Genomic DNA, 70,918 nt, shown 5'->3' with positions numbered 1-70,918 from the left:
ACAGATGAAATCTGTTACCCGAGGTTCTTGTTGCTTCCCTAGAATTTGCGTTTGCTCAATCTCGAGACAGCATGGTGGAATTTGACAAAGTTCTGGCAATCCGTGATCCTGATTGATCATGGAAGTGCTATCAGTTCTTTGGGTTCTGCCGTAGTCAAAAGAAAGATGAAATTCGCAGATGAAAGGGCATTGCAGATATGATCTGCACGGGGGTCATGCGTATGACGAAGTTTAGTATGGGGCTCGAGATTTAATTATCCCGTGTTTCATACACCCCGAGATGTTAATCTAGCAACCTGAATAATCATACTTGATGATAAAACGTTGGTAGCTGCGGTTTAAGTCAAAACCTTAGAAGCCACGTAAAATAAAATTTTGCATAAACCTATTAGAGGCGTCTAACTTGGTTTTGCAGGATGTGCATGTGATGTGGTATAGCAGTGCTCATACTAATTCGATTATGTATGAGATGACTATATGATGTAATTTGATTAACATGACCTGCGTGTCATGATTCGGCATGATGGCTGGAGCCATATGATTGCATTTTAATGACCTGCGTGTCAACCTTGTTGTAATGCATTATTTTGTTAGCTATAGAGATAGCAATATTATCTGGTGCATCGATAAGGTGGTGGCAATCTTCGTGAAGGTGACCACCGACGCGAATGCCGAAGATGAAGAAATGAAATACTTCTCCGTCAGAAAGGGCTATACCATATCATGCTATTATGAATTGCCTGAGATGTTTATCCCTTATGATGCACCCTTCTTGATTGCGCAGTAGTCGCTTTTATTAGGGTGATCTCTCACTTAAAATATCAAGTAGTTAGTGTTCTCCCAAGTGTAGCACCGTCACGGCACCTATCTTTTCGGGGTGCGCCATGGATGCATGGGTACGAACGATTAGAGAAGTGTGAGGCGGGTGAGGTCAGACCTCGCAGCAAGATCACTTGGTTGTCTTGACGTTCATGGCAGGATCGTCCTGAGCTCGGAACACACGCATCGAAAGATGAGCAAGAGTCACATAGAGATGTGATCGGCAAGTTGGCCTACCGATTAAAATTCCCGTTATGAGATGATGATTCTATGGCGATGAATTGAAGTCTGGATCTTGTATCACTCAAAATTAATTGTGAGAGATATTGATTTGAGTGGGAGCGCACTGTTGAATTAACATGTTTAATTCTCAGTGCAATTAATTATGAACACTGTCTAAGTGTTTCTTGCATAATAGTTGTAGAATAATGGCTCGCATTTCCACCTTCCCTATTAAAATTGAATAGCTGTTAAATATCTGGTTAAAACTTTACGATTGGTAACGTAATATGAGGATTGTCCTCAAAAGTGCCGAGAAGGACTTTGTCCTATCGCATGCTTTCCGTATCCTCCCGCTAAAGCTATGGATCATGTGACTCTCGTACTTCGATCTAAAAGCTATAATTCCGTTTCAGTCAAGTGCAATATGTTTGCTTCCATGAAACCCAAACTTCGAAAGTTGGGATAGTTATATGATATTCATGGAACTGAAAATTATTTTCAGATACAAACAAAGCAATGTTTGTTTGCAAGTATTAGTAAAAGTGTTTACTATGCATTTGACTGTTGGGAAAGGGATCCAGAAGAACGCCTATCATATAATGAAAGGTGAATAAAACAACAACTTAAAGAGAAAGGAAGTGTCCAAAGGGTGTTAGTATGACTTACACGCCTAGGAAGTCCGGGGCTAACGCCACTCTTAAGTTGGGTGCTTCTTTTGCGAGTAGGAGAAATACTAAAAGTTAAACTGTTAGAAGTAAAAAGGCAGAAAGAAAGATGACTGGAATATCCAGCTCATGTATGAATGTCATACAAGTTTTTGTTGTATAGTAGGCTGGTCAAAGATATAGTTCTTGGGAATTATGGTTAAACATGTTAATCCCTAATTCTTGGGTATTGTGAGTTAATCACAAAGATACCCGCTCGATTGCATTCAATTGCGAATCACTGTAAGAGCTATTGTGGCCTAAAAAGACTAGCCAGAAATGAGGTTAAGGTATACACAGGGAACATAGTAAATGTTACTATACCTTCCATCGGTGTATTGCCGTCTGTATTTATTTTCATAATTCATTTAGAGTTTTACAAACTCTAGCCCATTGCATAAGGTATCTTGCAAGAAGGTTGTTCATAAGAGAACCTTTTATGTCCGATGTTATGAATAACAAAAGGGCCATACTTTCATTATGAATGAGATGTATGTTATGAATATTGATAATAATACAATACCTCTGGGTTTACTTTCATAATTCATTTTAGAGTTTCATACACTCTAGCCCATTGCACAATGTTTGTTGCAAAAGAGTTGTTCATAAAAACAACAATTGTTGTTAAGTATTATGAATAACATGAAGGGCCATGCTTCCATCCATGATGGGACGTATGTTATGAATATTGAGGGCAATATGATACATCCATAACACTGACGCTAAATGTCGCAAGACTAAAAGAATACCACACAAGTGTGGCACTACATTTGGTCACATTGGAGAAACCCGCATGGAAAATTCCATTATGATGGATTTTGAAGTCTTTTTGATTTTGAATCATCTGACACTTGCAACTTTCCTCCGAAATGTGAAGTGACTAAAATACCGTTCATAGGCAATAAGGAACGAACAACAAACTTATTAGTGATCATACATTTGATGTGTGTAGTCCGATAAGTGTTGTTAGTGGTGGATTTATTTATCTTCAGAAATGACTCAAGTAGATATATGGATATTTACTTGATGAGACGGAAGTCTGGATCTTTTGAAATCATTTGAAAGGTTTTCAAAAATGAAGTAGAAGTTATTGTAACAAGAAAATTATGTTTCTGCAATTTGATTGCACAAAGGAATATTTGAGTTACATGTTTAGCGAATGTCTGATGAGTTGTGAAAGGGGTTTCATAACTTGCACCTCCTGGAACACCACTGCAAGTGAAAAGTCCGTGGAGATGTAATCTAACCATTTATGACATGGTAAGGTCAAAGATGACATAAATAAATTTGCCATTATCCTTTTTAAAGAGATGCTTTAGAGACTGCGGCTTTTACACTGAAAAGAGCTACATCGGGTCTGTTGAAATGAAGCCATGGTATGGTACGCCCAACCATGTTATATCTTTTCTTAACATTTGGAATATGGGGCTTGTGTAAAAGGTTTCAAACCTATTCCAAATCAGACAAGTGCTACTTTGTAGGTTATACCAAAATGTTGGGTATTCCTCCCTCACTATACCGAGGCAAATAGTTTTGCCGCGAAACGGTGTGCTTTTAAAGAGAATGGTTCTTTCAAAAAGGTGAGTGGGAGAATAGTGCAACTCGACGAGATAAACAGTATCTAAGTCATCAGATCAAAGGAAAGAGACCTTGGAAGTAATTCCAGAGTTTCCTACTGCGACTGATACGGAAGTCTCTACAATAAAATGTATGAACTTTGGTCGAACTTGCAGCTGAACCACGTAGGCAAGGCTCGTGCAAACCTCTCAGGTGCGCAAACGAGATATTGTTGTTAGACAACATTATACCTACGATACACAAGGAAGCGTTGATGGGCCCTGACTCCGGAATTGGCTAAATGCCAATACAACCCAAGTTAGTTTCCATATAAGTGATTCAAGATTAAAACCTTGATACACCTTTCGGAAGACTTAGAGTCTAAAGAATATTTATGGAACTTAAAACTGATATGGATAAAAATGTTTTATCCATAAAGCTCGACTTGTTGAAATAACAAGTTCAAGAGTTGACTACGATGAGGTTGTTTTCATCGTAGCGATGCTTAAAGTCGGTTCGGGTTGAACTAGCAATTAATACATATTTCAATCATGAGATATGAAACATGGATGATAAAAGGATTTCCATCTGATGGAAATGAAAGCTAGGACTTGTATATGATACAGTCCAAAGTAATTTGTCGATCCAGAGGATGCTAGTAGGTATGCAAACTTCAGAGTTCCAGCAATGGACAGAAGAGAGCAAAATGGAGTTGGAATCTTCGTGTTTTGATGAAATGGTCAAAGGGGTTTTGACTTCATCAATGGGTAACGAAGATGCTTGTAATTCAAGAAAGTAAGTGGGAGCGTAATAATATTTCTAAAAACCTTATGTGCTTGGCACATTGGTAATTGGAAATAAATTTCTTGACACGAATTAGGACTTCATTTGAAAATAGTTTTTCGATGAAGTGCTTAGGCTAAATAGCCTCAATATTAGGCATGATGATCTATGGAGATAGATTTACCTAATGGGGCTAAGCAATGAATACATATTTACAAGATGCTAAAACCTTTTAGCATTTAAAACGCCAAGGAGTGATTCTTGCCAAAGTCACATGGAAGGAGTTTTTGCAAGACTCGGTGTCCCAAAACACTGATGAGTAAAATACATGATGCAGATTCCACACACTTTTGTGTTTGGATTAATCATGTATTCCATGGTATGTAAAACAACCAGATATGTCCGATACTCCCAAGGTGTTGCGAGTATGGATACTAAAGTGATCAAAGTACTGATCGTGGGACAACAGTGAAAGATGTCATTAAGTACTAGAGTAAGTACTGATGATATGTTTTCTTGCAAGCGGAGATCATGAAGAGTTCGTTGTAAAATGTTACATCGATAGTCTTCATCTTTTCACCGTGCGATTTTCGATTTAAGTTAAGGGTTTTGTGTAACACACAATGTGGTGGCACAGTTAGTTGGAATTTGTTCAAACTAGTTACTGTGGCGAATTCTATAATAAGGGCTAAGTATGTTGACGCTTTAGAAGCGACAAAGAAGATGTTGAATCATATAGTTCATTCATGAACTTAGTATAGTTCCAAGATGGCTTTTGACAATGGGACACTACTGCAGGTAGTTGCTCCATAACTCAGTCTGAGGAATCCAGGTTCGACCTGTGATTCACATACATACAAAGCCAAGTCCACACAAAATATGAATCTTGTGAAAACGTGAAAACGCGAGGACATGCAAAGATACACACGGAACTGAAGTCGTCAGATCCGTTGGACATCAGGCTATACCACAAGCGAAGCATATTTACACCGGTGTGCCACAGGTGTAAAGTGCATTAGCATTAACTAGATTATTGACTCTAGTGCAAGTGGGAGTCTGTAGGAGATATGCCCTAGAGGCAATAATAAATGATATTATTTATCTCCGAGTTCATAATTATGTTTATGTTCCATGCTATAACTGCTATGGTTCTCGAGTCTGCAATAACCACGAGGCTCGGAGGAAGACTCATATGCACGTGTGGAATAATAAACGGTAAAATGTATTCCTAGTCTGGCCTCTAAGACTAGCTCAAGTGTTGCATGATGGTTATGTTTTCCTGATCATGGGCATGTCTATGTCAGCAACCTTGAGGGCATAATGTTAAGAGAACATTTGTGTTGAATCGACCCGGCATGATGTTATGCTATGAGATTCATTCGTCACAAGTTTATTGGTACATAACAAAGAGATGGTTAATGTTTGCATGATTCCTTAGACCATGAGAGTATCGAGTTTCTTCATGCTTGCTTCATGAACTTTGGGGTTTGTTAAACGTCATCCGTAAATGGGTGGCTATTACGGCGGCTTACGGGTTCATGGAAAAGTGTGTCAAGTAACTTGATAGCTCAAGATTGGGATTTGCTCCTCCGACGATGGAGAGATATCTCTGGGCCCTCTCGGTGTTACGGTATCCATCATCGTCTGGCCAGACACTTTGTGATTTGATCACGGGGATGCCGGAACACGATAACGAGAAAAGAGAACAATACCGGTAACGAGGTAACTAGCATAGTGGACAAGTTGTTGATCCACGGGAATGCCAACATGTCTCACCTCGGGTATTTGTAACATATCGCGAAGCAACAGGAATAGCACACGGCAACTGGAGGTTCACTCGAATATTTATTCGTGTGGGTATAGGGGTCAATATGGGTGTCCACGGCTCCGATGTTGATCATTGATCGGAAGGGGTTCCGGGTCATGTCTATACTTCACCGAACCTATAGGGTCACACGCTTAAGGGTCATCTATCTGCTGAATACTAGACAGGGAGTCTGAGAGAAAATCACCGAAAAAGTTTCGGACACCGAAAGTTTCGGACAGCGGAATCGTACCGCAGAGAGAGGTCATCGGATAAGTTTCGATGATACCGAAAAGTTGTTTCGGGATACACCATTAAGTCAAATTGGTTTCGGCACATGCCTGATAATTCTTGGAGGATGCCAGAATCATTCTGGAAGCTTTTTGGAATTTTCTGAGATAAAAACCGGAAATGTTCCGGAGCTGCCGGAGCCACTTCAGATGCGTTTCGCAGATGAAAATCACTAAAACCGGAATTGTTTCGGAACGCGTTGAAAATCATTTTAGTGGGTACTGGAAATGTTCTTAGCCCACATAAATATTTTCAGTTCGATCAGACGCTGAAAAATGTCGTCGTGAATAGTGAAAATCAGCTTTATGGTTACTTTATGGAAAGCCACCTTTTGGGGCTTTGCTCCAAAAGATCTTGGGGATGACATGGATGGATAGGAGCCATTTTTTGGGCCCCTCATGGGGGTGTGGCCGGCCACATGGGGTATCCCCCCTTGGGGACCCTCTTGTTCCTTGGTTTGACTCCTAGGCCCTTGTGGAAGGACTTCATTCATGTGCATTTTGGGTTTTTTGTGAAACTACCCTACCCCCTTGGGATTTCCTATAAATAGAGGTGGAGGGGCAGCCCTCCACACTCATCCCTTGCTCTCATACACATGCCATGCATTATCTGGCTTCTTCTCTCCCTCCCACGAAAAGAGTTTCGTAGAGCCGTAAGGCTGTCTGGGTTCCGGCAGGAACTAGTTCTGGACGGCGAAGCCCTGCCGGATAGATGACACCGTATGTGTGCAACTCTGTAGAGAGATCGTAGTTTCGGTCTTAGTTCGTGAGTGCCTCCCGAAGGGCTGTCCGTGTGACCGTCCGAGTTTCGAAGGTCCTCCCGAAGGGCTGTCCGAGTGACCGTTCGAGTTTCGAAGGTCCTCCCGAAGGGCTGTCCACGACACCGTCCGGGGGGCTGTTCGACCGCCTCCTGGAGGGCTGTCTAAGGAGCAGATGAGGGTATACATCCTCGCGGTTGGGAGGTTGTAAATCCTAGCTGCGGGGATCTGCACCGCCGATCGTCATCGACTCTACTTCCCGCTGCGCTACGAGTCGGTAACGAAAAAGATCAAACCATGTATGCAGTCTCCATAGTGGTCCTAGGCTGGTGCGTAGGTCGGACATCTTTTGTTTTCTGCTGCGTTCCCCTACAATACATAGTTCTCATCTAACAACATATATATAGCTCTCCAGAGCATCTAATTAATTAAACCATACATTGAAACTATGTAAAACATTTCAATGCGAAAACAAATGCGATCATAATCGCAACCAAGGTAACAATTGATCCAACGGCATAATGATACCAAGCCTCGGTGTGAATGGCATATTTTCTAATATTTCTAATCTTCAAGCGCATTGCATCCATCTTGATCTTGTGATCATCGACGACATCCGCAACATGCAACTCCAATATCATCTTCTCCTCCTCAATTATTTTTATTTTTTCCTTCAAGTAATTGTTTTCTTCTTCAACTAAATTTAACCTCTCGACAATAGGGTCGGTTGGAATTTCCGGTTCAACCACCTCCTAGATAAATAAAATCTATGTCACGTTGGTCGGCATATTTGTCATAAATAATAAATGAACCACATAGTTATAAAAAGATAATATATACCACATCCGAATCATAGACAGGACGAGGGCCGACGGGGGCGGATACCAAAACCATCGCACTATGTAATAAGAAGGAATAATAAAAGTAACAAAATTAGACAAGTATCTATCTAAAGTAAGAATTTTTTTTCTTTCAGAAAGAAGATAAGAACAAGAGGCTCACCATGGTGGTGCTGGCGACGAGATTGGCGCGGGCGATCAACGGCGGTGAAGACGGGGACGGGACGTGACGGACCGCTAAACCTAGACAAATCTCGGGGAAAATGGAGCTCAGAGGTCGAGTTTCGAGAGGAGAAAGATTAACTAGTGTGGCTCAGACATTTCTGTAGGAGATATGCCCTACAGGCAATAATAAATGATATTATTTATCTTCGAGTTCATAATTATGTTTATGTTCCATGCTATAACTGCAATGATTCTCGAGTCTGCAATATCCACGAGGCTCGGAGGAAGACTCAAATGCACGTGTGGAATAATAAACGGTAAGAAGTATTCCTAGTCTGGCCTCTAAGACTAGCTCAAGTGTTGCATGATGATTCTGTTTTCCTGGTCATGGGCATGTCTATGCCAGCAACTTTGAGGGCACAATGTTAAGAGAACATTTGTGTTGAATCGACCCGGATTGATGTTATGCTATGAGATTCATTCGTCACAAGTTTATTGGTACATAACACAAAGATGGTTAACGTTTGCATGATTCCTTAGACCATGAGAGTATCGAGTTTCTTCATGCTTGCTTCATGAACTTTGGGGTTTGTTAAACGTCATCCGTAAATGGGTGGCTATTACGGCGGCTTACGGGTTCATGGAAAAGTGTGTCAAGTAACTTGATAGCTCAAGATTGGGATTTGCTCCTCCGACGATGGAGAGATATCTCTGGGCCCTCTCGGTGTTACGGTATCCATCATCGTCTGGCCAGACACTTTGTGATTTGATCACGGGGATGCCGGAACACGATAACGAGAAAAGAGAACAATACCGGTAACGAGGTAACTAGCATAGTGGACAAGTTGTTGATCCACGGGAATGCCAACATGTCTCACCTCGGGTATTTGTAACATATCGCGAAGCAACAGGAATAGCACACGGCAACTGGAGGTTCACTCGAATATTTATTCATGTGGGTATAGGGGTCAATATGGGTGTCCACGGCTCCGATGTTGATCATTGATCGGAAGGGGTTCCGGGTCATGTCTATACTTCACCGAACCTATAGGGTCACACGCTTAAGGGTCATCTATCTGCTGAATACTAGACAGGGAGTCTGAGAGAAAATCACCGAAAAAGTTTCGGACACCGAAAAGTTTCGGACAGCGGAATCATACCGCAGAGAGAGGTCATCGGATAAGTTTCGATGATACCGAAAAGTTGTTTCGGGATACACCATTAAGTCAAATTGGTTTCGGCACATGCCTGATAATTCTTGGAGGATGCCAGAATCATTCTGGAAGCTTTTTGGAATTTTCTGAGATAAAAACCGGAAATGTTCCGGAGCTGCCGGAGCCACTTCAGATGCGTTTCGCAGATGAAAATCACTAAAACCGGAATTGTTTCGGAACGCGTTGAAAATCATTTTAGTGGGTACTGGAAATGTTCTTAGCCCACATAAATATTTTCAGTTCGATCAGACGCTGAAAAATGTCGTCGTGAATAGTGAAAATCAGCTTTATGGTTACTTTATGGAAAGCCACCTTTTGGGGCTTTGCTCCAAAAGATCTTGGGGATGACATGGATGGATAGGAGCCATTTTTTGGGCCCCTCATGGGGGTGTGGCCGGCCACATGGGGTATCCCCCCTTGGGGACCCTCTTGTTCCTTGGTTTGACTCCTAGGCCCTTGTGGAAGGACTTCATTCATGTGCATTTTGGGTTTTTTGTGAAACTACCCTACCCCCTTGGGATTTCCTATAAATAGAGGTGGAGGGGCAGCCCTCCACACTCATCCCTTGCTCTCATACACATGCCATGCATTATCTGGCTTCTTCTCTCCCTCCCACGAAAAGAGTTTCGTAGAGCCGTAAGGCTGTCTGGGTTCCGGCAGGAACTAGTTCTGGACGGCGAAGCCCTGCCGGATAGATGACACCGTATGTGTGCAACTCTGTAGAGAGATCGTAGTTTCGGTCTTAGTTCGTGAGTGCCTCCCGAAGGGCTGTCCGTGTGACCGTCCGAGTTTCGAAGGTCCTCCCGAAGGGCTGTCCGAGTGACCGTTCGAGTTTCGAAGGTCCTCCCGAAGGGCTGTCCACGACACCGTCCGGGGGGCTGTTCGACCGCCTCCTGGAGGGCTGTCTAAGGAGCAGATGAGGGTATACATCCTCGCGGTTGGGAGGTTGTAAATCCTAGCTGCGGGGATCTGCACCGCCGATCGTCATCGACTCTACTTCCCGCTGCGCTACGAGTCGGTAACGAAAAAGATCAAACCATGTATGCAGTCTCCATAGTGGTCCTAGGCTGGTGCGTAGGTCGGACATCTTTTGTTTTCTGCTGCGTTCCCCTACAATACATAGTTCTCATCTAACAACATATATATAGCTCTCCAGAGCATCTAATTAATTAAACCATACATTGAAACTATGTAAAACATTTCAATGCGAAAACAAATGCGATCATAATCGCAACCAAGGTAACAATTGATCCAACGGCATAATGATACCAAGCCTCGGTGTGAATGGCATATTTTCTAATATTTCTAATCTTCAAGCGCATTGCATCCATCTTGATCTTGTGATCATCGACGACATCCGCAACATGCAACTCCAATATCATCTTCTCCTCCTCAATTATTTTTATTTTTTCCTTCAAGTAATTGTTTTCTTCTTCAACTAAATTTAACCTCTCGACAATAGGGTCGGTTGGAATTTCCGGTTCAACCACCTCCTAGATAAATAAAATCTATGTCACGTTGGTCGGCATATTTGTCATAAATAATAAATGAACCACATAGTTATAAAAAGATAATATATACCACATCCGAATCATAGACAGGACGAGGGCCGACGGGGGCGGATACCAAAACCATCGCACTATGTAATAAGAAGGAATAATAAAAGTAACAAAATTAGACAAGTATCTATCTAAAGTAAGAATTTTTTTTCTTTCAGAAAGAAGATAAGAACAAGAGGCTCACCATGGTGGTGCTGGCGACGAGATTGGCGCGGGCGATCAACGGCGGTGAAGACGGGGACGGGACGTGACGGACCGCTAAACCTAGACAAATCTCGGGGAAAATGGAGCTCAGAGGTCGAGTTTCGAGAGGAGAAAGATTAACTAGTGTGGCTCAGACATTTCTGTAGGAGATATGCCCTACAGGCAATAATAAATGATATTATTTATCTTCGAGTTCATAATTATGTTTATGTTCCATGCTATAACTGCAATGATTCTCGAGTCTGCAATATCCACGAGGCTCGGAGGAAGACTCAAATGCACGTGTGGAATAATAAACGGTAAGAAGTATTCCTAGTCTGGCCTCTAAGACTAGCTCAAGTGTTGCATGATGATTCTGTTTTCCTGGTCATGGGCATGTCTATGCCAGCAACTTTGAGGGCACAATGTTAAGAGAACATTTGTGTTGAATCGACCCGGATTGATGTTATGCTATGAGATTCATTCGTCACAAGTTTATTGGTACATAACACAAAGATGGTTAACGTTTGCATGATTCCTTAGACCATGAGAGTATCGAGTTTCTTCATGCTTGCTTCATGAACTTTGGGGTTTGTTAAACGTCATCCGTAAATGGGTGGCTATTACGGCGGCTTACGGGTTCATGGAAAAGTGTGTCAAGTAACTTGATAGCTCAAGATTGGGATTTGCTCCTCCGACGATGGAGAGATATCTCTGGGCCCTCTCGGTGTTACGGTATCCATCATCGTCTGGCCAGACACTTTGTGATTTGATCACGGGGATGCCGGAACACGATAACGAGAAAAGAGAACAATACCGGTAACGAGGTAACTAGCATAGTGGACAAGTTGTTGATCCACGGGAATGCCAACATGTCTCACCTCGGGTATTTGTAACATATCGCGAAGCAACAGGAATAGCACACGGCAACTGGAGGTTCACTCGAATATTTATTCATGTGGGTATAGGGGTCAATATGGGTGTCCACGGCTCCGATGTTGATCATTGATCGGAAGGGGTTCCGGGTCATGTCTATACTTCACCGAACCTATAGGGTCACACGCTTAAGGGTCATCTATCTGCTGAATACTAGACAGGGAGTCTGAGAGAAAATCACCGAAAAAGTTTCGGACACCGAAAAGTTTCGGACAGCGGAATCATACCGCAGAGAGAGGTCATCGGATATGTTTCGATGATACCGAAAAGTTGTTTCGGGATACACCATTAAGTCAAATTGGTTTCGGCACATGCCTGATAATTCTTGGAGGATGCCAGAATCATTCTGGAAGCTTTTTGGAATTTTCTGAGATAAAAACCGGAAATGTTCCGGAGCTGCCGGAGCCACTTCAGATGCGTTTCGCAGATGAAAATCACTAAAACCGGAATTGTTTCGGAACGCGTTGAAAATCATTTTAGTGGGTACTGGAAATGTTCTTAGCCCACATAAATATTTTCAGTTCGATCAGACGCTGAAAAATGTCGTCGTGAATAGTGAAAATCAGCTTTATGGTTACTTTATGGAAAGCCACCTTTTGGGGCTTTGCTCCAAAAGATCTTGGGGATGACATGGATGGATAGAAGCCATTTTTTGGGCCCCTCATGGGGGTGTGGCCGGCCACATGGGGTATTCCCCCTTGGGGACCCTCTTGTTCCTTGGTTTCACTCCTAGGTCCTTGTGGAAGGACTTCATTCATGTGCATTTTGGGTTTTTTGTGAAACTACCCTACCCCCTTGGGATTTCCTATAAATAGAGGTGGAGGGGCAGCCCTCCACACTCATCCCTTGCTCTCATACACATGCCATGCATTATCTGGCTTCTTCTCTCCCTCCCACGAAAAGAGTTTCGTAGAGCCGTAAGGCTGTCTGGGTTCCGGCAGGAACTAGTTCTGGACGGCGAAGCCCTGCCGGATAGATGACACCGTATGTGTGCAACTCTGTAGAGAGATCGTAGTTTCGGTCTTAGTTCGTGAGTGCCTCCCGAAGGGCTGTCCGTGTGACCGTCCGAGTTTCGAAGGTCCTCCCGAAGGGCTGTCCGAGTGACCGTTCGAGTTTCGAAGGTCCTCCCGAAGGGCTGTCCGCGACACCGTCCGGGGGCTGTTCGACCGCCTCCCGGAGGGCTGTCTGAGGAGCAGATGAGGGTATACATCCTCGCGGTTGGGAGGTTGTAAATCCTAGCTGCGGGGATCTGCACCGCCGATCGTCATCGACTCTACTTCCCGCTGCGCTACGAGTCGGTAACGAAAAAGATCAAACCATGTATGCAGTCTCCATAGTGGTCCTGGGCTGGTGCGTAGGTCGGAAATTTTTTGTTTTCTGTCGCGTTCCCCTTCAATTTCATCGAACACCCCATGTGCATAGGAGGTGAGCTAGAGCACCCAAATGCCCTCCCCTCGCCGGCCAGAAAAAACAGAGCACTGTGGAGTGCTATGCTGTGGCGATGGGGTATATATAGGAAACACATTGGTCCCGGTTCGTGGCACCAACCGGGACTAAAGGGGGGGCATTGGTCCCGGTTGGTGCCACGAACCGGTACGCATGCCCCCCTTTAGTCCCGGTTGGTGGCACCAACCGGGACCAAAGGCCTTGTGCTGCCCCGCGTCAAAATTTTAGTCCCACCTCGCTAGTTGAGAGAGCTCGAGAGTGGTTTATAAGCGCTGCTGCGCCCACCCTCTCGAGCTCCTCTCAACTGCAGGCTTTCGAGCCTAACCGTTCTCTTTGCCTGTGGGGCCTACTGGGCCTTCTGCGTGCCTGAATCCTGGCCCATGGATGGGTTTCAAGTCGTATTCAGGCCGTGGTGGCCCAGTAGGTGGCATAATTTTTTCCCTGTTTTTTGTTTTCTCTTTTGCTTTATTTATTTTGTTTTGTTTCTACTTACAACAAAAAACTTATATATTTTATTCCATTTTGTGTCTAATTACTTATGTATTTTACTTTATTTCTTTTGCTTTATTTATTTTATTAAGGTTTATTTATTTTATTTACTATAGTTTATTTTATTTTATTTTATTAAGGTTTATTTATTTTTATTTAGTTTATTAAGGTTTATTTATTTTATTTACTATAAAAAATGAACATAGATGCGCCTATAGAGAAAATTCAATCTAAATTCATAATAAATTTCTATGAAATTCAAAGAAATTTACTCTGAATTTAGGTCAAATTCCCTATATACATCTATTTTCACTTTGAGAGGAGCTCAACAAGGCAGAGAGGGACGGGCTTATAAACTGGTGTGAGCGCCCTTCGGTTGGCGAGGTGGGACTAAGCTCTGATCGCAACTAGGACCAACCCTTTTAGTCCCGGTTTGTGATATGAACCGGGACTAAAGGGTGAGCCTCTGGTCCCGGTTCAAGCCACCAACCGGGACCAATGGTGGTGGGCCAAGGGCGAGGCCCATTGGTCCCGGTTTGTCCCACCAACCTGGACCAAAGGGGCCGGACGAACCGGGACCAATGCCCCCACGAGGCCCAGCAGGCCCCTGGCCGCACGAACCGGGACCAATGCTCACATTAGTCCCGGTTCGTGACTGAACCGGGACTAATGTGAATATTGCCCTGTGACCAAAGCCCAGTTTTCTACTAGTGGTAGTACCTCGAGACGTTTTCTATACTTATTTACTTAAAATTTCTAACACAGGTAATGAGAGCTCCTTTATGTCAATGCTTTTTGACCTGTGTGAGTGTGTGACCAGTACACTACACACTTCTGTAGATGTCAGTAGAATGTTCTTGTCTGTAACTGCTGACCTTTCTGATGTTTCTATAGCAGCAAACGTGATCCTTCATTTAATTAGAAGATGTTAATTAACTACTCTTGCTCTCCATCGTCCATTAATGTCGTTGCTTCTTCCTGCAAGTACTCAACTACTAGGAGAGAAATTTGACCAGGCAACTGTATATCTGGTTGACGTGATCATAACAATGGCTGTTACATATAGTAGTGGTATTAGGTGCGTTAATGCATGGATCCACGTGCCACGATTTCTTCCTTGTTTGACACAATCAAAATTATTACTCAGAGTAATTATTACTAAGAGGTACATCAGATGGAGTACCTTAATTAGCTTCTTTGTTTATTAAAGCGAAAAATGTGTCGCTTTGGCATCTCAATAGGGAACTTTGATTATAATATATCAAAGATTTGAATATGGCTGACCATGTCCGAAAAGTTCATCCAGAATAATCTAGGGGCAGCCAAAGACAATTTCTATCCGTTGATCGGTTCCACTTGACTATGTCCGTCGCTCACGAGTTTGCACTGCTCGCCACGCCTATATAAACACATACATCCCCTGCATATTCGAACCATCACTCACCCAACAAACACAACAGGAATACACAAGAGAAAAGAAGACCCAACGGAGCTGAAATCAAATGGCATCCTCCCCTTCTTTCCTTCTCCTCGCTGCTCTTCTTGCCTTGGTCTCATGGCAGGCCGTTGCCTCCGATCCTGGCCCGCTCCAGGACTTTTGTGTCGCCGACATGCAATCACCAGGTACTGCTTACTTCATGCTTTCCTGTCCCGCTATCACCAAATACATATGTTGAAATAAATTCCTGAAAATTATATGCATGTTGAAACGGCTTTCTAGTAATACTTAAACTTACCCTGTACATCTCTTCTATGCACCCAGTGCGTGTCAATGGATTTGTTTGCAAGAACCCGATGGAGGTCAACGCTGATGACTTCTTCAAGGCAGCCGCCCTCGACAAGCCTAGGGTGACCAACAAGGTTGGATCCAACGTCACCTTGATCAATGTCATGCAGATTGCTGGACTCAACACCCTCGGCATCTCAATCGCGCGCATCGACTATGCTCCCTTAGGCCAGAACCCACCACATACGCACCCCCGCGCCACTGAGATCCTCACGGTGCTCGAGGGGACACTGTACGTTGGCTTTGTCACATCCAACCTGCCCGCCCCAGCCAGAAACAAGTTCTTCTCGAAGGTGCTCAACAAAGGTGATGTATTTGTCTTCCCCGTGGGACTCATCCATTTCCAATTCAACCCCAACCCCCATCAGCCCGCCGTTGCAATTGCCACGCTCAGCAGCCAGAACCCAGGGGCTATCACAATTGCCAATGCGGTGTTTGGGTCAGACCCACCAATATCCGATGATGTTCTTGCCAAGGCGTTTCAGGTGGAAAAGAATACAATAGACTGGCTCCAGGCTCAGTTCTGGGAGAACAACCACAACTAAGTGAAAGGTTGGCTGATTACACAGAAGACCAGTGTGCAAATTAAGGACATGTTTGAGTTTCTAGATATGCATCCTAATCTTAAAATAAATGGAGCATATGCCATTCCATTCCATGTCTGTAATGAGTGAATGTATTTCTACCTTCAGAATAATTGACAATATCGTTCTTTATCACACGGATGATCTCATATGTTTTTTTTGGTTCTAATGTGTCGTATTTCTCATAAAGTTTTTGGGTTCTTTTCCCCTTGTTCCGAAATAATAGATGATTAGGTAAGAAAAGAAAGAATACATGATTATCTGGTAATCCAGTATATGTTTGATGCTAGGGTTGAACACCTAGGATTATCTTATAATACATGCGAAGTATGCAATAGTTGGAGCCTGATTGTTCTCAGGATTTAAGTGTGAAAGTTGAATGTGCAAAAGTTGCTTCCTGGAGTCGTTATTCTGCACTCTCGCTTTATGGTGCATGCAATAAGAAATTTACGGTTCCCGCATGTAATATTTTAGCTTCCTTTTGGTTCAGAACTCTTGTAAGTTCGATTGAAGGTTGCTTTAATGGAAATTTGATGAGGTGTCCTGTTTTATCAAAATACTTATGTGCATTATTTTTGTTTTTCTTAAGTTGAGAACTAAAAAATATGATTTTTACTAAGTGTAGAAACTGGGCACACCAGAGACCAGGTTCCAAAAATTAGGTCCAACATACATACAAAAAACATGCATAAATACACAAAAGAAATGATTATTACCTAAACCGCCCATAAATGAATATTATATGAGTTGCTTCTTTGTAACAAACCTGTCATAGAAGCATTTATCACAAAACGGACTTCGGCCGCTTGGCTGAACGATACATGGTGTTGAGCAAATCATCATACAAGATGATCAAAGAAAGCAAGGCAAACCAAGCCAAACACGCTAAGAAGCACCGGAAGTGCCAAATTAGACGCCTCCAGCATGCCGCCGAGAGGAAGCACAAGAGAGGGTGGACCTCCTAATGACTGAAGCAGGACCGACGACGACATTCAACCACACACCACCTGGAAAAAAACATTGGACTTTACCGCGCCGAGACCACCTAACTTCTCTTAGAGAGGACCCTCTGCCTAAACCAAGCAGCGTTGGCCGTACCAGAGCGAGCAAAAACATGATGAAAGGAGGATATTGTTGCGTGTACAAGATAGGTGCAAGTAATACGCCGAGTCACCAGATTTGAGGTAGGTTCGATTGGATCGCCATACCATTCCGAACACGCCACCTTGACTGAAAGACAACTACACTCACCGATGACGAACCCAAGATGGTCATGAAGCAATGCACCGCCACCATTGCGTCCATTAGGGCGGACAAGGGTTTTCACCCTGAGCTGGGAGGGCGGGAGAACAATGGTGACGACTGCAAGAGGGACATGACTACCAAGACATCGCCTCAACCAGCGTCGAGGCACCAAACTTTCGCTTGGACCATCCCGCACCCTCGCCTGACGTCCAACCTGCTATCCAGGGCAATCGCCTCAACGTACGACATCCCAAACCTAGGCCCCGCCACCAAGCTGTTGGTACGAGGTCACCAGAGAAAGCCATCAAACCCTAGTGAAGCTCGACCTAGCCCAAGTCCACGACCATGACCAAATCTTGTCGGGCCTAAGACCGCCGACGAAGCGAACTGATCACTCCGGGTGGGGGCAGGGAGGATCTCACCTGCGGTGGAACCATTGAGAGGCAATGGGCAGCCACATCCCGTCTGATCGCAACCACCCCTCATAGGTCAACGACAATGATGCTGCCTGGTCTGGGAGAGCATCGCTGCCAGGCAGAGTTCCCTGATCCATGCACGAACCAAGTGAACCATGACCCCACTAGACATGCCACGAAATCTTAGGTCAGCGGCCCACCTCCTGAGGTGGGGGATAGCAGCGGCGGTGGTGTGAGATGCTAGGGTTAGCCACAGAGACCAGAGAGTGGATCGGAGCGGAGAGAAGGGATATCCCACTGCCGCATACCATCACCCGGGGCTTTGCTCGGCGTGGTGCCGATCGATGGCTACCAGGGAGTCCGAGAGTGCGTGTGTCTAGGGCCGGCGGCGGAGATAGCCTCTGATGTCGTCCACGAGGATGATGTTGAGGCCTATCTTCTTCTTCGTTCTTGATCCATTTTATTTGTCTTATGAAAACATCTTTACTGTATCAAAACTACCAACACACACCTTAAAGAAAATAATTAGTTTATGAGTGGTCACCCGGCCTAGGCATTGGATGTCCTGTTTACTCTATCAAAAGAGGCAGGTGAGGTGTGTCATGAGCCCAGTCAAGAAAGGCCGACTAGATTGTCAGATTTATGCATTAAATGGTCATGATCAATCTCTTAGCAAGACGATGTTAACTACTCTTACTAAGATCACATGAATTGTTTCTGCTCTCTACCATCATTGTTCATGCTTGCGTGTCTTCGTCCTCATTGACACAATCCGTTAACTACTGCGTCAACTTGCAACCTAATATTTTTTTTATATCACTAGGTGACTCATATTGCCTTGTTTCTCTGTTTATTTTTTCTTGGAGGATGGTAAGATATTCCATTATATCTCCAACCGTGCTTTCTAATCATATGTATGTTAAGCTGCTAACACACATCTATAAACGTATAAGTACATGTATGTTCTTTTTATCCCATGCCATATCTTGTGCACAGTTTTGTTCATGAAAAATCCGGTGACAAATATATAGTTTGATTATGTTAGTGGCCACAGCTTGAAAAGCTTGGTTGCACGCATTCTGAAGCAACTTAAAAGAATGGAGAGTGGATAAATCTAAGCAGATGACTTTGTCTAGGTAGAAAATGATTGCTTTGCATCACTTGTCTTTTCTCAACTGCTCCTTGACCTCGTGCGCACCAGTTCTCACCATGACCAAGTATGTGATATCTAATAAACTATGGTGATGGGTCGTGACTTTTCATGGAACCAGCCCTCCATGCATTGTGCCGACTTGGGTGAGATGGATAAATAATCGTAAATACTACTCAGCCATACACCAGATGATGCAATAGCGCTTAGGCATATTAAAAGGAAACTTGAGAAGTTTGTGCAAAAATTTAATCAAAAGCCAATAGATGATTATATGTTAATGTGCTCAGAGGTTGCAATGTGCAAGTTGAATGTGCAAAAGTTGCTTCCAAAAGTTGCTTCGAAGTCTTGTAAGTTTGATTGATCATTCTCCAGAAAAACTATTGTAGACATCTGAGTCCCAAAAAAACAATTATTATTTGAGTTGTTTCTTTGTAATAAGCTTGTGATAGAAGCAATTAAATCATCTGGAAACTTCTTTCTATACTAAATCTGCCAACAGACACCTCCAAGAAATTAATCTGTTTATGAGTGGCCGCTTGGCCTAGTCTAGTCATTCGATGCACTATTTACTCTAGCAAAAGAAGCAGGTGAGGTCTGGTGCCATGAACCTAGTCAGGAAGGCTAGATTTATACACTGAACTGGTCATGCATGATAAAACTCTTCGCTAGAAGATGTTAACTAGTCTTGCTTAGGTCATATGGAAACTTCCTGCTCTCCATCGTCATGGCGTTTGTATCATCTGTCCTTTTGGTTTGGTACTTCGTCCATTAATGTCGTTGCTTCTTCCTGTAAGTACTCAACTACTTCGAGAGACATCTGATCAAGTAAATATCGGATTGACATGATGATAACATACAGGGGCTGCTACAAATCCGTTTACTACTCTGTCGTCTTATGTTGCTGGATTTTCATGAGAAATCTATTGGCAAATATATAATTTGGTAGTGCCAAAAGCTAGATAGCACACTCTATATGTCTTTAGTAGTCATGCACCCATGAATCAGGCTCACGTAAGAGTAGGTAACTTTGTCTATGTCAGCCTCGAGCTAGAAAACAATTGTTTGCCTTGTATAACTTGGCTTTTCTCAACTGCTCTTTTTGACTGATTTCGCGGGCACCAGTTCAGACTATGACCAGGTATATGATAGTATGATAGAAACACAGGATATTTAGATATATAATTAAACTTGTGGAATTCATTTGTTTCTCTTGCCGGATATTTCTTGTTTATAAATCTTTTCCTTCATCAATAATGGCGACGGGTGGTGAATTTTCCTGGAATTAGCCCTGCATGCATTGTTGAGACTCGGGTTAAATGGAGAAACAATCATAGTTACTACTCAGTCGTACATCACATAGAGTTCCTTTATCTATCTGTATACCCTGCATTGCTTCATTTGAAGGGAAAACGTTTATGCAAAATAGTTTAATCAGCAGCCAGAGACCATTTCAGTCTGTTGTGCAGTTCCACCTGACTATGTCTATTGCTCCCGAGTTCGCACACGGCTCACTGCGCCTATATAAACACATACAACCCCTGCAAGCTCAAAGCATCACTCAGGCAACAAACACAAACAGGAACACAAGAGAAAAGAAGAGCCAAAGAAACTAAACTCAAATGGCATCCTCCTCTTCTATCCTTCTCTTTGCTGCTCTTATTGCACTGGTCTCATGGCAGGCCACTGCCTCTGATCCTAGCCCACTCCAGGACTTTTGCGTCGCCGACCTGCATTCACCAGGTACTATGTACTTCATGGTTTCCTGTCATGTTATCACCAGATACGTATGTTGCAATCAGATTCTGAAATATTCAAGTTAAAACGACTTTGTAAGATCTAACCTTACATGTTACATCTCCTCTATGCACCCAGTGCGTGTCAACGGGTTTGTTTGCAAGAACCCGATGGAAGTTAACGCAGACGACTTCTTCAAGGCAGCCAACCTCGACAAGCCTAGGGTGACCAACAAGGTTGGATCCAACGTCACTTTGATCAACGTCATGCAGATTGCTGGACTCAACACCCTCGGCATCTCAATTGCGCGCATCGACTATGCTCCCTTAGGTCAGAACCCACCACATACGCACCCTCGCGCCACTGAGATCCTCACGGTGCTCGAGGGGACACTATATGTTGGCTTTGTCACATCCAACCAGCCCGCCCCCAACAGAAACAAGTTCCTTTCCAAGATGCTCAACAAAGGTGATGTGTTTGTCTTCCCCGTGGGGCTCATCCACTTCCAATTCAACCCCAACCCCCACCAGCCCGCTGTTGCAATTGCCGCGCTTAGCAGCCAGAACCCAGGGGCTATCACAATTGCCAATGCAGTGTTTGGGTCGGACCCACCAATATCAGATGATGTTCTTGCCAAAGCATTTCAGGTGGAAAAGAATACAATAGACTATCTCCAGGCTCAATTTTGGGAGAACAACCACAACTAAGTCAGACGTTTGTTGATTACACGGAAGATTAGTGCATAAATCAAGGATTTGGTTGAATTTCTCGAGCATCCTTATATCTATAAATTAAATGGAGAATATGTCATGCCGCTGTGTGTCTGTAAGCCATGAATGTATTTCAATGTTATGAATAATCAACAATATCTTTTTTCATCACTCTGATATGATGTCGTATGCTATTTTGGTTATTATGCGTCGTATTTCCCATAACGAATGAAAATTCAGGGTTCTTTTCCCCTTCTCCGATACAATAGACGATTATCTAGTAATTTAATGTAAGTTTGCTGGTTCGGTTGAACACCTCGGGAAATTCTACATATATAGTGCTTGTGTGCAATACATGTGCGGCACTATAATGTCTGCCATTGGTTATATGACGAAAAAGTGGTTCCCCGCTTTATATTATAAAGCAACCATCACCGTATTACAACCGAGTAGACCGATATAAACACACGCCACCACTGCACACAACACACACGCAAGACAAGATACAAAGGTGTAAGGCACTGATACACCACCCCACCGACTACCAAACTAACTATACATATGTGAAAAAGACCGTTTGGAGCCGATGGAGACCTCCACCATGAACCACAACGAAGAGGTATGATGGACAACGATGAAGCCAGGACTCCAAAATGGTGTCTACCAGAAGGGTACGACCACTGATAGCCGCCACCGCTCAATCATGTAGATCAAGTTTTCATCCGGAGCATGACGAAAGGAGTCAGAACGCCGCGACGAAGCCTACAGGAAGGATACAACGTCAACAGATGCTGCCACCATCGGCCAGTACACGGATTGGGCAAGTGATGCACCCCAGCGTTCACACCTCCGTCGCACCCTAGCTCCGCTAAACACCGGCAACCAAGCCACCCGCGTGGCCATGGCTGCCCGCCCGCACCTGAGACGCATGCTCCGCCTACGAATGTCATGCCTCCCGCCGCCAGGGCTGCCGCTCTGCATCCAAACCCCTCCAAGACCAGCCAAAGTGTTCGGCTTTGGTCCAAAAGGCAGCCCCCAACCGACGGGGCCGAAGCATACGTCCCGCCTAGAACACCGCTGGAGCTATGGCAGCGCGCACAGGCATGGAAAGGGGGAGGAAGGGGAGAGGACGTACGCATCCACGACCAGCACACCCTTGTGTCGGCGACGGGTGGCCTGACCACGTCGGCACCGCCATCCCTCTCGCAAACCTCCCCACCGAGCACCCCATGTGCTGCCCCACCTCGGCGGACGGCGTAGCTCAACGCGAGACCACCACCAACCCCTGATCACCGGCGAGGACAACCCCGTGAAACGCCGGCATCGACAAAAACGGCTCACTGGGGATCCCACCTTCGAGCTCGCTGTTGTCCGCCGTCGGAGCAACCGAAGCTGACCAGCCCGCCCTCTGTCCTGCTGCTGCTACGCCTACACCACCACCAGCCGAGGCCACGGCGGGGACAGCCGCCCGCAACCCGTGTCGTCTGGATCTTGATCTGGAAGCCTAGATCACCGTTGTCGCAAGCACCCAGGCGAGCCCATCCACCAAGCTTCCAGGAAACTGGGCGGCAGGGTGCCGGAGCACCGCATCCGCCCGCTGTATTACCATGGCACACGGCCCTCGCCATGTTCTGGCTCGAGTCGCCGGCCCTCACCAACCCCACATGGGCGAGAAGAGCCAGAGGCCCCACCACGGCGGCGATGGTTGGGCTTCGCCTGACCGCACCGTCAAGCGGCGGTGAGGGCCACCGGGATTGAGGGCCCCCCTGTCACCTCGTGGGAGGAGGGAGGAGGATTTCTCTTCCGAGTCATGTCTGCCATTGGTTATGACACGTGGACAACCTAATTGACTAGAACATGGACAAGGGGCCCACAAGCCCAGGGGGTGCGGCCTACCCCCTGGTCACGCCACCCAGGCTTGTGGGGCCCCTGCTGCTCCGTATGACCTAATTCTTGTCCTATAAATTCCCAATATTCCCGGCACCCTCAGAGAGACAAACAAGAGAATTTTATCGCTGCCGCAAGTCTCTGTTCTGAATCGATCCCATCAGGAGCCCTGTTTTGGAGCTCTATCGGAGGGGGGAACCATTGGGGTGGCCATCTTCATAAACCTTGCTGCCTCCATGATGATGTGTGCGTAGTTCCTTCAAGATCTACGGGTCCATAGTAGCAGCAAGATGACTTCTTCTTCTCTCTCTCTATCTCTCTTGGATCTTCAATACACTAATCTCCTTTAAGATCAATCCGATGTAATTCTTATGGTGTCTTTGTTGTGATCCGATGATTTGTGGATTTATGATCAGATTGTTCATTGATAGAATTGGAGTTTCTTTGTTGTATGATTAAGTAACTATGCATACTTTTTGAGTTATTTGTCTTACCTGGCCGAGATAGATGGGTAATTCTATAGAGGGAGTGGTGCATAGTAGTAGGTTCAACCTCACGGTGATCTTGCCCAGTGACAAAAAGGGGGGCAAATGCACATGATGGGTTGTTGCTACTAAGGATAAAACAACGGGGATTGATCTTATTGCTAGGTTTCTTTCTGTCGAGCTACATCATGTCATCTTGCTTATTGCGTTACTCTATTTCTTGCAAACTTAACACTGTGACGTGCATGCTGGATAGTGGTCTTGGGGTGGGGTAATAGTAGTAGATGCAGATGGATTATGGTCTAATTTTCCTGCACATGATGCCTATACAAGATTTTGCCATGAATGATCATAGTATGAATGCCGCTTATTTGTCAATTGCCCAACAATAATTTGTTTACTATGCCATTACCTGCTTTCGAGAGAGAAGTCACTAGTGAACCTATGGCCCCCAGGTCCATTCACTATTATTATTTGTGTTGCTCTATTGCTCTCTTTACTATTTTGCCATTTGACATATCATTGTCTATCACTATTTGCTTTTAACCTTGTAACTAGCAAGACAAGGGGATTGACAACCCCCTTGCCAAGTTGGGTGCAATCATTTATTTTTGTTTGTTTTAGCTTGTGGACTCCTACTGGTTCGATAAACCTTGGTTCTTAACTGAGGAAAGTACTTTTTACTGTTGTGCTACATCACCCTTCCTCTTCTGGGATTAGCAGGGACTGGTGTTGCATGACCTCATTCGTAAAGCATCGAGGGTGTGTAGCTCCTCAGACATTTGCAGTCGTGTGGCGTACGTCCGACATTGTTACTGTGTGGTCGCAAGTGTAGTCGCGCACATCACCTTTCTTTGCTAGCTACGCAAAATATCCTGTCTGTCTAGCAGGTGGGCATTGCCTGGACTTGTAGATTGATCGATGTGGGTTTTCGGAGCTTAAGGGCCACTTCCCCTTGGGTACGTATCTCGTGGTGGTGGTCCGTGGTGGATTGACTCCACCTCGGTCTCCATGCGCCTCGAGGGCATATTTGTTTGTGCCTATCCGTCGATCTCTGTCCTGGGGACGACGGTCGAGGGTTTCAACCCAGTCACATTTTGAAAGCGCGTTGTCCTCGGCCTGCGCGTCCAACTAGTCCAGCAAGTTTCTGCGGGGTAAGATCTGTTAGCACCAGTCTATTTGTGCTTGTCCTCGGGCCTGCTCGGCCCTAAGGAGCTCGTTCCGTATGTTGTTTAGCTCATCTTCTTCGGTCTTGAGATGTTGGGACTTCTTTTTTATGCTTTTGGTCTTACTAGCCAATCGCTTGCACGAAGTTTTGAGCTGGGGTACCTCAAGGGGTAGCTCGAAAGCGTCATACTCATCGGGGCCGAGGCTTCCTTCCTCGTCGTCCTCCAAATCACATTCTCCGTCGTTGGGGTCATCATCGTCCCCATTGATCATGTCGTTGCCGTTGTTATTGCCGGCGCCATTGTCTTGTGTGTTGATTAACTCTTTTCCCGTGTCTCAGTGGAAATTGGTTATCTGTGGGGGAGACAACAATTCATTGGACAATATGGAAACTAGGAACTCGGCTTGCTTTAATAAAAAAATCCTAGATGATCATGTTGTTGTATTCTAGAGCCTAATAGTTGGAGCATTTCGCAGAAATGACGAGATGGAGGAAGGGTTGAAGAAGGGGTCTCAAAGATCAATCTGGTGATTCAGGAGTATGCTTGAGGCCATGGTTGGAACCCGGTTGTGCTCAGGATTGTAGTGTGAAAACTTGAATGTGCAAAAGTTTCTTAGTAGAGTTGTTCTTGTGGTCTCTCCCTTTCTGGTGCATGTGAGACTTAGTTTTTGTTTCTCCGCTGTGAACCTGTTCTTTTGGTTGCCGATAGCTCTATTTTCCTGCATGTCTTGTTTCAGCTTCTTTTTGGTCCAAACTCTTGTAAATTTGATTAGCCGTTTGTTTAATGGAAATTGATGCGGAGGCTCATTCTCTAAAAAAAATTATGATAGTTATTTTTTCTTCTTAAATTTAGAACTAGAAATATGATTTTTGCTATATTTCAGAAACTAGGCACACCAAACCAGGTTCCAGAAACCAGCTCCGACATATATAGACAGTATGCATAAATATACGAGAACAGATTATTATCTGAGTTGGCTCTTTGTAACAAGCTTGTGACAGAAGCATTTTATTTGTCTGATGGAAATATCTTGATCTTTTCCTTCACAAACCTACCAACACGCACCTCTGACAAATTAATCAGTTTATGTGTCACTACTAGGAAAAGGCCTGCTAGTGGCGCATCTGTTTTGCCTACTAATGGCGTACTACAGGTGCGTCACTAGCACCACGCCATTAGATTTTATTACTAATGGCGCACCACAGGTGCGCCATTAGTATACCAGATACTAATGACGCACTTGTTGATGGGGCCATATTTAACCATGTGCTCTGGCTTACTAATGACGCACTTGTTGATGATGCGCCACTAGTGTGCATTTTGGAGTGCGCTACTAAAGTTCTGTGTGGTGCGTCACTAGTATGAATATTAGGGATTATTTTTTTCTTTTCTGATATTTGCACAGGTTACAAAACATATTACTGCACATAATATAGACAACACAACATATAAACAGCAGAATTATCGAATACAATAGAAGATTAGTCTCCGAATACAATTCATCATATTAGTCTTCGAATTCAAAAGACCGAACAAAGTTAGAACATTACAAGTCTCGAAACCGCGAGTAGCGAGTTTGTCTTCACATTACAAGTCGATATCGATCATCTAAACTACCATCACATAGAAGAGAGCTGCGGTCATCACGATTAGCATCATCGCGATGAAACTGGTCTTCATCCGGTTCCTCCTCCGCTCCCTCCTCTCTCCCACTAGATAGCGCGCTTATCTAGCTTCCGCCTCCGCCCTAGTGGTGTACCCTTTGTAACTGTTACCGCTGAAACGGTGAACCTGTCTCTGACACTCCTCCCAGTCGTCGTAGACTCCGGAAACCTTATCCTTGTACACGACATACGATGGCATCTCTATGCACTAGCCAAACAAAACGTTAGTAGCAATTCACAGACAATACATAAGCAATATATAAGTATGCAACAAAAGGATCGGAAGAGAAAAACAACACATTAATAGCATGATTCATGGTCCTACTAATAAATAGCATCGATTACATAAGTTGAACGACTGTCCAAACCAAAGAGACATACAAGTTCATTAAAGTTTAATATTACAACATGAGCCAATCGACATTTCAGAACTACATAGCATCACTACTTTCGACTCGACTCAGGGACCGGAGCGTGGATAAAGCCGCCGTCTTTCGTGATGGTCATGAAATCGCGGACGTTGTCAGCCTGCATTTGTAGCGTTGTTTCTATCTCACTGTTGGACAGTTGATGTCTGAGATAGAACTGCCCCGAGGTACGAAGGACATCTTGATGGATGATTTCCGCAAACTCCGACTGGATGCGAAAGAATTCTTGTCTGATGTCCGCGTCCTGGATTGCCGACAAGCGTGCGGCCCAATCTTTGAGATTATTTGGTAGCAGAAGGTGATTATAGTCCCGTACGATCGCCCGCATGTGATGGAGGGCGTAGTAGGCATCCTTCTGACCGCTAGGCGGCTGCTTGACGCAGGGGAACGTCGTATTGTGGCTGAAGATGTGCTTGCCGTACCTACGAACTGGCCTGCTGATGGTGCCTCCAGATCTGGCGTAGCCGGGGAGAACATCATCAAGAACTTTCTTGATATTTGTGTAGTCTTTCTTCGACTGACGGTCCGGGTTGAAATACGTGGCCATGGAATATTTCGGGCTTAAGAGGATGAGTGTGCAATGTGTGTCACTGCACAAAACACGGAATGTTAGAAAAAAAAGAACGATCGAAATCTAAGAAATCATATGTTACGGGGCGGTGAGGGGATGACTTACTCGGGAAAGTAAGGCACGAGGAAGTTATCCTTATCTGGGTTTCCAGAATGACGCCTTTGAGGTATGACCTCGCGACTTGCCGGTCCCCAGCGCTGCCCAAGATCTTGGCATGCATGTAGAAGGGGTCGACTATCACGATGTCCGGGGTCTTGTCTCTAATGATCCGCATCTCCATACTCAGCGAAAATAGCCGAACAAAGGTGTAGTGCAGCGGATGAAGGTTAAACATAGCGAAGATGTCATCAAACCGCAGGACGATCGTACCCCCGATGGCACTATCCACAAAGCCCTTGCCCTCTGGCACCTTGGCCACGAAAACCGGGTATGCCACATCATTCTCGGAGAGACGCTGCTTCTCCAAAGAAAGAACACTGTCATGCAGACTCCGCATAGCACCGGTTGCAGCATTGAGCAGATTAGTCGGTAGCATCGGCCTACCCGCCACATGCACCCTCCTCGAGATATCCTTAGGTGAAGGTGGCCCGTCCTGAGCACGGATCGTACTCGGTGCCGGCTGGCTCGCACCGCCCTTGTTATTCTTTCGTTTCCGTCCCTTCTTCCTCATCTCCTGTAATGGGATCGAGTTCTGCTCAGAGACCGCCTTCTTGAGTGTGTTGGGGCTGATAATATTCCGCACCTCGGCTATCTGAGGCTCGGTGAAGGCAGTAGCTGGAGGCGTCTCCTGAGAACTGAACGCCAGACGACGTCTGTTGCAATTGGGTTTCTCCGCGGTACCAGCTAGATCGCGGTCGTCTTTTTCAGGGTTGGGTTCTTGAGAAGGAGGCCCGAAGAATTCGTCACCGTACCCATGTTCGGCAAAGTACTTATCGACGTTGGTAAATGTACCGTCGTCGTTGTCGTCGTCGTCCGGATCCTCTGCCATATGCATGTCCGGATCCTGTGCCATAGGGATGTCCGGCATGTCCGGTAGCGTTGCGGCGGTCTTGCCATGGCTTGGCGCCGGCACGACTAGCGGTGTTGTCTGTGGGGTGGTGTCCCCCGCCCCCAAACGAATCTGGCTCTTCGGCCAAAGCAGGGGCCAGCTTACGCAGGCGCTGAGGGTCATCACATCATCTTCGTCAGCCCCAGCGGGTCGAATCGGAGGTAACAACTCGTCGCAGCCTGGCAGCACCCGAACCAGTTCAACCCTATACACGGTGGGTGGCATCGGATTACCGTGGAACACGGGGTTGCCCGGTTGAACGATTCTGCCCTTGGCGACATCGATCAACTCGCCGCCCACGAAGTGCAGGAGAGTGCATGGAACGTCGGTGGCGCCCTGCGAAAACATGTAGGGCGTCAGGGATGCCCAGTCAAAGGCAAGGAGATGAAGTCATCGGCCGAGAGGCTTAGTTACCGTGATGGCGTCGAGCTCGGCTAATGTCGAGGCACCGCCAACGGCGGGCGTGCAACTGACGGAGGGGCCGCTTGCTGCCGAGGTGCCGGCCGACGTACACCCGGGTGCATTAAGCTCCAATGCCCGTGCCGGCGCCGGAGACACCAATACCGCCTCCGCCGGAGACACCAATGGCGCCGCCTGCGCGTTGTGCGAGTTGCTGGCCGTGAAGCTGGGAACCGGGGGCGGCCCCTGTTGGCCGCCCGCAATCCACGCCTGCAGCCCCTGAATCAAGCTAGGCACAATGGCGGTGAGCGTCGTTCCCAGTTGTTGTTGCACTTGCTCTTGGACAATCTCCGAAATCCGCGCCACTTGTGCCATGAGTTCTTGAACCTCGCGCGACTGGCTTTCCGAGCTGGTCTTTTTCTCCTTTCGCCCACCAGCGTTATAGTATGACGACCATTTTGTGGACAAGCCTTTGCCGGCCACACGACCAGCTGACGACGGCTTACTGAGCTTATCCTTATTTTTCATTATGTTCAACGCCCTATTTAGAGTGCTGTCCCAAGCTGGGGAGCTCTGAGACGACCCCGCGCTACTGCTTTCAGTCTCCTGCAGAAGGAATGTGAACCATTTAGAAATTTGGCTTCATTAATTAGAATGCAACCATATGGAGCTAATTATGCGGGGGTGCATTCCTTACCAGAACACGCTCAAGCGCCTTGGTCTTCGGATCCGTGGTAAGCTCCTTTGTTACCGGGTCCTCCTTGTACCGGGCCCTGACATAGTTCCTGGTCTGCTTCTCACGGTATTTCTCGAAGCGGGGCGGTAGGCCTTGCTCGGCACGCTCCGCGTCCTCCTTGCCCCATATAGGTTCCGCCACTCTGTAACCGCCGGGACCGAGTTTGTGGACCCCTAAGTTCAAGTCCCGCATCTCTTTCCCCCACTGACCAAGTAAATATCCGACTGACATGACGATAACATATAGGGGCTGCTACAAATCCGCTAACAACTCTGTCGCCCTATGTTACTGGATTTCATGAAAAATCTATTGGCAAATATATAATTTCATAGTTTGAAAAGGTAGATTGCACACATGATTCTGTATCAACTACTGAAAAGAACAGGGGTAGTAGTCATGCGCCCATGAGTCAAGCCTACGCGTGAGTAGGTGACTTCATCTATGTCGGCATCGAGCTAGAAAACGATTGATTGCCTTACATGACTTGGCTCCTCAACTGCTCTTTGACTGGTTTCGTCCGCACCGGTTCCGACTATGACCAAGTATATGATATCTAATTAAACTAGTGCCGGATGTTTCTTGTCTTAAAAATCTTTTCCTTAATAGTGATGGGTGGTGAATTTTCCTGGAATCGACCCTGCATGCATTGTGGTGACTCGGGTGAGATGGAGAAACATTCATACTTACTAGTCAGCCGTACACATCACCATATAATAGCTTTATATGGCTGTATACGCTGCATTGCTTCTTTGAAGGGAAAACGTGTCTTAAATGGGCGTATATGCAGTAGTTTAATTAGCAGCAAGAGACCAGTTCAATTGGTTGGTTGGTTTCACTTGACTAAGTCTATAATTGCTAACGATTTCAGGCGCTGCTCGCTGCACCTATATAAACTCATACATCCCTGCATGTTCAAGCATTGTGCCGACTTGGGTGAGATGGATAAATAACTAAAATATACCACTCAGCCATACATCAGATGATGCAGTAACGCTTAGGCATATTAAAAGGAAACTTGAGGAGTTTATGCAAAAATTTAATCAAAAGCGAATAGATGACCATATGATTATATGGTAATGTCCTCGGAGGTTGCAATGTGCATGTTGAATGTGCAAAAGTTGCTTCCTGGAGTCCTTCTTGTGGTCTGTCTTTCCGGTGATGAAAGATGTTTCCATTCCCTCGAAACTTGCTATTTTGGTTGCCGTTAGTTCTATTTTTCCTGGATTTATTGTTTTAGCTTCCTTTTGGTTCAAAACTCTTGTAAGTTTGATTGATCATTCCCCAGCAAAACTATTGCAGATATCCGAGTCCCAAAAACAATTATTATTTGAGTTGTTTCTTTGTAAGATGCTTGTGATAGAAGCAATTAAATCATCTAATGGAAACTTCTTTCTACACTAAAACTGCCAACACACACCTCCAAGAAATTAATCCGTTTATGACTTGGCCGCCTGGCCTAGTCTTGTCATTGGATGTACTCCTTCCGTAAGCAAATATAAGAGTGTCTAGATCACTACTTTAGTGATCTGAAAGCTCTTATATTTCTTTACAGAGGGAGTACTATTTCAATAGCAAAAGAAGCAAGTGAGGTGTGGTGCCACGAACCTAGTCAGGAAGGCTAACCAGATTGTTAGATTTATACACTGAACTGGTCATGCATGATAAAACTCTTCGCAAGAAGATGTTAACTAGTCTTGCTAAGATCATATGGAAACTTCCTGCTCTCCATCGTCATGGCATTTGTATCAGCTCTCCTTTTGTTTGGTCACTTCGTCCATTAATGTCGTCGCTTCTTACTGCAAGTACTCAACTACTTCGAGAGATATCTGACCAAGTAAATATCCGACTGACATGACGATAACGTATAGGGGCTGCTACAAATCCGCTAACAACTCTGTCGCCCTATGTTACTGGATTTCATGAAAAATCTATTGGCAAATATATAATTTCATAGTTTGAAAAGGTAGATTGCACACATGATTCTGTATCAACTACTGAAAAGAACAGGGGTAGTAGTCATGCGCCCATGAGTCAAGCCTACGCGTGAGTAGGTGACTTCATCTATGTCGGCATCGAGCTAGAAAACGATTGATTGCCTTACATGACTTGGCTCCTCAACTGCTCTTTGACTGGTTTCGTCCGCACCCGTTCCGACTATGACCAAGTATATGATATCTAATTAAACTAGTGCCGGATGTTTCTTGTCTTAAAAATCTTTTCCTTAATAGTGATGGGTGGTGAATTTTCCTGGAATCGACCCTGCATGCATTGTGGTGACTCGGGTGAGATGGAGAAACATTCATAATTACTAGTCAGCCGTACACATCACCATATAATAGCTTTATATGGCTGTATACGCTGCATTGCTTCTTTGAAGGGAAAACGTGTCTTAAATGGGCGTATATGCAGTAGTTTAATTAGCAGCAAGAGACCAGTTCAATTGGTTGGTTGGTTTCACTTGACTAAGTCTATAATTGCTAACGATTTCAGGCGCTGCTCGCTGCACCTATATAAACTCATACATCCCTGCATGTTCAAACCATCACTCACGCCACAATCACAAACAGAAACACAGGAGAGAGAAAAAGATCAGATGGCATCATCCTCTTCCTTCCTTCTCCTTGCTGTTCTTCTTGCGTTGGTCTCATGGCAGGCCACTGCCTCCGATCCTAGCCCCCTCCAGGACTTTTGTGTCGCCGACATGAATTCACCAGGTACTATCCGGTTTCTCATCACGTTCTCACCAAATAAATTTGTTGAAATGAATTTGTAGAAATTATATGCAAGTCGAAACAACTTTGTAAGACCTAAGCTTACACCAAATACATATGTTGAAATGAATTTCTGAAAATTATATGCATGTTCAAACTACTTTGTAAGACCTAAGCTTACATTATAAATCTTTTCTATGCACCAGTACGTGTCAATGGGTTTGTTTGCAAGAACCCAATGGAGGTCAACGCTGATGACTTCTTCAAGGCAGCCGCCCTCGACAAGCCTAGGGTGACCAACAAGGTTGGATCCAACGTCACTTTGATCAACGTCATGCAGATTGCTGGACTCAACACCCTCGGCATCTCAATTGCGCGCATCGACTATGCTCCCTTGGGTCAAAACCCACCACATACGCACCCTCGCGCCACTGAGATCCTCACGGTGCTCGAGGGGACACTGTACGTTGGCTTTGTCACATCGAACCAGCCCGCCCCAAACAGAAACAAGTTCCTCTCGAAGGTGCTCAACAAAGGTGATGTGTTCGTCTTCCCCGTGGGGCTCATCCACTTCCAATTCAACCCCAACCCCCACAAGCCCGCAGTTGCAATTGCCGCGCTCAGCAGCCAGAACCCAGGGGCTATCACAATTGCCAATGCGGTGTTTGGGTCAGACCCACAAATATCCGATGATGTTCTTGCCAAGGCGTTTCAGGTGGAAAAGAATACAATAGACTGGCTCCAGGCTCAGTTCTGGGAGAACAACCACAACTAAGTGAAACGTTGGCTGATTACATGGAGGACCAGTGCGCAAATTAGGGACATGTTTGAGTTTGTAGATATGCATCCTAATCTATAAAATAAATGGAGCATATGTGATCCCATTGTTGTGTCTGTAATGAGTGAATTTATTTCTACCTTCTGAATAATTGACAATATCATTTTTTTATCACACTGATATGATCTCATATGCTTTTTTGGTTCTAATGTTTCGTATTTCTCATTAAAAAATCAATATTTTGGGTTCTTTTGCCCTTGTTCCGAAACAAGAGATGATTAGGTCAAAAAAGGAAACAATACACGGTTATCTGGTAATCCAGTATATGTTTGATGCTAGGGTTGAACACCTAGGATTATGTTGCAATACATGCGAAGTATGCGATGGTTGGAGCCCGATTGTGCTCAGGATTTAAATGTGAAGTTGAATGTGCAAAAGTAGCTTCCTGGAGTCGTTGTTATGCTCTCTTGCTTTCTGGTGTATGCTATAAGAAATTTGCGGTTCCTGCTTGTAATATTTTAGCTTCCTTTTGGTTCAAAACTCTTGTAAGTTCAATTGATGGTTGCTTTAATGGAAATTTGATGAGGTGGATCGTTTTATCAAAATACTTATGAGCATTATTTTTGTTTTTCTTAAGTTGACAACTAAAAATAAGATTTTTACTAAGTTTTAGAAACTGGACACACCAGAGACCAGATTCCAAAAATTTGCTCCAACATACATATAGAAAACAGGCAAAAATATACAAAAGAAAAGATTATTACCTAACCCCCCCGAAATGAATATTATTTGAGTTGTTTCTTTGTAACAAGCCTGTCATAGAAGCATTTTATCACAAAACGGACTTCGGCCGCTTGGCTGAACGATATATGGTGTCGAGGAAATCCAAATACAAGATGATCAAAGAAAGCATGGAAAACCAAGCCAAACACGCTAACAAGCACAGGAAGTGCCCAATTAGACGCCTCCAGCACGCGGCCGAGAGGAAGCACATGAGAGGCTGGACCACCTAAAGACTCAACCAGGACCGACGACGACATTCAACCACATGCCACCTAGAAGAAAACACTGGACTTCGTCACATCGACACCACCCAACTGCTGTTAGAGAGAACCATCTGCCTAAACCAAGGAGCGTTGACCCTACCAGCGAGCAGAGATGATGAAAGGAGGATATTTCTGCATGTACAAGATAGGTGCAAGCAATATGGTGAGTCACCAAATTTGAGGTTGGTTCGATTGGATTGCCATACCATTCTGAACACGCCACTGCGACTGAAAGGCGACTACACTCACCGATGACGAACCCAAGAGGGTTATGACGCACTGCCACCACCACCGCATCCGTCGGGGGGTGGGGGGGACAAAGGTTTTCAGCCTGAGCTAGGAGGGCGGGAGAACAATGGCGACGACCCCAAGAGGTGCGTGACTACCAAGACATCGCCCCCAACAGCATTGAGGCGCCGAACTTTCGCTTGGACCGCCCCACACCCTTGCCAGACGTCCAACCTGCCATCCAGGGCCATCGCCTCAACATATGACACACCAAACCAATGCCTCGCCACCAAGTTTTAGGTACGGGGTCACAGGAGAAAGACATCAAACCATAGTGAGGCTCGAGCTGGCCCAAGTCCACGACCATGACCATATCCGGTCGGGCCTAAGACCGCCAACAAACCCACCTGACCATTCCGGGTAGGGGCATGGAGTACCTCACCTGCGGTGGAACCTCACCCATCAGAGGCTATGGGCAACCACATCCCGTCTGACCGCAATCACCCCTCACAGGTCGACGATCACGATGCTGCCTGATCTGGGAGAGCACCGGCACCAGGCAGAAGTCCCTGATCCACGCACGAACCAAGTGAACCATGACACCACTAGACATGCCACGAAATCTTAGGTCAGAGGCCCACATCCGGAGGCAGGGGATAGCAGTGGTGGTGGTGTGAGGTTCTAGGGTTAGCCCACAGAGACCAGGGGTGGAGCGGAGAGAAGGGACATCCCACTGCCGCCTGCCATCGCTCGGGGCTTTGCTCTATGTGGTGCCGATGGATGGCTACCAGGGAGGTGGAGAGTGTGTAGGTCTAGGGCGGGTGGAGGAGATAGGCACTCATGTCGTCCACCAGGATGATGTTGGGGCCTGTATTCTTATTTCTGGATGCATTTTATTTGTATGAGGGAAACATCTTTTCTGTATCAAAATGACACACACACACACTGTTGGGGAACGTAGCAATAATTCAAAATTTTCTACGCATCACCAAGATCAATCTATGGAGTCATCTAGCAATGAGAGAGAGGAGTGCATCTACATACCCTTGTAGATCGCGAGCGGAAGCGTTCAAGAGAACGGGGTTGATGGAGTCGTACTCGTCGTGATCCAAATCAACGATGATCCTAGCGCCGAACGAACGGCACCTCCGCGTTCAACACACGTATGGAGCAGCGACGTCTCCTCCTTCTTGATCCAGCAAGGGGGGAGGAGAGGTTGATGGAGATCCAGCAGCACGACGACGTGGTGGTGGAAGTAGCGGGATCCCGGCAGGCTTCGCCAAGCGCAAGCGGGGAGGAAGAGGTGTCACGGGAGGGAGAGGGAGGCGCCAGGGCTTAGGTTGTTGCTGCCCTCCCTCCCCCCACTATATATAGGGCCAAGGGAGAGAGGGGGGGGGGCGCAGCCTTGGCCCTTCCTCCAAGGAAGGGTGCGGCCAGGGAGGAGTCCTTCCTCCCCAAGGCACCTCGGAGGTGCCTTCCCCCTTTAGGACTCTCCGTTTTTCTTATCTCTTGGCGCATGGGCCTCTTGGGGCTGCTGCCCTTGGCCCATATAGGCCAAGGCGCACCCCCTACAGTCCATGTGGCCCCCCCGGGGCTGGTGGACCCCCTTGGTGGACCCCCGGACCCCTTTCGGCACTCCCGGTACAATACCGATAAAGTGCGAAACTTTTCCGGCGACCAAAACAAGACTTCCCATATATAAATCTTTACCTCCAGACCATTCCGGAACTCCTCGTGACGTCCGGGATCTCATCCGGGACTCCGAACAACTTTCGGGTTACCGCATACTAATATCTCTACAACCCTAGCGTCACCGAACCTTAAGTGTGTAGACCCTACGGGTTCGGGAGACATGCAGACATGACCGAGACGACTCTCCGGTCAATAACCAACAGCGGGATCTGGATACCCATGTTGGCTCCCACTGCTCCTCGATGATCTCATCGTATGAACCACGATGTCGAGGATTCAATCAATCCCGTATGCAATTCCCTTTGTCTATCGGTATGGTACTTGCCCGAGATTCGATCGTCGGTATCCCGATACCTTGTTCAATCTCGTTACCGGCAAGTCTCTTTACTCGTTCCGTAACTCACATCATCCCGTGATCAACTCCTTGGTCACATTGTGCACATTATGATGATGTCCTACCGAGTGGGCCCAGAGATACCTCTCCGTTTACACGGAGTGACAAATCCCAGTCTCGATTCGTGCCAACCCAACAGACACTTTCGGAGATACCTGTAGTGCACCTTTATAGCCACCCAGGTACGTTGTGACATTTGGTACACCCAAAGCATTCCTACGGTATCCGGGAGTTGCACAATCTCATGGTCTAAGGAAGTTACTTGACATTAGAAAAGCTCTGAGCAAACGAACTACATGATCTTGTGCTAGGCTTAGGATTGGGTCTTGTCCATCACATCATTCTCCTAATGGTGTGATCCCGTTATCAACGACATCCAATGTCCATGGTCAGGAAACCGTAACCATCTATTGATCAACGAGCTAGTCTCCTAGAGGCTTACTAGGGACATGGTGTTTTCTATGTATCCACACATGTATATGAGTTTCCTATCAATACAATTCTAGCATGGATAATAAACGATTATCATGAACAAGGAAATATAATAATAACCTATTTATTATTGCCTCTAGGGCATATTTCCAACAGTCTCCCACTTGCACTAGAGTCAATAATCTAGTTCACATCACCATGTGATTAACACTCATAGGTCACATCACCATGTGACCAACATCCAAAGAGTTTACTAGAGTCAACAATCTAGTTCACATCACTATGTGATTAACACTCAGTGAGTTCTGGTTTGATCATGTTATGCCTGTGAGAGAGGTTATTAGTCAACGGGTCTGAACCTTTCAGATCCGTGTGTGCTTTACGAATATCTATGTCATCTTGTGGATGCTACCACGCGCTATTTGGAGCCATTTCAAATAATTGCTCTACTATACGAATCCGGTTTACTACTCAGAGTCATCCGGATTAGTGTCAAAGTTCGCATCGACGTAACCCTTTATGACGAACTCCTTTTCACCTCCATAATCGAGAAAATTCCTTAGTCCACTAGATACTAAGGATAAATTCGACCGCTGTCATGTGATCCATTCCCAGATCACTATTGTACCCCTTGACCAACTCATGGCAAGGCACATTACGTGTGCGGTACACAGCATAACATACTGTAGAGCCTACGTCTAAAGCATATGGGACGACCTTCGTCCTTTCTCTCTCTTCTGCTGTGGTCAGGTCTTGAGTCTTACTCAATACTCACACCTTGTAACACAGCCAAGAACTCCTTCTTTGCTGATCTATTTTGAACTCTTTCAAAATCATGTCAAGGTGTGTGTTCTTTGAAAGTATCATCGGGCGTCTTGATCTATCTCTATAGATCTTGATGCCCATTATGTAAGCAGCTTTATACAGGTCTTCCTTTGAAAAACTCCTTTCAAACAACCCTTTATGCTTTCCAGAAATTTTACATCATTTCGGATCAACAATATGTCATTCACATATACTTATCAGAAATGTTGTAGCGCTCCCACTCACTTTATTGTAAATACAAGTTTCTAACAAACTTTGTATAAACCCAAAAACTTTGATCACTCTATCAAAGCGTATATTCTGACTCCGAGATGCTTGCTCTAATCCATGGAAGGATCGCTGGAGCTAGCATACCTTTTTAGCATCCTATGATCGACAAAACCTTTCTGATTGTATCACATACAACCTTTCCTTACGAAAACTGGTCAGAAAACTTGTTTTGACATCCATCTGCCAGATTTCATAAATGCAGCTAATGCTAACATGATTCCGACGGACTTAAGCATCGCTACGGATGAGAAAATCTCATCGTAGTCAACTCCTTGAACTTGTGGAAATACTCTTTGCCACAAGTCGAGCTTCATAGACGGTAACATTACCGTCCACGTCCGTCTTCTTCTCAAAGATCCATTTATCTCGGATTTCATGGCTTCTAACCATTTGTCGGAATATGGGCCCACCATCGCTTCTCCATAGCTCGTAGGTTCATTGTTGTCTAACAACATGACTTTCAAGACAGGATCATGTATTACTCTGAAGTAGTACGCATCCTGGTCGTCCTACGAGGTTTGGTAGTGACTTGATCCGAAGTTCCATGATCACTATCATAAGCTTCCACTTCAATTGGTGTAGGTGCCACAGGAACAACTTCCTGTGCCCTGCTACACACTAGTTGAAGTTATGGTTCAATAACCTTATCAAGTTTCCACCATCCTCCCACTCAATTCTTTCGAGAGAAACTTTTCCTCGAGAAAGGACCTGTTTCTAGAAGCAATTACTTTTGCTTCCAGATCTGAAATAGGAGGTATACCCAACTGTTTTGGGTATTCTATGAAGATGCATTTATCCGCTTTGGGTTCGAGCTTATCAGCCTGAAACTTTTTCACATAAGCATCGCAGCCCCAAACTTTTAAGAAACGACAACTTAGGTTTCTCTAAACGGTGTCATCTCAACGGAATTGCGTGGTGCCCCTTTTAAAGTGAATGGGTTTGTCTCTAATGCCTAACCCATAAACGATAGTGGTAATTCGATAAGAGACATCATGGTATGCACCATATCCAATAGGGTGTAGTTATGATGTTCGGACACACGAACACACTATGGTGTTCCAGGCGGTATTAGTTGTGAAATACTTTCCACAATGTCTTAATTGTGTGGCAAACTCGTAACTCAGATACTCATCTCTATGATCATATCACAGGCATTTTATCCTCTTGTCACGACGACCTTCAACTTCACTCTGAAATTACTTGAACCTTTCAATAATTCAGACTTGTGTTTCATCAAGTAAATACACTTAGCATCTACTCAAATCATCCGTGAAGTAAGAACATAACGATATCCACTGCATGCCTCAGCACTCATTGGACTGCATACATCAAAATGTATTACTTCCAATAAGTTGCTCTCTTGTTCCATCTTACTGAAAACGAGGCTTTTCAGTCATCTTGCCCATGTGGTATGATTTGCATGTCTCAAGTGATTCAAAATCAAGTGAGTCCAAACGATCCATCTGCATGGAGTTTCTTCATGCATATATACCAATAGACATGGTTTGCATGTCTCAATCTTTTCAAAAAACGAGTGAGTCCAAAGATCCATCTACATGGAGCTTCTTCATGCGTTTTATCCCAATATGACTCAAATAGCAGTGCCACAAGTATGTGGTACTATCATTACTTTTGGCATGAACATGTGTATCACTACGATCGAGATTCATTTTAGGTGCAAGACCATTGAAGGTATTATTCAAATAAACAGAGTAACCATTATTCTCCTTAAATGAATAATCGTATTGCGATAAACATAATCCAATCATGCTCAACGCAAACACCAAATCTCGATGGTAGAGGGAGCATGCGATGCTTGATCACATCAACCTTGGAAACACTTCCAACACATATCGTCATCTCACCTTTAGCTAGTCTCCGTTTATTCCGCAGCTTTTATTCGAGTTACTAACACTTAGCAACCGAACCGGTATCTAATACCCTGGTGCTGCTAGGAGTACTAGTAAAGTACACATTCATATAATGTATATCCAATATACTTCTGTCGACCTTGCCTGCCTTCTCATCTACCAAGTATCTAGGGTAGTCCCGCTTCAGTGTCCGTTCCCCTCATTACAGAAGCACTTAGTCTCGGGTTTGGGTTTAACCTTGGGATTCTTCAGTAGAGCAGCAAATGATTTGCTGTTTCATGAAGTATCCCTTTTGCCCTTGCCCTTCTAGAAACTAGTGGTTTTACTAACCATCAACAATTGATGCTCCTTCTTGATTTCTACTTTCGCGGTGTCAAACATCGCGAATAGCTCAAGGATCATCATAACTATCCCTGATATGTTATAGTTCATCACGAAGCTCTACTAGCTTGGTGGCAGTGACTATGGAGAACCATCACTATCTCATCTGGAAGATAAACTCCCACTCGATTCAAGCGATTGTGGCACTCAGACAATCTGAGCACATGCTCAACGACTGAGCTTTTCTCCCTTAGTCTTCAGGCTTAAGAAACTTGTCAGAGGTCTCATACCTCTTGACGTGGGCACTAGTCTGAAATCCCAATTTCAGTCTTCGGAACATCTCATATGTTCTGCGACGTTTCAAAAACGTCTTTGGTGCCACAATTCTAAACCGTTAGCATTACGCACTGAACTATCACGTAGTTATCAAAACGTGTATGTCAGATGTTCCGCAACATCTACAGACGACGCTGAGGTTTAGCACACCGAGCGGTGCATTAAGGACATAAGCCTTCTGTGCAGCAATGAGGACAATCCTCAGTTTACGGACCCAGTCCGCATAATTGCTACTACCAACTTTCAACTAAATTTTCTCTAGGAACATATCTTAAACAGTAGAACTAAAGCGTATGACATAATTTGCAAAGATCTTTTGACTATGTTCATGATAATGAAGTTCATCTGATTATTGAACTCCCACTCAGATAAACATCCCTCTAGTCATCTAAGTGATACATGATCCGAGTCAAACTAGGCCGTGTCCGATCATCACGTGAGACGGACTAGTCATCATCGGTGAACATCTCCATGTTGATCGTATCTGCTCTACGACTCATGTTCGACCTTTCGGTCTCTTGTGTTCCGAGGCCATGTCAGTACATGCTAGGCTCGTCAAGTCAACCTAAGTGTTTCGCATGTGTTCCGAGGCCAATTCTGTACATGCTAGGCTCGTCAACACCCGTTGTATTCGAACGTTAGAATCTATCACACCCGATCATCACGTGGTGCTTCGAAACAACGAACCTTCGCAATGGTGCACAGTTAGGGGGAACACTTTCTTGAAATTATTATAAGGGATCATCTTACTTACTACCGTCGTTCTAAGCAAATAAGATGCATAACATGATAAACATCACATGCAATCAAATAGTGACATGATATGGCCAATATCATTTTGCTCCTTTGATCTCCATCTTCGGGGCACCATGATCATCTTTGTCACCGGCATGACACCATGATCTCCATCATTGTGTCTTCATGAAGTTGTCACGCCAACGATTACTTCTACTTCTATGGCTAACGCGCTTAGCAATAAAGTAAAGTAATTTACATGGCGTTATTCAATGACACGCAGGTCATGCAAAAAATAAAGACAACTCCTATGGCTCCTGCCGGTTGTCATACTCATCGACATGCAAGTCGTGATTCCTATTACAAGAATATGATCTATCTCATACATCACATATATCATTCATCACATCTTCTGGCCATATCACATCACATAGCATATGCTGCAAAAACAAGTTAGACGTCTAATTGTTGTTGCAAGTTTTTACGTGGCTTGTATAGGTTTCTAGCAAGAACGTTTCTTACCTACGTAAAACCACAACGTGATATGCCAATTTATATTTACCCTTCATAAGGACCCTTTTCATCGAATCCGTTCCGACTAAAGTGGGAGAGACAGACACCCGCTAGCCACCTTATGCAACTAGTGCATGTCAGTCGGTGGAACCTGTCTCACGTAAGCGTACGTGTAAGGTCGGTCCGGGCCGCTTCATCCCACAATACCGCCGAAACAAGATAGGACTAGTAGCGGCAAGAAGAATTGACAACATCGACGCCCACAACTACTTTGTGTTCTACTCGTGCATAGAAACTACGCATAGACCTAGCTCATGATGCCACTGTTGGGGAACGTAGCAATAATTCAAAATTTTCTACGCATCACCAAGATCAATCTATGGAGTCATCTAGCAACGAGAGAGAGGAGTGCATCTACATACCCTTGTAGATCGCGAGCGGAAGCGTTCAAGAGAACGGGGTTGATGGAGTCGTACTCGTCGTGATCCAAATCAACGATGATCCTAGCGCCGAACGGACGGCACCTCCGCGTTCAACACACGTATGGAGCAGCGACGTCTCCTCCTTCTTGATCCAGCAAGGGGGGAGGAGAGGTTGATGGAGATCCAGCAGCACGACGGCGTGGTGGTGGAAGTAGCGGGATCCCGGCAGGGCTTCGCCAAGCGCAAGCGGGGAGGAAGAGGTGTCACGGGAGGGAGAGGGAGGCGCCAGGGCTTAGGTTGTTGCTGCCCTCCCTCCCCCCCACTATATATAGGGCCAAGGGAGAGGGGGGGGGGGCAGCAGCCTTGGCCCTTCCTCCAAGGAAGGGTGCGGCCAGGGAGGAGTCCTTCCTCCCCAAGGCACCTCGAAGGTGCCTTCCCCCTTTAGGACTCTCCGTTTTTCTTATCTCTTGGCGCATGGGCCTCTTGGGGCTGGTGCCCTTGGCCCATATAGGCCAAGATGCACCCCCTACAGTCCATGTGGCCCCCCCGGGGCTGGTGGACCCCCGGACCCCTTTCGGCACTCCCGGTACAATACCGATAAAGTGCAAAACTTTTCCGGCGACCAAAACAAGACTTCCCATATATAAATCTTTACCTCCAGACCATTCCGGAACTCCTCGTGACGTCCGGGATCTCATCCGGGACTCCGAACAACTTTCGGGTTACCGCATACTAATATCTCTACAACCCTAGCGTCACCGAACCTTAAGTGTGTAGACCCTACGGGTTCGGGAGACATGCAGACATGACCGAGACGACTCTCCGGTCAATAACCAACAGCGGGATCTGGATACCCATGTTGGCTCCCACATGATCCTCGATGATCTCATCGGATGAACCACGATGTCGAGGATTAAATCAATCCCGTATGCAATTCCCTTTGTCTATCGGTATGGTACTTGCCCGAGATTCGATCGTCGGTATCCCGATACCTTGTTCAATCTCGTTACCGGCAAGTCTCTTTACTCGTTCCGTAACTCACATCATCCCGTGATCAACTCCTTGGTCACATTGTGCACATTATGATGATGTCCTACCGAGTGGGCCCAGAGATACCTCTCCGTTTACACGGAGTGACAAATCGTCATTGTTATGCGTGCGTGGATTAATGTAATTAACCATTCTGAGAAAATTTTGACCAAGTAAATATCTTATTGATGTGATGATAACAGGGGCTGCTACATATAATTGTTGTGTATTAGTTGCATTCATGCATGGAATGACGCACCTCGATTTCTTCCTCATTGACACAATGCGTTAACTACAACGTCATCTTCCAACTTAATATTTTGTATATCACTAGGTGACCCATATTGCAAAGTATCTATGTTAATTTTTCCCTTGGTTTAGGAGGACGGTAAGATATTCCATTACATCTCCAACCATGCATTTTAATCATATGTATGTTAAGCTGCTAACACACATCTATCAATGTATAATTATGTGTATGTTATTTTTATCCCATGCCATATCTTGTGCACAGTATTGTTCGTGACAAATCCGGTGACAAATATATAGTTTGCTTATGTTAGTGGCCACAGCTTGAAAGCTTGGTTGCATGCATTCTGTAGCAACTGAAAAGTAGCGAGGGAGTAGATAAAGCTAAGCAGGTGACTTTGTCTAGGTAGAAAACGATTGCTTTACGTCACTTGGCTTTTATCAGCTGCTCTTTGACCTTGTGAGGACCAATTCTCACCAATGACCAAGTATATGATATGTAATAAACTATGGTGGTGGGTGGTGACTTTTCATGGAACCAGCCCTGCAAGCATTGTGCCGACTTGGGTGAGATGGATAAATAATTATAATATACTACTCAGCCGTACATCAGATGATGCAGTAACGCTTAGGCTTATTAAAAGGAAACTTGAGGAGTTTATGCAAAAATTTAATCAAAAGTGAATAGATGACCATATGATTATATGGTAATGTCCTCGGAGGTTGCAATGTGCATGTTGAATGTGCAAAAGTTGCTTCCTGGAGTCCTTCTTGTGGTCTGTCTTTCCGGTGATGAAAGATGTTTCCATTGCCACGAAACTTGCTATTTTGGTTGCCGTTAGTTCTATTTTTCCTGGATTGATTGTTTTAGCTTCCATTTGGTTCAAAACTCTTGTAAGTTTGATTGATCATTCCCCAGCAAAACTATTGCAGATATCCGAGTCCCAAAAACAATTATTATTTGAGTTGTTTCTTTGTAAGATGCTTGTGATAGAAGCAATTAAATCATCTAACGGAAACTTCTTTCTACACTAAAACTGCCAACACACACCTCTAAGAAATTAATCCGTTTATGACTTGGCCGCCTGGCCTAGTCTTGTCATTGGATGTACTCCTTCCGTAAACAAATATAAGAGCGTCTAGATCACTACTTTAGTGATCTGAAAGCTCTTATATTTCTTTACAGAGGGAGTACTATTTACAATAGCAAAAGAAGCAGGTGAGGTGTGGTGCCACGAACCTAGTCAGGAAGGCTAACCAGATTGTTAGATTTATACACTGAACTGGTCATGCATGATAAAACTCTTCGCAAGAAGATGTTAACTAGTCTTGCTAAGATCATATGGAAACTTCCTGCTCTCCATCGTCATGGCATTTGTATCAGCTCTCCTTTTGTTTGGTCACTTCGTCCATTAATGTCGTCGCTTCTTACTGCAAGTACTCAACCACTTCGAGAGATATCTGACCAAGTAAATATCCGACTGACATGACGGTAACGTATAGGGGCTGCTAAAAATCCGCTAACAACTCTGTCGCCCTATGTTACTGGATTTCATGAAAAATCTATTGGCAAATATATAATTTCATAGTTTGAAAAGGTAGATTGCACACATGATTCTGTATCAACTACTGAAAAGAACAGGGGTAGTAGTCATGCGCCCATGAGTCAAGCCTACGCGTGAGTAGGTGACTTCATCTATGTCGGCATCGAGCTAGAAAACGATTGATTGCCTTACATGACTTGGCTCCTCAACTGCTCTTTGACTGGTTTCGTCCGCACCGGTTCCGACTATGACCAAGTATATGATATCTAATTAAACTAGTGCCGGATGTTTCTTGTCTTAAAAATCTTTTCCTTAATAGTGATGGGTGGTGAATTTTCCTGGAATCGACCCTGCATGCATTGTGGTGACTCGGGTGAGATGGAGAAACATTCATAATTACTAGTCAGCCGTACACATCACCATATAATAGCTTTATATGGCTGTATACGCTGCATTGCTTCTTTGAAGGGAAAACGTGTCTTAAATGGGCGTATATGCAGTAGTTTAATTAGCAGCAAGAGACCAGTTCAATTGGTTGGTTGGTTTCACTTGACTGAGTCTATAATTGCTAACGATTTCAGGCGCTGCTCGCTGCACCTATATAAACTCATACATCCCTGCATGTTCAAACCATCACTCACGCCACAATCACAAACAGAAACACAGGAGAGAGAAAAAGATCAGATGGCATCATCCTCTTCCTTCCTTCTCCTTGCTGTTCTTCTTGCGTTGGTCTCATGGCAGGCCACTGCCTCCGATCCTAGCCCCCTCCAGGACTTTTGTGTCGCCGACATGAATTCACCAGGTACTCTCCGGTTTCTCATCCCGTTCTCACCAAATAAATTTGTTGAAATGAATTTCTAGAAATTATATGCAAGTCGAAACAACTTTGTAAGACCTAAGCTTACACCAAATACATATGTTGAAATGAATTTCTGAAAATTATATGCATGTTCAAACTACTTTGTAAGACCTAAGCTTACATTATAAATCTTTTCTATGCACCAGTACGTGTCAATGGGTTTGTTTGCAAGAACCCAATGGAGGTCAACGCTGATGACTTCTTCAAGGCAGCCGCCCTCGACAAGCCTAGGGTGACCAACAAGGTTGGATCCAACGTCACTTTGATCAACGTCATGCAGATTGCTGGACTCAACACCCTCGGCATCTCAATTGCGCGCATCGACTATGCTCCCTTGGGTCAAAACCCACCACATACGCACCCTCGCGCCACTGAGATCCTCACGGTGCTCGAGGGGACACTGTACGTTGGCTTTGTCACATCCAACCAGCCCGCCCCAAACAGAAACAAGTTCCTCTCGAAGGTGCTCAACAAAGGTGATGCGTTCGTCTTCCCCGTGGGGCTCATCCACTTCCAATTCAACCCCAACCCCCACAAGCCCGCCGTTGCAATTGCCGCGCTCAGCAGCCAGAACCCAGGGGCTATCACAATTGCCAATGCGGTGTTTGGGTCAGACCCACAAATATCCGATGATGTTCTTGCCAAGGCGTTTCAGGTGGAAAAGAATACAATAGACTGGCTCCAGGCTCAGTTCTGGGAGAACAACCACAACTAAGTGAAACGTTGGCTGATTACACGGAGGACCAGTGCGCAAATTAGGGACATGTTTGAGTTTGTACATATGCATCCTAATCTATAAAAGAAATGGAGCATATGTCATCCCATTGTTGTATCTGTAATGAGTGAATTTATTTCTACCTTCTGAATAATTGACAATATCATTTTTTTATCACACTGATATGATCTCATATGCTTTTTTGGTTCTAATCTTTCGTATTTCTCATTAAAAAATCAATATTTTGGGTTCTTTTCCCCTTGTTCCGAAACAAGAGATGATTAGGTCAAAAAAGGAAACAATACACGATTATCTGGTAATCCAGTATATGTTTGATGCTAGGGTTGAACACCTAGGATTATGTTGCAATACATGCGAAGTATGCAATGGTTGGAGCCCGATTGTGCTCAGGATTTAAATGTGAAGTTGAATGTGCAAAAGTAGCTTCCTGGAGTCGTTGTTCTGCTCTCTTGCTTTCTGGTGTATGCTATAAGAAATTTGCGGTTCCTGCTTGTACTATTTTAGCTTCCTTTTGGTTCAAAACTCTTGTAAGTTCAATTGATGGTTGCTTTAATGGAAATTTGATGAGGTGGATCGTTTTATAAAAATACTTATGAGCATTATTTTTGTTTTTCTTAAGTTGACAACTAAAAATAAGACTTTTACTAAGTTTTAGAAACTGGACACACCAGAGACCAGATTCCAAAAATTTGCTCCAACATACATATAGAAAACATGCAAAAATATACAAAAGAAAAGACTATTACCTAAACCCCCCCGAAATGAATATTATTTGAGTTGTTTCTTTGTAACAAGCCTGTTATAGAAGCATTTTATCACAAAAAGGACTTCGGCCGCTTGGCTGAACGATATATGGTGTCGAGGAAATCCTCATACAAGATGATCAAAGAAAGCATGGAAAACCAAGCCAAACGCGCTAACAAGCGCCGGAAGTGCCTAATTAGACGTCTCCAGCATGCAGCCGAGAGGAAGCACATGAGAGGCTGGACCACCTAAAGACTCAACCAGGACCGACGACGACATTCAACCACAGGCCACCTAGAAGAAAACACTGGACTTCGTCACATCGACACCACCCAACTGCTGTTAGAGAGAACCCTCTGCCTAAACCAAGGAGCGTTGACCCTACCAGCAAGCAGAGATGATGAAAGGAGGATATTTCTGCATGTACAAGATAGGTGCAAGCAATACGGTGAGTCACCAAGAGGTTGGTTCGATTGGATTGCCATACCATTCTGAACACGCCACTGCGACTGAAAGGCGACTACACTCACCGATGACGAACCCAAGAGGGTTATGACGCACTGCCACCACCACCGCATCCGTCGGGGGGTGGGGGGGGGGGCAAAGGTTTTCAGCCTAAGCTAGGAGGGCGGGAGAACAATGGCGACGACCCAAAGAGGTGCGTGACTACCAAGACATCGCCCCCAACAGCATTGAGGCGCCGAACTTTCGCTTGGACCGCCCCACACCCTTGCCAGACGTCCAACCTGCCATCCAGGGCCATCGCCTCAACATATGACACACCAAACCAATGCCTCGCCACCAAGTTTTAGGTACGGGGTCACAGGAGAGAGACATCAAACCATAGTGAGGCTCGAGCTAGCCCAAGTCCACGACCATGACCATATCCGGTCGGGCCTAAGACCGCCAACAAACCCACCTGACCATTCCAGGTAGGGGCATGGAGTACCACACCTGCGGTGGAACCTCACCCATCAGAGGCTATGGGCAACAACATCCCGTCTGACCGCAATCACCCCTCACAGGTCGATGATCACGATGCTGCCTGATCTGGGAGAGCACCGGCTCCAGGCAGAGTTCCCTGATCCACGCACGAACCAAGTGAACCATGACACCACTAGACATGCCACGAAATCTCAGGTCAGCGGCCCACATCCGGAGGCAGGGGATAGCAGTGGTGGTGGTGTGAGGTGCTAGGGTTAGCCCACAGAGACCAGGGGGTGGAGCGGAGAGAAGGGACATCCCACTGCCGCCTGCCATCGCTCGGGGCTTTGCTCTATGTGGTGCCGATGGATGGCTACCAGGGAGGTGGAGAGTGTGTAGGTCTAGGGTGGGTGGAGGAGATAGGCACTCATGTCGTCCACCAGGATGATGTTGGGGCCTGTATTCTTATTTCTGGATGCATTTTAATTGTATGAGGGAAACATCTTTTCTGTATCAAAATGACACACACACACCTCCAAGAAATTAATCAGTTTATGAGTGGCCACCCAGCCAATTCATTGGGTGTGCTGTTTACTCTAACAAAAGAGGCATGCGAGGTGTGTCATGAGCCTACTCAAGAAAGGACGACTAGATTGTCAGATTTTTCCATTGAAATGATCATGATAAACCTCTTAGCAAGAGGACGTTAACTACTCTTACTAAGATCACATGAATTGTTTCTGCTCCCTATCGTCAGTGTTATGCGTGCGTGGATTAATGTAATTAACCATTCTGAGAAAATTTTGACCAAGTAAATATCTTATTGATGTGATGATAACAGGGGCTGCTACATATAATTGTTGTGTATTAGTTGCATTCATGCATGGAATGATGCACCTCGATTTCTTCCTCATTGACACAATGCGTTAACTACAACGTCATCTTCCAACCTAATATTTTGTATATCACTAGGTGACCCATATTGCAAAGTATCTCTGTTAATTTTTCCCTTGGTTTAGGAGGACGGTAAGATATTCCATTACATCTCCAACCATGCATTTTAATCATATGTATGTTAAGCTGCTAACACACATCTATCAATGTATAATTATGTGTATGTTATTTTTATCCCATGCCATATCTTGTGCACAGTATTGTTCGTGACAAATCCGGTGACAAATATATAGTTTGCTTATGTTAGTGGCCACAGCTTGAAAAGCTTGATTGCACGCATTCTGTAGCAACTGAAAAGTAGCGAGGGAGTAGATAAAGCTAAGCAGGTGACTTTGTCTAGGTAGAAAATGATTGCTTTACGTCACTTGGCTTTTATCAGCTGCTCTTTGACCTCGTGAGGACCAATTCTCACCAATGACCAAGTATATGATATGTAATAAACTATGGTGGTGGGTGGTGACTTTTCATGGAACCAGCCCTGCAAGCATTGTGCCGACTTGGGTGAGATGGATAAATAATTATAATATACTACTCAGCCGTACATCAGATGATGCAGTAACGCTTAGGCTTATTAAAAGGAAACTTGAGGAGTTTATGCAAAAATTTAAGCAGAAGCGAATAGATGACCATATGATTATATGGTAATGTGCTCGGAGGTTGCAATGTGCATGTTGAATGTGCAAAAGTTGCTTCCTGGAGTCGTTCTTGTGGTCTGTCTTTCCGGTGATGAAAGATGTTTCCATTGCCACGAAACTTGCTATTTTGGTTGCCGTTATTTCTATTTTTCCAGGATTTATTGTTTTAGCTTCCTTTTGGTTCAAAACTCTTGTAAGTTTGATTGATCATTCCCCAGCAAAACTATTGCAGATATCCGAGTCCCAAAAACAATTATTATTTGAGTTGTTTCTTTGTAAGATGCTTATGATAGAAGCAATTAAATCATCTAACGGAAACTTCTTTCTACACTAAAACTGCCAACACACACCTCCAAGAAATTAATACGTTTATGACTTAGCCGCCTGGCCTAGTCTTGTCATTGGATGTACTCCCTCCGTAAACAAATATAAGAGCATTTAGATCACTACTTTAGTGATCTGAAAGCTCTTATATTTCTTTACAGAGGGAGTACTATTTACAATAGCAAAAGAAGCAGGTGAGGTGTGGTGCGACGAACCTAGTCAGGAAGGCTAACCAGATTGTTAGATTTATACACTGAATTGGTCATCCATGATAAAACTCTTCGAAAGAAGATGTTAACTAGTCTTGCTAAGATCATATGGAAACTTCCTGCTCTCCATCGTCATGGCATTTGTATCAGCTCTCCTTTTGTTTGGTCACTTCGTCCATTAATGTCGTCGCTTCTTCCTGCAAGTACTCAACCACTTCGAGAGATATCTGACCAAGTAAATATCCGACCGACATGATGATAACGTATAGGGGCTGCTAAAAATCCGCTAACAACTCTGTCGCCCTATGTTACTGGATTTCATGAAAAATCTATTGGCAAATATATAATTTCATAGTTTGAAAAGGTAGATTGCACACATGATTCTGTATCAACTACTGAAAAGAACAGGGTAGTAGTCATGCGCCCATGAATCAAGCCTACACGTGAGTAGGTGACTTCATCTATGTCGGCATCGAGCTAGAAAACGATTGATTGCCTTACATGACTTGGCTCCTCAACTGCTCTTTGACTGGTTTCGTCTGCACCGGTTCCGACTATGACCAAGTATATGATATCTAATTAAACTAGTGCCGGATGTTTCTTGTCTTAAAAATCTTTTCCTTAATAGTGATGGGTGGTGAATTTTCCTGGAATCGACCCTGCTTGCATTGTGGTGACTCGGGTGAGATGAAGAAACATTCATAATTACTAGTCAGCCGTACACATCACCATATAATAGCTTTATATGGCTGTATACGCTGCATTGCTTCTTTGGAGGGAAAACATGTCTTAAATGGGCGTATATGCAGTACTTTAATTAGCAGCAAGAGACCAGTTCAATTGGTTGGTTGGTTTCACTTGACTAAGTCTATAATTGCTAACGATTTCAGGCGCTGCTCGCTGGACCTATATAAACTCATACATCCCTGCATGTTCAAACCATCACCCACGCCACAATCACAAACAGAAAAACAGGAGAGAGAAAAAATCAGATGGCATCACCCTCTTCCTTCCTTCTCCTCGCTGTTCTTCTCGCGCTGGTCTCATGGCAGGCCACTGCCTCCGATCCTAGCCCCCTGCAGGACTTTTGTGTCGCCGACATGAATTCACCAGGTACTATCCGGTTTCTCATCACGTTCTCACCAAATAAATTTGTTGAAATGAATTTCTAGAAATTATATGCAAGTCGAAACAACTTTGTAAGACCTAAGCTTACACCAAATACATATGTTGAAATGAATTTCTGAAAATTATATGCATGTTCAAACTACTTTGTAAGACCTAAGCTTACTTTATAAATCTTTTCTATGCACCAGTACGTGTCAATGGGTTTGTTTGCAAGAACCCAATGGAGGTCAACGCTGACAACTTCTTCAAGGCAGCCGCCCTCGACAAGCCTAGGGTGACCAACAAGGTTGGATCCAACGTCACTTTGATCAACGTCATGCAGATTGCTGGACTCAACACCCTCGGCATCTCAATTGCGCGCATCGACTATGCTCCCTTGGGTCAAAACCCACCACATACGCACCCTCGCGCCACTGAGATCCTCACGGTGCTCGAGGGGACACTGTACGTTGGCTTTGTCACATCCAACCAGCCCGCCCCAAACAGAAACAAGTTCCTCTCGAAGGTGCTCAACAAAGGTGATGTGTTCGTCTTCCCCGCGGGGCTCATCCACTTCCAATTCAACCCCAACCCCCACAAGCCTGCCGTTGCAATTGCCGCGCTCAGCAGCCAGAACCCAGGGGCTATCACAATTGCCAATGCGGTGTTTGGGTCAGACCCACAAATATCCGATGATGTTCTTGCCAAGGCGTTTCAGGTGGAAAAGAATACAATAGACTGGCTCCAGGCTCAGTTCTGGGAGAACAACCACAACTAAGTGAAACGTTGGCTGATTACACGGAAGACCAGTGCGCAAATTAGGGACATGTTTGAGTTTGTACATATGCATCCTAATCTATAAAAGAAATGGAGCATATGTCATCCCATTGTTGTGTCTGTAATGAGTGAATGTATTTCTACCTTCTTAATAATTGACAATATCATTTTTATCACACTGATATGATCTCATATGCTTTTTTGGTTCTAGTGTTTCGTATTTCTCATTAAAAAATCAATATTTTGGGTTCTTTTCCCCTTGTTCCGAAACAAGAGATGATTAGGTCAAAAAAGGAAACAATACACGATTATCTGGTAATCCAGTATATGTTTGATGCTAGGGTTGAACACCTAGGATTATGTTGCAATACATGCGAAGTATGCGATGGTTGGAGCCCGATTGTGCTCAGGATTTAAATGTGAAGTTGAATGTGCAAAATTAGCTTCCTGGAGTCGTTGTTCTGCTCTCTTGCTTTCTGGTGTATGCTATAAGAAATTTGCGGTTCCTGCTTGTAATATTTTAGCTTCCTTTTGGTTCAAAACTCTTGTAAGTTCAATTGATGGTTGCTTTAATGGAAATTTGATGAGGTGGATCATTTTATCAAAATACTTATGAGCATTATTTTTGTTTTTCTTAAGTTGACAACTAAAAATAAGATTTTTTACTAAGTTTTAGAAACTGGACACACCAGAGACCAGATTCCAAAATTTTGCTCCAACATACATATAGAAAACATGCAAAAATATACAAAAGAAAAGATTATTACCTAAACCCCCCCGAAATGAATATTATTTGAGTTGTTTCTTTGTAACAAGCCTGTCATAGAAGCATTTTATCACAAAAAGGACTTCGGCCGCTTGGCTGAACGGTATATGGTGTCGAGGAAATCCTCATACAAGATGATCAAAGAAAGCATGGAAAACCAAGCCAAACACGCTAACAAGCACCGGAAGTGCCCAATTAGACGCCTCCAGCATGCGGCCGAGAGGAAGCACAGGAGAGGCTGGACCACCAGAAGACTCAACTAGGACAGGCGACGACATTCAACCACAGGCCACCTTGAAGAAAACACTGGACTTCGTCACATCGACACCACCCAACTGTTGTTAGGGAGGACACTCTGCCTAAACCAAGGAGTGTTGACCCTACCAGCGAGCAGAGATGATGAAAGGAGGATATTGCTTCATGTACAAGATAGGTGCAAGCAATACGGTGAGTCACCAGATTTTTGGTTGGGTCGATTGGACCGTCATACCATTCTGAACACGCCACTGTGACTGAAAGGCGACTACACTCACCGGTGACGAACCCAAGAGGGTCATGACGCATTGCCACCACCATTGCATTCGTTGGGGGGACAAGGGTTTTCACCCAGAGCTAAGAGGGTGGTAGAACAATGGCGACGACCCCAATAGGTGTTTTACTTCCAAGACATCGCCTCCAACAGCATTGAGGCGCCGAATTTTCGCTTTCACCACCCCGCACCCTTGCCAGACGTCCAGCCTGCCATCCTGGGCCATCGCCTCAACGTACGACACCCCAAACCCATGCCCCGCCACCAAGCTGTTGGTACGAGGTCACTGGAGAAAGACATCAAGCCATAGTGAGGCTCGAGCTGGCCCAAGTCCATGACCATGACCAGATCCGGTCGGGCCTAAGACCGCCAACACACCCACCTGACCATTCCGGGTAGGGGCATGGATTACCTCACCTGTGGTGGAACCTCACCCATCAGAGGCTATGGGCAACCACATCCCATCTGACCGCAATCACCCCTCACAGGTCAACGATCACGATGCTGCCTGATGTGGGAGAGCACTGGCTCCAGCCAGAGTTCCCAGATCCACGCACAAACCAAGTGAACCATGACACCACTAGACATGCCACGAAATCTTAGGTCAGCGGCCCACATCCGGAGGCAGGGGATAGCAATGGTGGTGGTGTGAGGTGCTAGGGTTAGCCTACAGAGACCAAGGGGTGGAGCGGAGAGAAGGGACATATCACTGCCGCCTACCATTGCTCGGGGCTTTGCTCTATGTGGTGCCGATCGATGGCTACCAGGGAGGTGGAGCGTGTCTAGGTCTAGGGCGGGTGGCGGAGATAGGCACTCATGTCGTCCACCAGGATGATGTTGGGGCCTGTCTTCTTCTTTCTGGATGCATTTTATTTGTCTGAGGGAAACATCTTTTACGTATCAAAACGACACACACACACGTCCAAGAAATTAATCAGTTTATGAGTGGCCACCCAGCCCACTCATTGGGTTTGCTGTTTACTCTAACAAAAGAGGCATGCGAGGTGTGTCATGAGCCTACTCAAGAAAGGACGACTAGATTGTCAGATTTTCCATTGAAATGATCATGATAAACCTCTTAGCAAGAGGAAGTTAACTACTCTTACTAAGATCACATGAATTGTTTCTGCTCCGTATCGTCATTGTTATATGTGTGTGGATTAATGTAATTAACCATTTTGAGAAAATTTGGACCAAGTAAATATCTTATTGATATGATGATAACAGGGGCTGCTCCATATAGTAGTTGTGTATTAGTTGCATTCATGCATGGAATGACGCACCTTGATTTCTTGCTTATTGACACAATGCGTTAACTACAACATCATCTTCCAACCTATTATTTTGTATATCACTAGGTGACTCATATTGCAAAGTTTCTCTGTTTATTTTTCCCTTGGTTTTGGAGAACGGTAAGATATTCCATTATATCTCTAACCATGCTTTTTAATCATATGTATGTTAAGCTGCTAACACACATCTATCAATGTATAATTATGCGTATGATATTTTTATCCCGTGCCATATCTTGTGCACAGTATTGTTCTTGACAAATCCGGTGACAAATATATAGTTTGCTTATGTTAGTGGCCATAGCTTGAAAAGCTTGATTGCACGCATTCTGTAGCAACTGAAAAGAAGCGAGGGAGTAGATAAAGCTAAGCAGGTGAGTTTGTCTAGGTAGAAAACGATTGCTTTACGTCACTTGGCTTTTATCAGCTGCTCTTTGACCTCATGAGGACCAGTTCTCACCATGACCAAGTATATGATATATAATAAACTATGGTGGTGGGTGGTGACTTTTCATGGAACCTGCCCTGCAAGCATTGTGCCGACTTGGGTGAGATGGATAAATAATCATAATATACTACTCAGCTGTACATCAGATGATGCAGTAACGCTTAGGCATATTAAACGGAAACTTGAGGAGTTTATGCAAAATTTTAATCAGAAGCGAATAGATGACCATATGATTATATGGTAATGTGCTCGGAGGTTGCAATGTGCATGTTCAATGTGCAAAAGTTGCTTCCTGGAGTCGTTCTTGTGGTCTGTCTTTCCGGTGATGAAAGATGTAGTTTACGTTTCCATTGCCATGAAACTTGCTGTTTTGGTTGCCGTTAGTTCTATTTTTCCTGGATGTATTATTTTAGCTTCCTTTTGGTTCAGAACTCTTGTAAGTTTGATTGATCATTCCCCAGCAAAACTATTGCAGATATCCGAGTCCCAAAAATAATTATTATTTGAGTTGTTTCTTTGTAAGATGCTTGTGATAGAAGCAATTAAATCATCTAATGGAAACTTCTTTCTACACTAAAACTGCCAACACACACCTCCAAGAAATTAACCTGTTTATAACTTGGCCGCCTGGCCTAGTCTTGTCATTGGATGTACTACTATTTACAATAGCAAAAGAAGCAGGTGAGCTCTGGTGCCATGAACCTAGTCAGGAAGGCTAACCAGATTGTTAGATTTATACACTGAACTGGTCATGCATGATAGAACTCTTCGCAAGAAGATGTTAACTAGTCTTACTAAGATCATATGGAAACTTCCTGCTCTCCTTTTGGTTGGGCACTTCGTCCATTAATGTCATCGCTTATTCCTGTAAGTACTCAAGCACTTCGAGAGACATCTGACCAAGTAAATATCCGACTGACGTGATGATAACGTATAGGGGCTGCTACAAATCTGCTAACTACTCTGTCGCCCTATGTTACTGGATTTCATGAAAAATCTATTGGCAAATATATAATTTCATAGTTTGAAAAGGTCGATTGCACACATGATTCTGTATCAACAACTGAAAAGAACAGGGGTAGTAGTCACTCTATATGTCTTCAGAAGTCATGCGCCCATGAATCAAGCCTACGCGTGAGTAGGCGACTTCATCTATGTCGGCATCGAGCTAGCAAACGATTGATTGCCTTACATGACTTGGCTTCTCGACTGCTCTTTGGCTGGTTTCGTCCGCACCGGTTCCGACTATGACCAAGTATATGATATCTAATTAAACTAGTGCCGGATGTTTCTTGTCTTAAAAATCTTTTCCTTAATAGTGATGGGTGATGAATTTTCCTGGAATCGACCCTGCATGCATTGTGGCGACTGTGGGTGAGATGGAGAAACATTCATAATTACTACTCAGCCATACACATCACCATAGAATAGCTTTATATGTCTGTATACGCTGCATTGCTTCTTTGAAGGGAAAACGTGTCTTAAATGGGCGTATATGCAGTAGTTTAATTAGCAGCAAGAGCCCAGTTCAACTGGTTGGTTGGTTTCACTTGACTAAGTCTATAATTGCTAACGATTTCAGGCGCTGCTCGCTGCACCTATATAAACTCATACATCCCTGCATGTTCAAACCATCACTCACGCCACAATCACAAACAGAAACACAGGAGAGAGAAAAAGATCAGATGGCATCCTCCTCTTCCTTCCTTCTCCTCGCTGTTCTTCTTGCGTTGGTCTCATGGCAGGCCACTGCCTCCGATCCTAGCCCCCTCCAGGACTTTTGTGTCGCCGACATGAATTCACCAGGTACTATCCGGTTTCTCATCATGTTCTCACCAAATAAATACGTTGAAATGAATTTCTGGAAATTATATGCAAGTCGAAACAACTTTGTAAGACCTAAGCTTACATTATAAATCTCTTCTATGCACCAGTACGTGTCAATGGGTTTGTTTGCAAGAACCCAATGGAGGTCAACGCTGATGACTTCTTCAAGGCAGCCGCCCTCGACAAGCCGAGGGTGACCAACAAGGTTGGATCCAACGTCACTTTGATCAACGTCATGCAGATTCCTGGACTCAACACCCTCGGCATCTCAATTGCGCGCATCGACTATGCTCCCTTGGGTCAGAACCCAGCACATACGCACCCTCGCGCCACTGAGATCCTCACGGTGCTCGAGGGGACACTGTACGTTGGCTTTGTCACATCCAACCAGCCCGCCCCAAACAGAAACAAGTTCATCTCGAAGGTGCTCAACAAAGGTGACGTGTTCGTCTTCCCCGTGGGGCTCATCCACTTCCAATTCAACCCCAACCCCCACAAGCCCGCCGTTGCAATTGCCGCGCTCAGCAGCCAGAACCCAGGGGCTATCACAATTGCCAATGCGGTGTTTGGGTCAGACCCACAAATATCCGATGATGTTCTTGCCAAGGCGTTTCAGGTGGAAAAGAATACAATAGACTGGCTCCAGGCTCAGTTCTGGGAGAACAACCACAACTAAGTGAAATGTTGGCTAATTACACGGCGGACCAGTGAGCAAATTAAGGACATGTTTGAGTTAGTAGATATGCATCCTAATCTATAAAATAAATGGATCATATGTCATCCCATTGTTGTGTGTGTAATGAGTGAATGTATTTATACCTTCTGAATAATTGACAATATCATTTTTTATCAGACTGATATGATCTCATATGCTTTTTTGGTTCTAATGTTTCGTATTTCTCTTTGAAAAATCAATATTTTGGGTTGTTTTCCCCTTGTTCCAAAACAAGAGATTATTAGGTCAAAACGGAAACAATACACAATTATCTGGTAATGCAGTATATGTTTGATGCTAGGGTTGAACACCTAGGATTATGTTGCAATACATGCGAAGTATGCGATGGTTGGAGCCCGATTGTGATGGTGGGAGCCTGATTGTGCACAGGATTTAAATGTGAAAGTTGAATGTGCAAAAGTAGCTTCCTGGAGTCGTTGTTCTGCTCTCTTGCTTTCTGGTGTGTGCTATAAGAAATTTGCGGTTCATGCTTGTAATATTTTAGCTTCCTTTTGGTTCAGAACTCATGTAAGTTCAATTGACGGTTGCTTTAATGGAAATTTGATGAGGTGGCTAGTTTTATCGAAATACTTATGAGCATTATTTTTGTTTTTCTTAAGTTGAGAACTAAAAATATTTTTTTACTAAGTTTTAGAAACTGGACACACCAAGAATTTGCTCCAACATACATATAGAAAACATGCAAAAATATAGAAAAGAAAATATTATTACCTAACCCCCCCCCCCCCCCCCCGCCCCCCCCCCCCCCGAAATGAATATTATTTGAGTTGTTTGTTCGTAACAAGCCAGTCATGGAAGCATTTTATCACAAATCAGACTTCGGCCGCTTGGCTGAACGATCTATGGTGTCGAGGAAATCCTCATACAAGATGATGAAGGAAAGCATGGAAAACCAAGCCAAACACTCTAACAAGCACCGGAAGTGCCCAATTAGACGCCTCCAGCATGCAGCCGAGAGGAAGCACATGAGAGGCTGGACCACCTGAAGACTCAACCAGGACCGATGACGACATTCAACCATAGGCCACCTTGAAGAAAACACTGGACTTCATCAGATTGACACCACCCAACTGCTATTAGAGAGGACCCTCTACCTAAACCAAGGAGCGTTGACCCTACCAGCGAGCAGAGATGACGAAACGAGGATATTGCTGCATGTACAAGATAGGTGCAAGCAATACGGTGAGTCACCAGATTTGAGGTTGGGTCGATTGGATCGGCATACCATTCTGAACACGCCACTACGACTAAAAGGTGACTACACTCACCGATGACGAACCCAAGAGGGTCATGACGCATTGCCACCACCACCACATCCGTTGGGGGTGGGAGACAAAGGTTTCCACCCCGAGCTAGGAGGGCGGGAGAACAATGGCGACGACCCCAATAGCTGCGTGACTACCAAGACAACGCCTCCAACAGCGTTGAGGCGCCGAACTTTCGCCTGGACCGCCCCGCACCCTTGCCAGACGTCCAGCCTGCCATCGAGGGCCATCACCTCAACGTACGACACCCCAAACCCATGCCCTGACACCAAGCTGTTGGTACGAGGTCACTGGAGAAAGACATCAAACCATAGTGAGGCTCGAGCTGGCGCAAGTCCACGACCCTGACCAGATCCGGTCAGGCCAAAGACCGCAAACAAACCCACCTGACCACTACGGGTAGGGGCATGGAGTACCTCACCTGCGGTGGAACCTCACCCATCAGAGGCTATGGGCAACCACATCCCGTCTGACCGCAATCACCCCTCACAGGTCGACGATCACGATGCTGCCTATTCTGGGAGAGCACCGGCTCCAGGCAGAGTTCCCTGATCCACGCACGAACCAAGTGAACCATGACACCACTAGACATGCCACGAAATCTCAGGTCAGCGGTCCACATCCGGAGGCAGGGGATAGCAGTGGTGGTGGTGTGAGGTGCTAGGGTTAGCCCACAGAGACAAGAGGGTGGAGCGGAGAGAAGGGACATCCCACTGCCGCCTGCCATCGCTCGGGGCTTTGCTCTATGTGGTGCCGATCGATGGCTACCAGGGAGGTGGAGAGTGTGTAGGTCTAGGGTGGGTGGCGGAGATAGGCACTCATGTTGTCCACCAGGATGATGTTGGGGCCTGTATTCTTCTTTCTGGATGCATTTTATTTGTATGAGGGAAACAACTTTTCTGTATCAAAATGACACACAGACCTCCAAGAAATTAATCAGTTTATGAGTGGCCACCCAGCCAATTCATTGGGTGTGCTGTTTACTCTAACCAAAGAGGCATGCGAGCTGTGTCATGAGCCTACTCAAGAAAGGATGACTAGATTGTCAGATTTTTCCATTGAAATGATCATGATAAACCTCTTAGCAAGAGAACGTTAACTACTCTTACTAAGATCACATGAATTGTTTCTGCTCCCTATCGTCATTGTTATGTGTGCGTGGATTAATGTAATTTACCATTTTGAGAAAATTTTGACCAAGTAAATATCTTATTGATGTGATGATAACAGGGGCTGCTATATATAATAGTTGTGTATTAGTTGCATTCATGCATGGAATGACGCACCTCGATTTCTTCCTCATTGACACAATGCGTTAACTACAACGTCATCTTACAACCTAATATTTTGTATATCAGTAGGTGACTCATATTGCAAAGTTTCTCTGTTTATTTTTCCCTTGGTTTTGGAGGACGGTAAGATATTCCATTATATCTCTAACCATGCTTTTTAATCATATGTATGTTAAGCTGCTAACACAATCTATCAATGTATAATTATGTGTATGTTATTTTTATCCCATGCCATATCTTGTGCACAGTATTGTTCGTGACAAATCCGGTGACAAATATATAGTTTGCTTATGTTAGTGGCCACAGCTTGAAAAGCTTGATTGCACGCATTCTGTAGCACCTGAAAAGAAGCGAGGGAGTAGATAAAGCTAAGAAGGTGGATTTGTCTACCTAGAAAACGATTGCTTTACGTCACTTGGCTCTTATCAGCTCCTCTTTGACCTCGTGAGGACCAGTTCTCACCATGACCAAGTATATGATATCTAATAAACTATGGTGGTGGGTGGTGACATTTCATGGAACCAGCCCTGCAAGCATTGTGCCGACTTGGGTGAGATGGATAAATAATCATAATATACTACTCAGCCGTACATCAGATGATGCAGTAACGCTTAGGCATATTAAAAGGAAACTTGAGGAGTTTAGGCAAAAATTTAATCAGAAGCGAATATATGACCATATGATTATATGGTAATGTGCTCGGAGGTTGCAATGTGCATGTTGAATGTGCAAAAGTTGCTTGCTGGTGTTGTTCTGTGGTCTGTCTTTCCGGTGATGAAAGATGTAGTTTACGTTTCCATTGCCCCGAAACTTGCTGTTTTGGTTGCCGTTAGTTCTATTTTTCCTGGATGTATTGTTTTAGCTTCCTTTTGGTTCAAAACTCTTGTAAATTTGATTGATCATTCCCCAGCAAAACTATTGTAGATAGTTAAGTCTGAAAAACAATTATTATTTGAGTTGTTTCTTTGTAAGATGCTTGTGATAGAAGCAATTAAATCATCTAACGGAAACTTCTTTCTACACTAAAACTGCCAACACACACCTCCAAGAAATTAATACGTTTATGACTTAGCCGCCTGGCCTAGTCTTGTCATTGGATGTACTCCCTCCGTAAACAAATATAAGAGCATTTAGATCACTACTTTAGTGATCTGAAAGCTCTTATATTTCTTTACAGAGGGAGTACTATTTACAATAGCAAAAGAAGCAGGTGAGGTCTGGTGCGACGAACCTAGTCAGGAAGGCTAACCAGATTGTTAGATTTATACACTGAACCGGTCACGCATGATAAAACTCTTCGCAAGAAGATGTTAACTAGTCTTGCTAAGATCATATGGAAACTTCCTTCTCTCCATCGTCATGGCATTTGTATCAGCTCTCCTTTTGGTTGGGCACTTCGTCCATTAATGTCGTCGCTTCTTCCTGCAAGTACTCAACCACTTCGAGAGACATTTGACCAAGTAAATATCAGACTGACATGATGATAACGTATAGGTGCTGCTACAAATCTGCTAACTACTCTGTCGCCCTATGTTACTGGATTTCATGAAAAATCTATTGGCAAATATATAATTTCATAGTTTGAAAAGGTAGATTGCACACATGATTCTGTATCAACTACTGAAAAGAACAGGGGTAGTAGTCATGTGCCCATGAGTCAAGCCTACGCGTGAGTAGGTGACTTCATCTATGTCGGCATCGAGCTAGAAAACGATTGATTGCCTTACATGACTTGGCTCCTCAACTGCTCTTTGACTGGTTTCGTCTGCACCGGTTCCGACTATGACCAAGTATATGATATCTAATTAAACTAGTGCCGGATGTTTCTTGTCTTAAAAATCTTTTCCTTAATAGTGATGGGTGGTGAATTTTCCTGGAATCGACCCTGCTTGCATTGTGGTGACTCGGGTGAGATGAAGAAACATTCATAATTACTAGTCAGCCGTACACATCACCATATAATAGCTTTATATGGCTGTATACGCTGCATTGCTTCTTTGGAGGGAAAGCATGTCTTAAATGGGCGTATATGCAGTACTTTAATTAGCAGCAAGAGACCAGTTCAATTGGTTGGTTGGTTTCACTTGACTAAGTCTATAATTGCTAACGATTTCAGGCGCTGCTCGCTGGACCTATATAAACTCATACATCCCTGCATGTTCAAACCATCACCCACGCCACAATCACAAACAGAAAAACAGGAGAGAGAAAAAATCAGATGGCATCACCCTCTTCCTTCCTTCTCCTCGCTGTTCTTCTCGCGCTGGTCTCATGGCAGGCCACTGCCTCCGATCCTAGCCCCCTGCAGGACTTTTGTGTCGCCGACATGAATTCACCAGGTACTATCCGGTTTCTCATCACGTTCTCACCAAATAAATTTGTTGAAATGAATTTCTAGAAATTATATGCAAGTCGAAACAACTTTGTAAGACCTAAGCTTACACCAAATACATATGTTGAAATGAATTTCTGAAAATTATATGCATGTTCAAACTACTTTGTAAGACCTAAGCTTACTTTATAAATCTTTTCTATGCACCAGTACGTGTCAATGGGTTTGTTTGCAAGAACCCAATGGAGGTCAACGCTGACAACTTCTTCAAGGCAGCCGCCCTCGACAAGCCTAGGGTGACCAACAAGGTTGGATCCAACGTCACTTTGATCAACGTCATGCAGATTGCTGGACTCAACACCCTCGGCATCTCAATTGCGCGCATCGACTATGCTCCCTTGGGTCAAAACCCACCACATACGCACCCTCGCGCCACTGAGATCCTCACGGTGCTCGAGGGGACACTGTACGTTGGCTTTGTCACATCCAACCAGCCCGCCCCAAACAGAAACAAGTTCCTCTCGAAGGTGCTCAACAAAGGTGATGTGTTCGTCTTCCCCGCGGGGCTCATCCACTTCCAATTCAACCCCAACCCCCACAAGCCTGCCATTGCAATTGCCGCGCTCAGCAGCCAGAACCCAGGGGCTATCACAATTGCCAATGCGGTGTTTGGGTCAGACCCACAAATATCCGATGATGTTCTTGCCAAGGCGTTTCAGGTGGAAAAGAATACAATAGACTGGCTCCAGGCTCAGTTCTGGGAGAACAACCACAACTAAGTGAAACGTTGGCTGATTACACGGAAGACCAGTGCGCAAATTAGGGACATGTTTGAGTTTGTACATATGCATCCTAATCTATAAAAGAAATGGAGCATATGTCATCCCATTGTTGTGTCTGTAATGAGTGAATGTATTTCTACCTTCTTAATAATTGACAATATCATTTTTATCACACTGATATGATCTCATATGCTTTTTTGGTTCTAGTGTTTCGTATTTCTCATTAAAAAATCAATATTTTGGGTTCTTTTCCCCTTGTTCCGAAACAAGAGATGATTAGGTCAAAAAAGGAAACAATACACGATTATCTGGTAATCCAGTATATGTTTGATACTAGGGTTGAACACCTAGGATTATGTTGCAATACATGCGAAGTATGCGATGGTTGGAGCCCGATTGTGCTCAGGATTTAAATGTGAAGTTGAATGTGCAAAATTAGCTTCCTGGAGTCGTTGTTCTGCTCTCTTGCTTTCTGGTGTATGCTATAAGAAATTTGCGGTTCCTGCTTGTAATATTTTAGCTTCCTTTTGGTTCAAAACTCTTGTAAGTTCAATTGATGGTTGCTTTAATGGAAATTTGATGAGGTGGATCATTTTATCAAAATACTTATGAGCATTATTTTTGTTTTTCTTAAGTTGACAACTAAAAATAAGATTTTTTACTAAGTTTTAGAAACTGGACACACCAGAGACCAGATTCCAAAATTTTGCTCCAACATACATATAGAAAACATGCAAAAATATACAAAAGAAAAGATTATTACCTAAACCCCCCCGAAATGAATATTATTTGAGTTGTTTCTTTGTAACAAGCCTGTCATAGAAGCATTTTATCACAAAAAGGACTTCGGCCGCTTGGCTGAACGGTATATGGTGTCGAGGAAATCCTCATACAAGATGATCAAAGAAAGCATGGAAAACCAAGCCAAACACGCTAACAAGCACCGGAAGTGCCCAATTAGACGCCTCCAGCATGCGGCCGAGAGGAAGCACAGGAGAGGCTGGACCACCAGAAGACTCAACTAGGAAAGGCGACGACATTCAACCACAGGCCACCTTGAAGAAAACACTGGACTTCGTCACATCGACACCACCCAACTGTTGTTAGGGAGGACACTCTGCCTAAACCAAGGAGTGTTGACCCTACCAGCGAGCAGAGATGATGAAAGGAGGATATTGCTTCATGTACAAGATAGGTGCAAGCAATACGGTGAGTCACCGGATTTTTGGTTGGGTCGATTGGACCGTCATACCATTCTGAACACGCCACTGTGACTGAAAGGCGACTACACTCACCGGTGACGAACCCAAGAGGGTCATGACGCATTGCCACCACCATTGCATTCGTTGGGGGGACAAGGGTTTTCACCCAGAGCTAAGAGGGTGGTAGAACAATGGCGACGACCCCAATAGGTGTTTTACTACCAAGACATCGCCTCCAACAGCATTGAGGCGCCGAATTTTCGCTTTCACCACCCCGCACCCTTGCCAGACGTCCAGCCTGCCATCCTGGGCCATCGCCTCAACGTACGACACCCCAAACCCATGCCCCGCCACCAAGCTGTTGGTACGAGGTCACTGGAGAAAGACATCAAGCCATAGTGAGGCTCGAGCTGGCCCAAGTCCATGACCATGACCAGATCCGGTCGGGCCTAAGACCGCCAACACACCCACCTGACCATTCCGGGTAGGGGCATGGATTACCTCACCTGTGGTGGAACCTCACCCATCAGAGGCTATGGGCAACCACATCCCATCTGACCGCAATCACCCCTCACAGGTCAACGATCACGATGCTGCCTGATGTGGGAGAGCACTGGCTCCAGCCAGAGTTCCCAGATCCACGCACAAACCAAGTGAACCATGACACCACTAGACATGCCACGAAATCTTAGGTCAGCGGCCCACATCCGGAGGCAGGGGATAGCAATGGTGGTGGTGTGAGGTGCTAGGGTTAGCCTACAGAGACCAAGGGGTGGAGCGGAGAGAAGGGACATATCACTGCCGCCTACCATTGCTCGGGGCTTTGCTCTATGTGGTGCCGATCGATGGCTACCAGGGAGGTGGAGCGTGTCTAGGTCTAGGGCGGGTGGCGGAGATAGGCACTCATGTCGTCCACCAGGATGATGTTGGGGCCTGTCTTCTTCTTTCTGGATGCATTTTATTTGTCTGAGGGAAACATCTTTTACGTATCAAAACGACACACACACACGTCCAAGAAATTAATCAGTTTATGAGTGGCCACCCAGCCCACTCATTGGGTTTGCTGTTTACTCTAACAAAAGAGGCATGCGAGGTGTGTCATGAGCCTACTCAAGAAAGGACGACTAGATTGTCAGATTTTCCATTGAAATGATCATGATAAACCTCTTAGCAAGAGGAAGTTAACTACTCTTACTAAGATCACATGAATTGTTTCTGCTCCGTATCGTCATTGTTATATGTGTGTGGATTAATGTAATTAACCATTTTGAGAAAATTTGGACCAAGTAAATATCTTATTGATATGATGATAACAGGGGCTGCTCCATATAGTAGTTGTGTATTAGTTGCATTCATGCATGGAATGACGCACCTTGATTTCTTGCTTATTGACACAATGCGTTAACTACAACATCATCTTCCAACCTATTATTTTGTATATCACTAGGTGACTCATATTGCAAAGTTTCTCTGTTTATTTTTCCCTTGGTTTTGGAGAACGGTAAGATATTCCATTATATCTCTAACCATGCTTTTTAATCATATGTATGTTAAGCTGCTAACACACATCTATCAATGTATAATTATGCGTATGATATTTTTATCCCGTGCCATATCTTGTGCACAGTATTGTTCTTGACAAATCCGGTGACAAATATATAGTTTGCTTATGTTAGTGGCCATAGCTTGAAAAGCTTGATTGCACGCATTCTGTAGCAACTGAAAAGAAGCGAGGGAGTAGATAAAGCTAAGCAGGTGAGTTTGTCTAGGTAGAAAACGATTGCTTTACGTCACTTGGCTTTTATCAGCTGCTCTTTGACCTCATGAGGACCAGTTCTCACCATGACCAAGTATATGATATATAATAAACTATGGTGGTGGGTGGTGACTTTTCATGGAACCTGCCCTGCAAGCATTGTGCCGACTTGGGTGAGATGGATAAATAATCATAATATACTACTCAGCTGTACATCAGATGATGCAGTAACGCTTAGGCATATTAAACGGAAACTTGAGGAGTTTATGCAAAATTTTAATCAGAAGCGAATAGATGACCATATGATTATATGGTAATGTGCTCGGAGGTTGCAATGTGCATGTTCAATGTGCAAAAGTTGCTTCCTGGAGTCGTTCTTGTGGTCTGTCTTTCCGGTGATGAAAGATGTAGTTTACGTTTCCATTGCCATGAAACTTGCTGTTTTGGTTGCCGTTAGTTCTATTTTTCCTGGATGTATTATTTTAGCTTCCTTTTGGTTCAGAACTCTTGTAAGTTTGATTGATCATTCCCCAGCAAAACTATTGCAGATATCCGAGTCCCAAAAATAATTATTATTTGAGTTGTTTCTTTGTAAGATGCTTGTGATAGAAGCAATTAAATCATCTAATGGAAACTTCTTTCTACACTAAAACTGCCAACACACACCTCCAAGAAATTAACCTGTTTATAACTTGGCCGCCTGGCCTAGTCTTGTCATTGGATGTACTACTATTTACAATAGCAAAAGAAGCAGGTGAGCTCTGGTGCCATGAACCTAGTCAGGAAGGCTAACCAGATTGTTAGATTTATACACTGAACTGGTCATGCATGATAGAACTCTTCGCAAGAAGATGTTAACTAGTCTTACTAAGATCATATGGAAACTTCCTGCTCTCCTTTTGGTTGGGCACTTCGTCCATTAATGTCATCGCTTATTCCTGTAAGTACTCAAGCACTTCGAGAGACATCTGACCAAGTAAATATCCGACTGACGTGATGATAACGTATAGGGGCTGCTACAAATCTGCTAACTACTCTGTCGCCCTATGTTACTGGATTTCATGAAAAATCTATTGGCAAATATATAATTTCATAGTTTGAAAAGGTCGATTGCACACATGATTCTGTATCAACAACTGAAAAGAACAGGGGTAGTAGTCACTCTATATGTCTTCAGAAGTCATGCGCCCATGAATCAAGCCTACGCGTGAGTAGGCGACTTCATCTATGTCGGCATCGAGCTAGCAAACGATTGATTGCCTTACATGACTTGGCTTCTCGACTGCTCTTTGGCTGGTTTCGTCCGCACCGGTTCCGACTATGACCAAGTATATGATATCTAATTAAACTAGTGCCGGATGTTTCTTGTCTTAAAAATCTTTTCCTTAATAGTGATGGGTGATGAATTTTCCTGGAATCGACCCTGCATGCATTGTGGCGACTGTGGGTGAGATGGAGAAACATTCATAATTACTACTCAGCCATACACATCACCATAGAATAGCTTTATATGTCTGTATACGCTGCATTGCTTCTTTGAAGGGAAAACGTGTCTTAAATGGGCGTATATGCAGTAGTTTAATTAGCAGCAAGAGCCCAGTTCAACTGGTTGGTTGGTTTCACTTGACTAAGTCTATAATTGCTAACGATTTCAGGCGCTGCTCGCTGCACCTATATAAACTCATACATCCCTGCATGTTCAAACCATCACTCACGCCACAATCACAAACAGAAACACAGGAGAGAGAAAAAGATCAGATGGCATCCTCCTCTTCCTTCCTTCTCCTCGCTGTTCTTCTTGCGTTGGTCTCATGGCAGGCCACTGCCTCCGATCCTAGCCCCCTCCAGGACTTTTGTGTCGCCGACATGAATTCACCAGGTACTATCCGGTTTCTCATCATGTTCTCACCAAATAAATACGTTGAAATGAATTTCTGGAAATTATATGCAAGTCGAAACAACTTTGTAAGACCTAAGCTTACATTATAAATCTCTTCTATGCACCAGTACGTGTCAATGGGTTTGTTTGCAAGAACCCAATGGAGGTCAACGCTGATGACTTCTTCAAGGCAGCCGCCCTCGACAAGCCGAGGGTGACCAACAAGGTTGGATCCAACGTCACTTTGATCAACGTCATGCAGATTCCTGGACTCAACACCCTCGGCATCTCAATTGCGCGCATCGACTATGCTCCCTTGGGTCAGAACCCAGCACATACGCACCCTCGCGCCACTGAGATCCTCACGGTGCTCGAGGGGACACTGTACGTTGGCTTTGTCACATCCAACCAGCCCGCCCCAAACAGAAACAAGTTCATCTCGAAGGTGCTCAACAAAGGTGACGTGTTCGTCTTCCCCGTGGGGCTCATCCACTTCCAATTCAACCCCAACCCCCACAAGCCCGCCGTTGCAATTGCCGCGCTCAGCAGCCAGAACCCAGGGGCTATCACAATTGCCAATGCGGTGTTTGGGTCAGACCCACAAATATCCGATGATGTTCTTGCCAAGGCGTTTCAGGTGGAAAAGAATACAATAGACTGGCTCCAGGCTCAGTTCTGGGAGAACAACCACAACTAAGTGAAATGTTGGCTAATTACACGGCGGACCAGTGAGCAAATTAAGGACATGTTTGAGTTAGTAGATATGCATCCTAATCTATAAAATAAATGGATCATATGTCATCCCATTGTTGTGTGTGTAATGAGTGAATGTATTTATACCTTCTGAATAATTGACAATATCATTTTTTATCAGACTGATATGATCTCATATGCTTTTTTGGTTCTAATGTTTCGTATTTCTCTTTGAAAAATCAATATTTTGGGTTGTTTTCCCCTTGTTCCAAAACAAGAGATTATTAGGTCAAAACGGAAACAATACACAATTATCTGGTAATGCAGTATATGTTTGATGCTAGGGTTGAACACCTAGGATTATGTTGCAATACATGCGAAGTATGCGATGGTTGGAGCCCGATTGTGATGGTGGGAGCCTGATTGTGCACAGGATTTAAATGTGAAAGTTGAATGTGCAAAAGTAGCTTCCTGGAGTCGTTGTTCTGCTCTCTTGCTTTCTGGTGTGTGCTATAAGAAATTTGCGGTTCATGCTTGTAATATTTTAGCTTCCTTTTGGTTCAGAACTCATGTAAGTTCAATTGACGGTTGCTTTAATGGAAATTTGATGAGGTGGCTAGTTTTATCGAAATACTTATGAGCATTATTTTTGTTTTTCTTAAGTTGAGAACTAAAAATATTTTTTTACTAAGTTTTAGAAACTGGACACACCAAAAATTTGCTCCAACATACATATAGAAAACATGCAAAAATATAGAAAAGAAAATATTATTACCTAACCCCCCCCCCCCCCCCCCGCCCCCCCCCCCCCCCCCTCGAAATGAATATTATTTGAGTTGTTTGTTCGTAACAAGCCAGTCATGGAAGCATTTTATCACAAATCAAACTTCGGCCGCTTGGCTGAACGATCTATGGTGTCGAGGAAATCCTCATACAAGATGATGAAGGAAAGCATGGAAAACCAAGCCAAACACTCTAACAAGCACCGGAAGTGCCCAATTAGACGCCTCCAGCATGCAGCCGAGAGGAAGCACATGAGAGGCTGGACCACCTGAAGACTCAACCAGGACCGATGACGACATTCAACCATAGGCCACCTTGAAGAAAACACTGGACTTCATCAGATTGACACCACCCAACTGCTATTAGAGAGGACCCTCTACCTAAACCAAGGAGCGTTGACCCTACCAGCGAGCAGAGATGACGAAACGAGGATATTGCTGCATGTACAAGATAGGTGCAAGCAATACGGTGAGTCACCAGATTTGAGGTTGGGTCGATTGGATCGGCATACCATTCTGAACACGCCACTACGACTAAAAGGTGACTACACTCACCGATGACGAACCCAAGAGGGTCATGACGCATTGCCACCACCACCACATCCGTTGGGGGTGGGAGACAAAGGTTTCCACCCCGAGCTAGGAGGGCGGGAGAACAATGGCGACGACCCCAATAGCTGCGTGACTACCAAGACAACGCCTCCAACAGCGTTGAGGCGCCGAACTTTCGCCTGGACCGCCCCGCACCCTTGCCAGACGTCCAGCCTGCCATCGAGGGCCATCACCTCAACGTACGACACCCCAAACCCATGCCCTGACACCAAGCTGTTGGTACGAGGTCACTGGAGAAAGACATCAAACCATAGTGAGGCTCGAGCTGGCGCAA

General features: G+C 44.7%; 8 protein-coding genes across 8 annotated transcripts; all 8 read left to right on the top strand.

The window, feature by feature from the left end:
• Positions 1–15,184: 15,184 nt before the first annotated feature.
• LOC109786919 (germin-like protein 8-5) lies at positions 15,185–16,258 on the top strand. Its single transcript, XM_020345485.4, has 2 exons — positions 15,185–15,391; positions 15,531–16,258. The coding sequence occupies exons 1-2, from the start codon at positions 15,271–15,273 to the stop codon at positions 16,097–16,099; spliced, it is 690 nt and encodes a 229-aa protein (XP_020201074.1). The 5' UTR covers positions 15,185–15,270; the 3' UTR covers positions 16,100–16,258.
• A 4,232-nt stretch (positions 16,259–20,490) lies between these two features.
• Positions 20,491–21,570, top strand: LOC109786918 (germin-like protein 8-5). The gene is made up of 2 exons (XM_020345484.4): positions 20,491–20,692; positions 20,825–21,570. Exons 1-2 carry the CDS (start codon positions 20,572–20,574, stop codon positions 21,391–21,393), a joined length of 690 nt encoding a protein of 229 aa, XP_020201073.1. The 5' UTR covers positions 20,491–20,571; the 3' UTR covers positions 21,394–21,570.
• Positions 21,571–32,254: 10,684 nt separating this feature from the next.
• LOC109744935 (germin-like protein 8-11) lies at positions 32,255–33,423 on the top strand. The gene is made up of 2 exons (XM_040397805.3): positions 32,255–32,497; positions 32,701–33,423. The coding sequence occupies exons 1-2, from the start codon at positions 32,314–32,316 to the stop codon at positions 33,267–33,269; spliced, it is 753 nt and encodes a 250-aa protein (XP_040253739.1). The 5' UTR covers positions 32,255–32,313; the 3' UTR covers positions 33,270–33,423.
• Positions 33,424–45,799: 12,376 nt separating this feature from the next.
• Positions 45,800–46,933, top strand: LOC123493462 (germin-like protein 8-11). The gene is made up of 2 exons (XM_045232165.2): positions 45,800–45,984; positions 46,188–46,933. The coding sequence occupies exons 1-2, from the start codon at positions 45,801–45,803 to the stop codon at positions 46,754–46,756; spliced, it is 753 nt and encodes a 250-aa protein (XP_045088100.2). The 5' UTR covers position 45,800; the 3' UTR covers positions 46,757–46,933.
• A 4,575-nt stretch (positions 46,934–51,508) lies between these two features.
• LOC109744938 (germin-like protein 8-5) lies at positions 51,509–52,720 on the top strand. The gene is made up of 2 exons (XM_020304077.4): positions 51,509–51,680; positions 51,884–52,720. Exons 1-2 carry the CDS (start codon positions 51,560–51,562, stop codon positions 52,450–52,452), a joined length of 690 nt encoding a protein of 229 aa, XP_020159666.3. The 5' UTR covers positions 51,509–51,559; the 3' UTR covers positions 52,453–52,720.
• A 4,382-nt stretch (positions 52,721–57,102) lies between these two features.
• Positions 57,103–58,157, top strand: LOC141021578 (germin-like protein 8-11). The gene is made up of 2 exons (XM_073497415.1): positions 57,103–57,292; positions 57,421–58,157. The coding sequence occupies exons 1-2, from the start codon at positions 57,109–57,111 to the stop codon at positions 57,987–57,989; spliced, it is 753 nt and encodes a 250-aa protein (XP_073353516.1). The 5' UTR covers positions 57,103–57,108; the 3' UTR covers positions 57,990–58,157.
• Positions 58,158–62,773: 4,616 nt separating this feature from the next.
• On the top strand, positions 62,774–63,985 carry LOC109744931 (germin-like protein 8-5). Its single transcript, XM_040397748.3, has 2 exons — positions 62,774–62,945; positions 63,149–63,985. The coding sequence occupies exons 1-2, from the start codon at positions 62,825–62,827 to the stop codon at positions 63,715–63,717; spliced, it is 690 nt and encodes a 229-aa protein (XP_040253682.1). The 5' UTR covers positions 62,774–62,824; the 3' UTR covers positions 63,718–63,985.
• Positions 63,986–68,366: 4,381 nt separating this feature from the next.
• Positions 68,367–69,422, top strand: LOC109744930 (germin-like protein 8-11). Its single transcript, XM_020304068.4, has 2 exons — positions 68,367–68,557; positions 68,686–69,422. Exons 1-2 carry the CDS (start codon positions 68,374–68,376, stop codon positions 69,252–69,254), a joined length of 753 nt encoding a protein of 250 aa, XP_020159657.3. The 5' UTR covers positions 68,367–68,373; the 3' UTR covers positions 69,255–69,422.
• Positions 69,423–70,918: the final 1,496 nt, after the last annotated feature.

The sequence above is a fragment of the Aegilops tauschii genome, chromosome 4 (genome assembly GCF_002575655.3).
Source record: "Aegilops tauschii subsp. strangulata cultivar AL8/78 chromosome 4, Aet v6.0, whole genome shotgun sequence".
Lineage (NCBI taxonomy): Eukaryota > Viridiplantae > Streptophyta > Magnoliopsida > Poales > Poaceae > Aegilops > Aegilops tauschii.
This window is presented reverse-complemented; position numbering and strand designations above follow the sequence as displayed.

Bases quoted from the DNA above. Each gene is read 5' to 3' on its own strand.
- LOC141021578 (XM_073497415.1), top strand. From the start codon at position 57,109: ATGTTCAAACCATCACTCACGCCACAATCACAAACAGAAACACAGGAG. The intron at 57,293-57,420 runs GTACTATCCGGT...TCTATGCACCAG, and splicing joins CGCCGACATGAATTCACCAG to TACGTGTCAATGGGTTTGTT.
- LOC109744938 (XM_020304077.4), top strand. From the start codon at position 51,560: ATGGCATCACCCTCTTCCTTCCTTCTCCTCGCTGTTCTTCTCGCGCTG. The intron at 51,681-51,883 runs GTACTATCCGGT...TCTATGCACCAG, and splicing joins CGCCGACATGAATTCACCAG to TACGTGTCAATGGGTTTGTT.
- LOC109786918 (XM_020345484.4), top strand. From the start codon at position 20,572: ATGGCATCCTCCTCTTCTATCCTTCTCTTTGCTGCTCTTATTGCACTG. The intron at 20,693-20,824 runs GTACTATGTACT...CTATGCACCCAG, and splicing joins CGCCGACCTGCATTCACCAG to TGCGTGTCAACGGGTTTGTT.
- LOC109744935 (XM_040397805.3), top strand. From the start codon at position 32,314: ATGTTCAAACCATCACTCACGCCACAATCACAAACAGAAACACAGGAG. The intron at 32,498-32,700 runs GTACTATCCGGT...TCTATGCACCAG, and splicing joins CGCCGACATGAATTCACCAG to TACGTGTCAATGGGTTTGTT.
- LOC109786919 (XM_020345485.4), top strand. From the start codon at position 15,271: ATGGCATCCTCCCCTTCTTTCCTTCTCCTCGCTGCTCTTCTTGCCTTG. The intron at 15,392-15,530 runs GTACTGCTTACT...CTATGCACCCAG, and splicing joins CGCCGACATGCAATCACCAG to TGCGTGTCAATGGATTTGTT.
- LOC109744930 (XM_020304068.4), top strand. From the start codon at position 68,374: ATGTTCAAACCATCACTCACGCCACAATCACAAACAGAAACACAGGAG. The intron at 68,558-68,685 runs GTACTATCCGGT...TCTATGCACCAG, and splicing joins CGCCGACATGAATTCACCAG to TACGTGTCAATGGGTTTGTT.
- LOC109744931 (XM_040397748.3), top strand. From the start codon at position 62,825: ATGGCATCACCCTCTTCCTTCCTTCTCCTCGCTGTTCTTCTCGCGCTG. The intron at 62,946-63,148 runs GTACTATCCGGT...TCTATGCACCAG, and splicing joins CGCCGACATGAATTCACCAG to TACGTGTCAATGGGTTTGTT.
- LOC123493462 (XM_045232165.2), top strand. From the start codon at position 45,801: ATGTTCAAACCATCACTCACGCCACAATCACAAACAGAAACACAGGAG. The intron at 45,985-46,187 runs GTACTCTCCGGT...TCTATGCACCAG, and splicing joins CGCCGACATGAATTCACCAG to TACGTGTCAATGGGTTTGTT.